Source organism: Penicilliopsis zonata, assembly GCF_001890105.1.
Source record: "Penicilliopsis zonata CBS 506.65 unplaced genomic scaffold ASPZOscaffold_41, whole genome shotgun sequence".
NCBI lineage: Eukaryota > Fungi > Ascomycota > Eurotiomycetes > Eurotiales > Aspergillaceae > Penicilliopsis > Penicilliopsis zonata.
The window spans coordinates 1-61,112 of NW_019208945.1; the positions used below are offsets into that span (position 1 = coordinate 1).

Sequence of the window (61,112 nt, forward strand, 5' to 3'; positions counted from 1 at the left end):
TATATCTTTAGTAGGTCTTTAAAGCTTATAGATAAATATAATAATAATTAAGAGTTAATTAGGCTTATAACTTTAATAAATCCTATATATATTTAGGGTTAATAATATTATATTCTTATATAATTTATATACTTAGGCCTATTTAATATTAGTTAAGCTAGATATACCTAATAAATAAAAAATTAGAGTATAATACTAATTATATTAGGCTTAACTAGTCAGGTGACAGTGTAAATATACGTGAATCATCCTGATTGGCAGCCTCAAGGTCATCCTTTTCTGCAACATTTAATAAGGTGACCTTAGTCACCTTGCGCCAACCCATTTAAAAATGAAATCTTTTGGAAGATATGAAAATGTAGAATATAAAATATTGACTTAATCTTTGATATCAATATTCTTGATGTAGATACTAAATGAATTATTTATCTTTTTAAGTATAACTCCTTTATGTATTTATAAAAGTTGGAGTGTCATACTTCTCACCTCCTGCAATAGTACTTTAGCTCTAAAGACTGATGTCACCTATATATACTTCATATACTTAGCATTCAGTCTGATATAGTTCTATTACCCTAAAGTGAAATGTGTAATCATTATTTGATAGGTGAACACTGATAATACTTCTACCAGGGATCCGGCATAGCCCAGTGAAAGTACTCGTCAACGGCATCCATGACATCCTGGTCGGCAACCTCGACGTTGCCATAGGCATCACCGATCTCGAACTGGACGTTCTCTGTACTGGAATAGGCGGGCCAGAAGGTCAGCGAGCCGTTGGTATAGGAACCGCCGATGTTGGGGTTGAGGGTCTTGACGAAGTTCGCCCAATACGACGAGACATAGTCTGCAATGGCGTAGTCTTCGGCCGTGTAGGGCAGCTCGCCGCCGTAGAGGGTGTTGAGCACGTAAAACACCTCGGAGCCGTGGTAGGCGCCCTCGGTCTGGCCCGGAGGCGAGTGCGTCCAGAAGTAGTAGTAGACGGGGCTCTGGGCGGAGCTGGTGAACTTGTCGCAGTATTCCCAGGTGGAGGTGGTGTAGATGGCGCGCTGCATGGCGTTGTATGCGTCGCCGGCGCTGGAGGCGTTCTGGGCCGGGAACGAGGCCAGGAAGGTCGCCGCCGCGTCTGCGCCGTAGGTGGTCTCCGTCTCGTTGATGTAGGTCGATTCCGTCAGGTTCAGGCCCAGCTGCACGCCGTCCTCGTCGTGGTTGTTGCCCACGATCAGAGGCACGTCGTTCTGCGGGCCCCAGCGCACGCTGCCCTCGTATGTGCTCGGGATGGCCCAGTAGTCCATGACGGGGGCGAAGCCGTAGAAGGCATCGACGCCGGTGCCGGTCATGAGCTCGTCGGTGGTCAGGTTGCGCAGCTCGGCCACCGAGCTCACGTTCAGGCTGTCCATGTAGATCTGGCTAAAGTCGTAGGCGTACGAGAGGTTGTAGTAGGCGTTGGCGAAGGTGGCCGTGGCCGGGTCGTAGGGGTCCTTGATGCCGCTCTCGGCGATCACGCCGTGCATGAGGCCTTTGGCCAACGGGCTGTTGAGCGTGTGGTATGAGGCAGCCGAGCCAAAGGACTCGCCGGCGTGAACAACCTGGTTCGGGTCGCCGCCAAACGCTTCAATGTTTTCTTGCACCTGGAGAGTAGGTTAGAGAGGTTAGGGTTTGTATAGGGTTAGGGTTAGGGTTTAGGGTTTAGGGTTTATATAAGGGTAGGGATAGGAGGATAGGAGGAGGAGTACCCATTTGAGAATCTGGATCTGGTCAAGCAATCCCCAATTGCCCGACGACTTGACGCCCGAGAAGGGCTCCATCTCGTCGCTCAGCTCCGGCAGCGACAGCCAGCCAAAAGGCCCCGTCCGGTAATTGTAGCTGACATACACCACCCCCTTGGAGGCCATCCCGCCGCCGTCATACCAGCTCATGCGCGCCGCCGTCGTCGCGCCGTACGACCAGACCATGACGGGCCGTTTCTCGTCGGTCGACTCGGCCGACGTCCAGATGTTGACCGTCAGACAGTCCTCGCTCTGGGGGAAGTCTTCGACGGCGTCGGCAAAGGCACACGCATCGCCAAAGGAGGTTGCGTTGAGGATTCCGTCCCACGGTTCAGGGTCGCGCGGGATCCGCCAGCGGTTCTCTCCCGTCGGGGGGCTCGCATAGGGGATGCCCTTCCATGCCGTGATGTTCTCCCATCCGGGCAGGTTCGAGCCGAAGGTGCTGTTCAGCGCGGGGGCGCCCTGGACCAGGCCATACTTGGTTTTGATGACCGTGTCGTACAGGGCGGCCTGGGCCGTGGCAGCGAGGCTCAAGAGAAGGACGAACATGAGGGAAATTGTTGATTGCTTGATCCTATCCATGTGTTTCTGCTTGATATGGATTATATACCCGCGACGGAGGTTATTAGGGTCCGACAACCAAAACGTGCTTCCCCACAAACGGCATCCCCGCGGTTTCCCCGCATTCAAGACCGATAATTCGCCGTCTCCCACTTTTATGCTGACGCACTACGACATGCCAGACACTACCATTAAGCAGGTAGTATCAGCCACTATGTTCAAGTAGAGAGCATCCTATCTTTTATGTTGACTGGAGTTCCTATCTACAGAATATGATAATATAGATACATCTAAGTAATAGTGTAGTCTATTGCACTGGCATAATCAAGATGGCTTAGTATTGATATACGAGTGTAATAAGGTGGAAATAAGTTTTGGTGATTCAATAGACCGGCCAGTTGGAGAACCAGCGGTCCATAAACTGCAGCTTCTCCTTGCTGGCCACCTCAATAGGCTCCCAGGCATCGCCCACCTCCATCATGACCGGGTTCTCGGCACAGTTGGCAGGCCAGTAGGGCAGCCCGCCGCCGTTGGGATTGCCCGTGCGGATGAAATTGACCCAGTAGCTGGACAGGGTGTCGGCAATGGCATAGTCGGCCTCGGTCCAGGGCTTGTCGGTGGCATACAGGTTGTTGAAGGCGTAGTTGATCTCGCTCATGTGGTAGGCCCCCTCATCCTGTCCCGGGGGGGCATGCGTCCAGTAGTAGGTGTAGGCCTGGTACGTGCCGTTACCGGAGGTGTTGTACGAGGAGCCCGCGACGTACTCGTTCGCCCAGCGCCAGACGGAGACTCGTGTCTGGTCCTGGTAGAAGGTGTTGCTGGCCACGTCGGCGCTGCGGTTGCTGTCGCCCGCCGGGTACAGGGCGAAGAACTCGTCCGCCAGCCCGACGCTGCCAAACTCGTAGGCGTTCTGGGCTGTATAGCTGGCCACCGACAGGCCCGGGTTGGGCGTCGCCCCGTTCTCGTCCCGGTTGCCGCCCGTCAGCACGGGGGCGATGGTGTGGTTGCCTCGCTCCAGCATCTCCTGGTACGTCGCCGGCAGGACATACCCATCCAGCACGGGGCGGAACAGCGGGGGGGCCATGTAGACCGAGTTGTTGGCGAAGACGGTGTCCTGGTACGTCACGTCGTCGTCCAGCCAGGCGCCCGCCAGGAACAGCTCGACGGGGGCCTCGCGGGCCTCGGTGATGTTGCTGAGGTTCAGGCTGGTCAGGTAGCTGACTCCCTGCTCCTCCGCCTCGGCCAGATGGCGGTACCCCTCGGCGACACTGCCCATCAGCGGGTTGGAGGGATAGGTGGCACCGCTCTCGGCAATGACCTGTTCAAAGAGATCGTCCGCCAGGGCGCTGTTGAGGTGGTCGAGCACCGAGGCAGCCCCCGCGGACTGCCCGCCGATGGTGATGCGGCTGGGATCGCCGCCAAAGGAGGCGATGTTCTCGTTGGTCCAGTGCAGGGCGGCCTGCTGGTCGACCAGGCCATAGTTGCCCGACGTGCCGCTGGACGAGTTGGCGCTGAGCTCCGGGTGCGCCAGGAAGCCCAGGGCCCCCAGGCGGTAGTTGACCGTCACCACGACCACCCCCTGGGCGGCCAGGCCGGCCCCGTCGTACAGGGCCTGGCTGGCGGACCCCGAGCCGAAGCGGCCCCCGTAGAACCAGACGTACACGGGCAGGTTGCTGCTGGTGTTGGTGGGCACGACGCCGATGCCGCGGCCCTCGGTGTTCTTCTCGACGTCGTTCAGCGTCGCCGTGTCGGGCGTCCAGATGTTGAGGTACAGGCAGTCCTCGCTGTAGTTGCTCACCCCCGGCTGCGGGCAGTCGGGCGCGAATTCGGTCGCATCGCGCACCCCCGTCCAGCTGGCGACGTGCGGCGGGTGCCGCCAGCGGTACTCGCCCGTCGGCGCCGCCGCAAACGGGATCGCCTTGAAGTTGTACACCGAGTTGATGTACTGCGACCGGTTGCCCTGGATCGTGCTCTCGTACGTGTCGATGTAGATCGTGGGCGACTCGGCCGAGGCCACCACCGAGCTGGAGCTGCTGGCGCTGCTCGTGCGGGTGCCCAGAGCACGGCCCTGCACTCCGCCGGCAATCGCCAGGCCCAAGAGGAGATACTGAAACATGGTCGATGCTGGTGAGCAGTTGATTCTCTTTCGCTGCTGTATCCTGGTGGCCCTTTTTATACCCAATCGTCTCCCGGACTCTCCGCCCCCCGCCCCCGTAGCCGCAGCGTGCGGAGGTTTGTCGGCGGGCGTAACATCGTCGATTATTCCATTACTGGCATGATCTGCACTTGTTGTCTTGCCCTACTGCAGAGTAACTCTAAGCTTTGCTCCCAATTCACCTATCGGGTGTCGGACATTGGTAACCTCCGTGATCTGCAGACTATACAAGCCCGGTGTTATTCCGAACCCCGCATATCTATCCAAGGTTCTAGAGCCGAATACGTATAGAGCAGCGGAATATCGGTCACTGCCAAGGTCATAAATCCGTATCCCATGCAGCCGGCTGCAGCTAGCTGCACACCGGTTGATGTCTTATCCAGGGGCGCCGGCGCCCTGTAGCTTCGCAGTTGCAGACGAGATGAATGTCCGAGCAAGGGACATTCACGAGAATGCCTAGAAAGTGTTTAAACTGCTGTCCAGGTATAGCCCAGGCTGCAAGTGACTAATATATTATACTTTAAAGGTGCAAATATCTTTATCCAGATTGAGTCTCACTGCAAGCACTACCAACCCTAACCTAGAAGATAGATTGATATTATTGATACTCTGTAGTTTATAATCTATATCCAGTATTAATAATCAAAACTACCCAAGTTCTTTGACTTGATATGGAGTCACATCCAATCAGTAGATTTATATAGTAATGATATAATTCCTTATCAATGTACAGTATCAAAGGTGTATACTGTAGTCTCTGATACAGAATCTTCAATCGGCTTTCCTCCAGGACTGGGGATGAAGGAACTGACTGGTTCAGGTTGTTTTAAGCTGCAGCTCTAGAGCCCTGATCTCGTCAAGTTTTCCAACTCGCTTTCCCCATCAAATAGCTCATGTTCTAGGTTCTTCTTTAAAAGACGCCACTGCGTGTCCTATCATAGTGCTTAAAAGAAATTCCTGGACCTTATCCTCTACCTTCTCAATCTTTCCCTTTAGTTCCGAGTCTGGAGGCTGTCCTGTCAGAGGAAAATATGATTAATAAATTATGCTTTTAACTGTTTTCTGCATGGCATGTATTGCCTGAACCTCACTATGTAAGGCAAGAGATGGCCCACTACTTCCAAGATGTGAAAGACAGTTTCCCTGAGGGATTAAATTAAACCATACAACCATCTACTTATTGCGCCAATGGATGAGAATTTCCATCTTACTCTAATCACGCCACCATCTCCCAGCTGCGCGTAATTTGATACTCTTTAATTGCCCTACATAATATAAGAGAGCTCCTAAAACTAATCTTGGAGTTCCAGTCCTCCCTACTAAGGAGGCGTATAATTTCTTGATTGTTAATGTCTCTTTGAGATGTGTCCTTAATATAACATAGTTGTCTTTTAGATGAAGGTATAAAGTCACCTCTAGCGCAGGCGTATCTCTCTTGTCAGTTCTTATAATTATTTTAAGATCAATAGCTAGCTAATTTTCATCATACTTAGTCTTTCTGTCCGCGCTATATTGGAGAATCTTTATATTGTCGACTTGACTAAAGAGCGCTGCCTCTATTAAGGCACTTCTAGAATTATTAATCATGTTTAACCTTATACTAAATAAGAAGTAATATTATCTCTAAACTTTATTCAGCTGCTGTGCAGATAAGGGTTATTTTACCCTTAAAGTCTTACCCTTCAAAAAGGAGCTAGGCCTTATTAAAAGTCTTTGGGTATTCTATATTGCTTTCACATTGCCATTGACACAGTTGCTGATTAGTTTTAGAATTCTCTTCTAGTTAGATGGTTCTATACTATATCCTAGTTAGATAGTGATAAGCTCCTTTAAAAAGGCACCCAATATTTTCAAACTATTTATAGTAAGCTTACTGAAGGCTCTAATGCAGTTGTTGATGGGCTAGAGTTAGACAGTACTTTAATCAAGTTGTTATATGAAAACCTTTGGTAAGGTATTACTGTAACCTTTATATTGATGTAATAGATAAAGCCCTAGAAGCCGAGAAATACTGAATCTGATTAATATAAGAGGTTATAGGACATGTCAAGAGGGAAGTGAAAAGTTATAAGAAAGGAAAAGACAATGTGTGAGATAAATAAGACATAAATAAGGAATATGATAGAATGACGGAAAGGTTATCTGCAAGTCACCCAGCTAGAGATGAATTGCTTCAGATCTATTGCGGGCCGTGGAAACCAGGCGGACCATGGGGGCCATCGTGGGGGAATCCTGGAGGTCCATGAGGTCCTGGACCATGGGGTCCCGGTCCATGGTGGAACCCTTCTGGTCCATGGGGTCCTGGGCCATTGAATCTCGGTCCGTGAGGTCCGGGTCCCCCAGGACCGCGGAAGAAGTCGGGCGACTGGCGGCCAGAGTCAGGGGAAGACCTTACAGGACTCTGAGGGGGGGGAAGATCCTCGGGGGCAGGCTGATTGACTGGTTCTGGTGTTTTGGCTGGCTCAGCTGGCTCAGCTGGTTCTTCATTTGGCTTGGTGTCTTCAGTTGGCTTTTCGACCGGAGCAGGGACCGGATTCACAGGATCATTTGGCTTGGCTGGTTCGGTTGGTTCTGTGGATTGTTCGACAGGCTCGGCGGGTTTCTCAGCAGGAGCAGGCTCAGGCTGAGCAGGGACCGGCTCAGCGGGGTTAACTGGCTGAACAGGCTCGGCAGGCTTGACTTGCTCTTCCGCAGCAACAGGAGCAGGATTATTGAAAACAGATAAAGGAGGCAGAGGAACATGTGGCAGGCCACGAGGAGCCGGGTCGGTAGGCTCAGGCTGGATCATGGGCATGGGAAACAGACCTCCCCCGGTTCTAGGGCTGCCGGTCGGGGGCATGCTAGGGGGCTCCCCGGGGACGCCGATAGGGAGAAGCCCCGGAAGCGGGCCGCCAACAGGGCCGGTGACGGGGGCGCCAGGGCCCGGGAAAGGATCCTCACAGCGGTCATGGTCGCCCGGGCGACGCAGCCAGCTACCAGCCTCGCGAACCTGCTGCAGGACAGTCCAGTGGTAGCGGGCGTGGTCGTAGGCGTTGAGGGTGTCGGCGTAGGAGGCCTTGAGTTTGGCGTCGGTCTCCTGGAGCTGGAGGTTCAGCTTCTCGCTCACCTCGGTGAGGGAGACGATCTTCTGCTCCAGCAAGACCACCTTGCTCTCCGACTGGGCCTGCTGCCAGCGCAGGCCGCCCAGCTGGGAGCGCAGGACTTGGACCTCGGCGCGGGCCTGGTTGCGCTCCACGATGGCGACCTGGAGTTCGGCCCTCACGGCGGCGGTGATGGCCTCGGCGGATCTGGCGGCGGCGTCGGCGTCCTTGATCTTGTCCTCGTGCTGCTTGATGATTGCCTCCAGCTCGGCGATCTTCACATTGAGCTGGTCAAAGATACCCTGCTGCGCCGCGTGCTCCTGCTGGATCTGCTGCAGCGCCTGCGCGAGCTGTTCCTTCAGCTGCTCGATGATCTTCTGATCCCCGCCCAGCTCGCCGAGCATTGCGAGGTAGCTGGTATGCCACGCCTCCACGTCCTTCTGTAGCTTCTCATTCTCCATCTGAAGCTGGGTCTTGTCCGCTGTCACCTTCTTGTTCTCCTGCTCCAGAACGTTGTAATCCTTCTTGGCCTGTTCCAGCTTGCTGTTGGCCGTGTCCAGCTCCCATTGCAGCCGGGTGCATTCCCCGTTGAGATAGGCGTTGCTGTCATTGAGAGTATGAACCTGGGATGTGAGCCCGCTGATCTGCGCCAGCAGGTCGGTCCGTTCTTTTTCCCAGTCCGGCTCGATGCCTCTCGAACCTCCGGTTTTCTATCATCGTAAGAATTTTTTTTTTTTTAAAAAGAAAAAAAAAAAAAAAAAAGAAAATACCTCGTGAGCCATCAAGGCCATCCATCCCAGGCGCTCCACAAACGCATCTGTCCAGGCGACAAGATCCCGCAGCTCGACGGGGAAGGGCAGCATTTCGGGGGCCTCGGGGAAGAGCACAGGGCGGACGGGCTTCTGGCAGTCAAAGGAGCGCGACTCCCAGGGGCCCGTCGGGGCGCCCAGCACCGGGAAGCTGGGCATCGGCAGCCCGGGGATGGCGGGCATAGGGCCCGGTGCAGGGCCCGGTACAGGGCCCGACACAGGAGGCCCCAAGCCCGGGGCATGCCCGGGGGCGGTGCCGTTCAGCTTCTTGTTCATGGGCAGGGCAGCCAGAATGCTCCTCACACTTTTGGTGCCATTCATGGCGACTGCACCAAGGCCATCGTGGGGTCTGGGGGTCTCGTTAGCAGGGGTCTTGCAGGGGTCTTGCGCTTGCCAGGGAGGGGGAGTCTGGCGCAGAGAGGGCCTGGGGGTCTCCCAGGGCAGCCATATCGATGTCTGTGAATGATTCTGGGAGCAAAGTTGGTGATTATTGATGTTATATACTTCTCCTCGGCAAGCCTTGCCTTGCTTCACCAGAGCCACAGCGAGAGGCCAGCTGAAGGCCGCGTATCCAGGCTCCACGAAACGTACCCGTATTTCGTTTCTGACCGTACGGCTGGCGGTAATACGGTACGATATCGGTCCTTGTTCGATGCTCCCGCACGGCCCGGCACGTCCCCAAGCGGGTCGCGTTGAATTGCTGTTCCTGCAGAAGTGGTTTCTCGTCTCGACCAGCTGAAGAGGTTTGCCTCGGCTCTAGACCGTCGATTATTCTGGCTCGCCCGGGCTGGCTGCGCCGGAACGAAAATAATAGAAGCGATGCTACCCGCTGCTCTGGGCTGGTGGACAGCCACAGCTGAATACTCCATAGCCAGCCATGGCGTCCATTCGGCCGTTCTCGGGGGGTGTCTCGGGCGATGAGTCGGATTCCACAGGCCCCAGGCTCTCCCTCGCCCCGACGGCCGCGGGGGCTGTCTATCTCCAGGCGCTGCCTTTGCAGGCCTGGCAGCTGCAACAGGCTCCCCCCATCTCTGCCACCGAACCGTTCAGCGCGACGCTCGCTGCGACCGACACCACAGCCAGCTGGTTGGCTCAGTTTGTGAACACGTCGACTGTAACGTTGACGGGATCTGCTCCTGATAGCAGCAATGTGGCCGTCCAGAGCATCGAGTGCGATCTCGTCCATCCAGCGCCCGCCAGGGGCCCGGCACGTCTCCAGTTGAGCCTGTCTACAGCGAGGGATGTCCTCCAGAGGCAGTTCGGCAGCTGGGATGCCCCCGACGCCGGTCTCGAGCTCTTCGGGCATGACGGCGCCATTGTGTTTGGTGTCAAAGACGTCTCTACGCAGGACATCACCATTGAGTCTCTGGTGGAGTTGGCAGACATCCACATCTCGCCATGGGCCAGCAGATTCCTCAATCTGGTATCCGTCAAACTCGCCGCCACGGGGAGCCCTCGCAACGGCCTCTGGATCTTCGCGAAACAGCGCCGAACAGTGCTCCGATTGGAATTCGACCTCGACCCGAAGGAAATCCCGCAGGCGCTGATGGACTATCTCCCCGAGCATGCCGAGGTGTCGCTTTCCGTGACAGTGAAAAAGACGGCGCAGTTTGCCTTTTTCCGCCCAGATCCAGAGGTCAACGGCGAGGTCTTCCTGGCCGGCTCGGTGGCCTTTGCTGCGAGTTCCCTCGGACAGGCGAAACTGGATCTGTACGTATTCCTCGGCGTGAACGGGACGACGTACACCATCCAGAATGAAGGGCAGGTTGGGTTCCAGGCGATGCTGAAGGTGCTGGCCGATCATGTCGAGCAGAAGCTGGAAGAGTCGAGTGTTCATACTGTGTTTGCAGACTTGGAGGAACGTCTGAAGAAGCATTTGGGAGCGTCGTCGGAGACCAAAGATTCTACAGAGACGAAGGATAGTGTCTTCTGGCATGAATTCTCCCTCACCATCGCCAGCCGCCGTCTGGCCTCCATCTCCATGACTCTCGAGGCCGACACGCCCTTTGGCGTCTCCTCCGGCCGGTCTGCCTTCCTCTTCACCTTCCAATGGTCGCTGATCACCAACAAGATCTCCCTCGACGGCCGGTTCTGGCCGGGCATCGACGCCAGTCAAGCCGCCCAAGCCAAGATGACGATGGCGAGGATGCTGAACCCAGCGGAAGAGAAACACGCCATCTACATCCAGCGGTGCCCCTCGCCGCAGCCCCAACTGAGCCTGACGCATCTGTATCCCGGCTTCTCCATCGCGGAGATTCCCTCGTGGGTGCCGAAGGAGATCGTCGTCCTGGCCGTGACGCTCTCCACGACGGAGATCGCGTTGGACGCGGTGGTTCAGTCTGCGCCCAGCACCGACTCGCCGGAATGGAGGGTTCCAGAGCAGACGCAGCTGCTCATCAAGTTCCGGTATCTCGTCGATCAGAAGGATTCCATGACGTTTTCCATTGAAGCCAGAGTCGATCTCCCGACTTCGACCGCTCTGGCATCATCGGATTCACCCGCCTCGCTCTCCATGCAACTCTCGTATGCGTCTTCCATGTGGACAATCTCGGCGTCGGCCAGCCAGCTGTCGTCCGCAAACCTGTATTCCCTCCTGCCGGACAAGGTGCGCGACGATATTGTCCGCATGATGCCAGCCGTGCGTCTCCCGGCGCTGGTCATCAGTTATATCTGCGGCGGCAAGGTAGACCGGCTGCTCTCCATCTCTGGATATCTGGTTGTCGGCGGGCTATTGCTGCAGTTTATGTTTCAGCACAACAGCTCTGGCGCCTGGCAGTTTGTCGCCTCTTTGGAATCCAAATCCTCGCGAGAAGCCAACCGGACGACAACTATCCAGGACATTGTCGCACGCTTGCTCGGTGTTGATGCGCAGAGGTTTCTCCCTGACTTTGTGAATAACGTCAAGGTACCCCTTGAGGAATTGAAAGACGACGCCATCTCCTTGACTATCAGTAAATCAGCGGACGTGGGTGTCGTCTTTGGCTTTGAAGTCCGCCTCTCCTCGTTGCATCTTGATTTTGCTCAACTGCCTTCTCCTGCTTCTCCTGCTTCTCCTGCTTCTCCTGCTTCTCCTGCTTCTCCTGCTTCTCCTGCCTCTCCCTCTCGACTTCTTCGTCTTTCTATCAACGAATTCCCAGCCGTTCCCAAGATCCCCCTGGTCGGCGATATACCCCAGCCCTTTGACCAGATCGGGTTCATCTGGACAACAGAGGACTTTACCAAGAGCCAGATTGAAATCCTCAACGCGATTCTATACCAGGGGGAGAATCAAATCATGTACCGGGAAGGGAAGACTTCCAAGGCCGCCGATGTCGTGCTGAGCAAGGGACTCCATTTCATGCTTGCCATGAACAAAGACGGGAAACCGACAGTCGTGATTGACTATGTGTTTGGGAAGCCAAAGAGCAAGGCTATAGCAACTGGAAACACAGAAGAGAAGGGGACAATTGGAGAGACAGAGGAGACGACAGAAGCAAGAGGTGAAGATGGAGAAAAAGGCGAAGAAGAAAGAGGAAATGCCGCGTCCGAAATGACGCCCATCAGCAAGAAAAGCAATGCGCTGACCATCTCCAACGTCGGCCTGCAGATGACAGACGACGTCTTGACGGTCCATCTCAACGCGACAGTCCGCCTGGGCCCGATTGAGATGGCGATGACGGGCTTTGCGCTTCACTTTGACCTGTCTGAAGCCCAACTCCCGCATCTGGCGGGCATCCAGCCCAGCTGGTCGCTGGACGGGCTCGCCATCGCCTACGACCGCAGCCCGCTGGAGATTTCCGGCCTGTTCCTGCACCAGAAGAGCTCGTCCGATGCGGTCTCGGCGGACACCTATGCCGGCGGCGTCGTGTTGGGCTTCAAGACGTACAGCTTCGCCGCTGTGGGCGCCTACAGCGAGGTCACACCTAGAACGCCGGCCGACAGCAAGCCATTCCAGTCGTTCTTCATCTTCGGGGCTCTGACAGGGCCCCTGATGAGCTTTGGCTACGCCGAGATCAACGGGATCGCCGCCGGATTCGGGTATAACTCGCTGGTCAACCTGCCGTCCGTCGAGGGTGTCTCGCAGTTCCCCTTCATCGGCATCTTGAATCAAGACAGCGGCGCCAGCGACCCCATGACAACGTTGACCACCTTCACCGACGGGAAGACCGTCGTGCCCCAGGTGGACGCCCTATGGTTGGCCGCCGGGTTGAAGCTGCGAGCCTTTGAGCTGGTCGACATCACCGCCGTCGTGTCTCTGCAGCTCTCACAGGGGGATCCAGTATTAGCCATCGTGGCCGACGCGACGGCGATCATCCCGCAGTCGGCGAGCGTCGACAAAGCGTTTGCCCTGCTCGACTTTGGGCTCAAGGCCACCCTCGACCTCTCCGACGGCACGCTGATCATCCAGGGCAGCCTGAGCACACGATCCTTCCTGCTCAGCAAGGCGTGCCATCCTACCGGCGGCTTCACGCTGGCCGTCTGGCCTGCCTCTTCCAGCCACGGCGGCGATCTCTGCTTCTCCGTGGGCGGGTTCCATCCCGCGTTCTCGATACCGGCGCATTACCCAACCGCTCCAGCACGGCTGGGGATCTCGTGGGCGTACGACGCCCATCTGAGCATCACCGGCGGCGCATACTACGCCGTCACGCCTGCGGCGATCATGGCGGGGGCCTCGATGCAGGTGGTGTTTGCCCTCAGCCGGCTGCAAGCACACTTCAACGCACACGCCGACTTCCTGCTCGAGTTCGAGCCCCTGCATTACCAGGCCGCCGTGAGCATCCTGGCCAGCATCTCCTGCCAGATTGGACGTGGATGGCTGTCCACCACCCTCGGCTTCAGTCTGTCGGCCGATCTGGACCTCCACGGGCCTCCCATGGCGGGCACGGCCAGCTTCGACTGCCATGTCGTCAGCTTCCATGTCGCTTTTGGCCATTCTGTCCCCGAAGCCATCCCCTTGACGCTGGAGCAGTTCTGGAAGATGCTCTCCAAGGACGCGCCGGACTCGCAGAACCATGTCATGGCCGTCGAGGGAGGATTGATTCCTAGCAAGGAGCAGCCCAGCAACTGCAAAGACAAAAGAAACGACACTGCCCTTGTTCGCAGCTCCGGGCTGACTCTAGGAGTCTATACTCGCACGCCCATCTCGACAGCGACGTATGCAGGCAAGACCCTTGAGAGCAGGACTCCGATCTACAGTCGGCCAATGCAGCTCAACACTTCGACTCTTGTGTCCAAGCTCGAATTCAGCATCTCGCCACAGCCAGAGAGAGAGTTTACCATTTCTCTAGTCCAGAACCAGGTTCCGTCTTCCATGTGGGGGAAATGTAAGACTGATCTTTAGGGTTATGTTAGGGTTAAGTTAAGTGCTGACGATCAATAGATGACGCCAATTCTACGTTGAACTCCTCGCAGCAAACCATCCAGCATGTCATGGGCGTACAGCTGGTCGCTCCCCAGCCGGTCGAAGCACAGGATGATCTGCCCGAGCTGGATGCAAAGTTCTTCGGCCGTGCTGCAGAACTGTCGGGCAAGCTGGTCTGCGGTGATGCCCAGGCCGGCGGCACAAGCGCTGCCCCGAGTGCCGCCGGCGATGGCTTCACCTCGGTTCGACAGGCTTGGAAAACCCCAACGATCGACCCCCTCCCCGCGTTGAAGGCCTTCATTGCCGCCGTGGCGGACAAACCTGCCTTTGGCACGGCGCACGCCCCGAACATGGCCCCCAACGCCAGCTGGGGGGCGCTCGCGTCGTGCGTGGCGGCCCCAGTGCGCTATATCGATAGGATGGAGGAGTATTATTTGCGGGCGCCGAGGATTCTTCAGGCCAGCTGATCAATGTGCTTTGTAGTTCCACATTAACTAATCTATTAGCATTCGATAGTGTGTGATGGTTGAAGGACTGTCCGATTGAGCAATTTGAGCCGAGTATAAGTACATACAGTACAGTACAGTACAGTATAAGTACATACAGTACATACAGTACATACAGTACATACAGTACATACAAAGTCTTCTTTCTCACCATCTTTCTCATCTTCTCATCTTCTCATCTTTTCATCTTTTCATCTTTTCATCTTTTCTTTTCTCTTCTACTCTTCTTATCCTTTGTTCACTATCTCGCAGTGATGGCCTTTAATGTGAAATATTCCGTGGAGAGCTACCAGGTGGCCATTCCCGGCGGCGACTGTTCGATCCATCTGCTGCTCAGTAACCCGCCGGAGAACCAGGCCACGTTCACGCAGGACCTGCAGGGCAGTGAAAAGGCCAACGCGGTGTTTTATCGTAAGATAGGCAGCGCCAAGCCTGAAAAGACCGAGATCGTGAGCGCTGTGTTGGTGGATGGGGGCTACGATGGGGCCGGGGGCACCTTCAAGGGCAAGGATGCGTGCGTCAGTATCAAAGAGGCGGTGACGGACATTGAGCAACGGTACGGCGTGAAGCTCAAGTTTGACGCCTGGGTGGTGACGCACTGGGACCGCGACCACTTCTGCGGGACGTTGCAGTGGATTGTGAATGATCTGTCGGAACAGTACAGGAAGGACCGGAAAGTGAAGGAGGAGAAAGACCCGAGCCGCCATCGATTCACGTACTTCAAGTACGACGATGCAACTGGCGAGTGCATGACGACGCTCTACTGCCCGGTATACGACCGGACGGAGTATATCACGGAGTACAGGCTCAAGAAGAAGCTTTCAGCGACGGCGAAGCTGTCGGAGACCGACGAGGACAAAATCCCCAAGGGACGACACTGGCGGTTGGGGAAGAACGCCAAGGGGGACCACGTCGAGGTGGTGATGGTCAAGAACTCCTCGACAAGCATCTATACGGGGATCAGCGCCCGGTCATACAAGGAGCTGGACTGGCTGCCCGGCATCTGCAAGTTGGTCGAGAGGTTTGAGAACCTCTGGGGGATGAACGTCTTCACGGGTCTTCCGATCAACAAGACGCCGTTGGAGGGTCGCTCAGACGCCCAGGGGGGCACAGATGTCACGATCAAGGATGTGATGGGTCAGTTGAAAGATGACAAGATGCCCGTGTTTCTCATTGTCGGCGCCGAGGGCTATATCATGGGGGAGAAGAAGGAGATGAAAAACCTGCGCGAACCCGTGGGCGAGACGCTGGAGAACTTCATCTCAATCGTGTCGCTGATCGTCTGGCCGCCCAGCGCAGAGAACGGCAAGAAGGGTCGAGTCTCGTACTTCAACGGGGGGGACACGGACAAGAACACGGAAGAGAGACTGGCGAAATGGATGGCGGGAACGACTGTCCGGGTCTTCAAGACGTCGCATCACGGCGCCTACACGGCCACGCCGCCGGCGGTGCTGAAGAAGCTGCAGCCTGACAAGGTGTTGATCTCTGCTGGATTCGAATATGGCCATCCCAGTGCGTATCCTAACCCTAATAACCCTAGGGTTACACTCGAACCCTAACCCTACTAACCCTAGGGTTAGGTTCACCCACATACTGACTGACTCTAGGCTGGGTGGTGCTGACGGTGCTCTTTGCCTACTGGGCCGACATGGTAACGAACAACAAGATCACCGAAGGCCAGGGCAGGGACATGGAGGGCCTGGTCTTCCCCCTGCGCTATCCATACTACCTGGAGGGCTACAAGTACAACAAGAAGGGCAGCCAAGTGGAGCTTATCACCAAGGACTTCAACGTGAACCTCAAGGTCAAATGGCAGGACAGTTTCAACATCCTGACCCAGGGAGCGGGAAAGGTCAGCGAGAGGCGCACGGAGATCCTGAAGAAGCCCTACGCGCAGGAAGGCAAGACGTTCCGCGAATGGGCACCCGCCGATGCGAGGGATTTCGGCAAAGGCATCACCTGGGATACCCTCACCGAGGCAGGGAATCAGTTTGTCGGCAACCAGCCGTGGGCCAAGTTCCACCCGCGCGGCGCGAGCCCCGAACCGTTCCTGTTCCTGACGATCCTGGCCGAGTACTGGCTGTACATCTCCAAGGTGCAGGGCAACTGGGGCCAGCAGCACAATAAGAATCCCGACGTGCGCAAGGCCGTCTACCTGTGGACGCGCAGCTGCGACCACGACGGCCTCGACGGACGGGTCGAGATCATCGACAACTGGCTCAACTATGTCGACGCCCGGAACACGCAGCTGAAGATGTACCGCACCCACGCGCAGAACAACCAGAACGCGAACATGAAGATGGACGGTGTCCAGGGGATGAAGCCGAGCATTGCGCCTGCCACGGGCCAATCGAGCGATGAGGCCGACCTGAATGTGCCCGTCATGACGGATCTGGAGCCGGACATTGTTTTCCTGGACAAGAACTGGACCGTGGGCGCGGAGGAAGAACAGGCCGACCTGTTGGATAAGAGTAAGAACAAGGTGATTGTCATCCAGGAGGAGGACGAAGCCAGACCGAACAGCATGGTCATGAAGCTGGAGGAGGATTATCTCACCATCCCGGACGACGCCGAGGTAGAGATGGGCGACCATCCAACCACTTCAGCTGGCCCTGCAACCACAGAATTCCCCATGCGTGAAGAGCTGACGGCTGGGGGACAGCATCACGCAGCAGGTGACGATCATGAAGCCACTGGCCATCAGACGCAGCCTGCAGCTACTGGCCATGGTGAGGAGCTTGCAGACCCTCGCGCCGCACCAACGCGCGATGAGGAATTGGCTGCGTTGAAGTTACGTCTTGCTGTGGTAGAGCACAAAATGCGCGTCACCCAGCAGCAACTACTCACAAACAGTCTTCAAATGATATTCCTACAGGACCAGAATATCTGGGGGACTTGAACGATAATCAGAGGCATGTACAGTTCTGTAGGAACTAGTTTGGAATGTATACCTAGGTACCTAGGTACCAAGGTAGACCTAAGTTAACCCTAGGGTTAGGGTTATACCTGGGAGTCGCCCAATCGTAACCCTAAACCCTAGGGTTACCCACAGGTATAACCCTAACCCTAGGGTTAACTTAGGTATACCTAGGTACCTATACAATGACATTTATAAGTGCTATTACACCCACTTACAATCCTCCTTGGTCACTCCCACCACCGTCTTCACCCTTCCCACGTCCTCGTACTCTCCCTCATCCGTCGCTCTGAAATACGCCTCTTCAACCAGCAGCGGCACTCGTTCACAGGGCAACGGGTTGATCTGCATCTCCTGAAGAAGGAAGCTGACCTGTCCGTGTCGAAGTAGATGAAGGGGATGGTCTTGTAATGCGGAGATGGTGACGCCCAGATACAGCTGGTCGTGTCCGTCGACGGCGTCCTGCATGCTCCAGTCGCCCTCGAGATTGATGCGGTGTCGTTTCCCCTTCACCAGACGTGAAGTGATGTTCCATAATCTGCCTGGTCCGATCATGCGTGCTTTTGGTCGCGTAGCCTTCACTTGTAGTAGGTTGCTGTTGATCTCGCCCATGGGGATGTAGACGGCCACCTCACCGAGGTACAGATCCTGTCGGACGTCAGTGATGGCCGTCATGCTGAAGACGATGTCAAGCGTGATGGGGGCGCCGGCAGGGAAATTGCGCCGTGGATGCGCGAGCAGAGGTGAGCAGATCTTGGACAGCTGTGAGGTGGTGATGGGCTGCAGATTGTTATAGGCAACAGGCTCATTGACAGGGACAAATGGAACGGCTGCTTTGAGAGAGTCGAGGTTGAAGCCATGGACAGGGGGGAGGAGAGCAGTGTTGATCAGGGCAGGCTCCGGAATGAACATTGTCTTTTCAACCCTCTTCTCCGTCTTCTCCATGTTGCCTGGCGTGGAAGTCTGTGAAGTCAAAATGTCTGGATCATTCAAGAGACGCGGCTTGGAGTCCTCTTCTTGAGTCCTTTCATAGTCCATCCGCAGCATGAGGATCTCATCATTCAGTTGTAGCCCAATATACGCCGCTGAATCCTCCTGGACAACACAAAGGTCTTTCATGACCCTCTCGTTGAGCTCCTTGCACGACTTGATCAGTTCTTTGATATCGATGCACCGCGTGGTCCAGTCGTAGATGATTCCCAAGGTGATGTCGTCAAAAGCATCCGTCTTGCACTTGAACAACGCCGTGCTTCCCGGCGTCCAGGTGGCCAGGTTGATGGCGCCATCGAGCTGCTCCTTTTCCTTGGCTTCGTCTCCCGTCGTCCGGAACAATTTAAAGGACATCTCCAACCTGCTGGCCGTAAGGTCATCGCCCAGAGAGAAGCGCTGGTGATGGAAGGGCTGCGAGATGACCAGCGCCGTGTCCTTGGTGGTCTCGGGCGTCTCGCTCTGGTAGTAGATCAGCGTATCCTCCGTGAGCGTGGTGAAGGCCGCCTCCACGTCGACGTTGTTGTTTTCTCTCTCGATCCGCAGGTTGGGATACGCGCGCACCAGCTGGCTGCGGAGGATGAGCCCCCATCGAGGCCGCCAGGCGGTTGCCAACGCCGGGTTTTCTTTCTGGATCGCATCAAAGTAGACGTTGAAGCTCTTGCGGATCTCGCGTTTGATGCCATCCTCGCCGAGGGAGTGGTTGGCGATACTCAAGGCGCCGTCGACAAGGGCGTCGGTCCAGTTCTCATCCACATAGAATGTTCGGAAGGCTTCAAGAGGGAGAACGGCAGGATCGGGGAAGAGATACAGCGCTGGGATGCCTTGCAGCGCCAGTTTCCTCTGCACCCACTGCAGAACGAAGATCCAGTCGGTTGACGCCGTGGGTTTTGTATTGTTCAGCTCGGCCTGGACCTGGCTATCTGCCATTCTTTGCAGCCATTCTCTGACCTGGCTTTGAAGAGCGGAATCCACAGAAGACGATGGAGTAGAAGCCTGCTTTGAGGGTTTAGTATTTGCCCATCGATAGACACCGCTGTAGAGATTATGCTTTGCAGGCTTCCGCCCCAAGGCAGCAAACGTGCTTTTACTCTTCTCCCTTTCCGGATCCTTGACTGCGTACGCCATGATATCACTGCGTAGACGAAGCATCGCCGCCGTGAACGCCTTATCCGTAATGGCGAGGTTGCGACCCAGCTCCCACGCCGCACTATAACTCACATCCATGATCCCAGTGCGTGGATCGAGAATCTGCAGCTCTCTCCCGGCTGTAGTGGGCACACACTGCCGGGGGGGGATGTATAGAGGCGTCAGGGGGCCTCTGTAAAAGGCGACGGTTGTCTCGCCGGTAAGCGTGCGGTGGCGGGTCGGCGTGTAGCCTGCTTGCAATCTCTCGACGAGCCATGCGTTGTTTTCATCCTTTGCAAGGCCCTCGATCAAGTCCTTTGGTCGACGGAGAGGCTGTCTATCCTTGTCCAGATTGGAGAGAATGTCGCGATAGCTGATCTCATCCCCCGGGCAAATACGGTACGACCAGGCGTACAGAGAGATCAAGCCGACGGTTTGGACGTCTGCAGTCAACACTCGGTCTTTCAGGTTATCGGCGACTCCATCTAGAGACACTAGATGCACGTAGACAGCCTGATCTTTGCCCTCTACAGGGCCTGTCCGAGGTGAGAACACCACGCTGAAGGGGTGTTCCTCGGGCTTGTCCGAGACATGGGCGCTCCCGGTGACATCCACCCGACGGACGTGGGAGAAATAGCTGAAGATGGCTTTATTCTTGACGATCAACGTTTCAAACAGCTGCTTCTTCAGCATAATGTACGTCACTGCCGTCTCGTCTTTCGCGTCGTGGCTGTTGACATTAGGGCAGCGAAAGGAAGAAGCCTGTGCCTGGTCTGCCTGTACCAGCTGCGATACACTCGCCGACAACCCATGCGTGGGCGACGGCGTGTTCTTGGTGCCTGGCAAGGGCGTTGCTTGCAGCTCGTCGGCCGTGAATACCAACAGCGCCATCCAAGGCTGCCGTTTGAGGTTTTTGTCATTGTCTTCGGGGACGGCGCGCTCCCACGGCAGTTGGGGATCGTTCAGCACCACATGAGGCAGCACGCGAGCGTGTTCCGATGATCCTGGCGCTGGATACACGGAATGGATCTCGCTGGCGGGGATGGAGAATCGAGGGGCGTCGACGGTGAACGTGAGAGAGGACGGCTTGGTGAAACTCTCGGTTCCGCTGGAGAGAGTTTGTCTCGTCGTCAACGTGTACGGGGTGTCGCTGGCGCGAAGCCCAGGCTCAAAGAAGGAGTGCAGCTTCATTAGAGGATGTTGGAGAAAGTAGAGTTGAGGATAGATTATCTCGTGGACGGAGTATATGGATCTTGCTGGGGCAGCGTATATATGTAATGTACTGTGGTGTATTACAGTACAGTACATACGGTACATACTGTATAATACGAACAATACAACGCCACCAGCTTGATGTGAGGTAAAATAGGCGAGCCTATAGTTATAACTACTCTACGAGTAGACTTGTCTAGACTTCAACTGGATTTCAGCTGGATTTCAGCTGGACTCTGAATCCAAGTATATTCTGGTTGACTGTATCGCACTTCATTCCCAAGTGTAGACTCCAGCAGCCATGCCCCTCGCTGTGGTGATCCCCCTCCAGGTGGACGCCTTCCAGCTCAACGAGTCCTTGATCAACACCGGCAAAGCCTTCATCGCGCCCTTCTCCCTTCCAGACTACTCCTCACTCGAGCCTGGAGCGCGTCTGCAGCACGATGCCATCCCGCACCTGGATCTGCGCGCGGCGGTTCCCTCGAGCATCAATGCGCGACTGTCGGATCTCGACACGGGCGTCGCACGGCAGGACCGGTTGGGCGTCTATCTGCACTGGACGATCCCGAAGCCGTTCCGGGCGGGTGTGATGGCGACAGAGAGTGCAGAGGCAGCCCATGAGACCAACAAGAAGAAGAGGGGGATCAAGGGTGATTCAGAAGTAGGTCTCTGCCTAGGGTTTAGGGTTTAGGGTTTAGGGTTTAGGGTTACTGACTGATAGTTCACGGCCCTTCCTGATCGATGGGTGATCATTCGGAGGATCAACGATACCACCCCCCTGCCCAAGTATGCAGGCTTCATGCTCGAGAGCAACCGGATCCGCAGGTTGAACCGGGATGAGCTCGCCGGCGTGGATCTCGACACCGAAGCGGCCCCCTTTGTGGACCACACGGGCACGCCAGACACCCAACACGGTGTGCTGCTCGGGGCAAAGAACAAGCTGGATGAATGGCGAGAAGAGTTGACTGATGACGCGGACGAGACGACGCTGGCGGACTTCCACGTTCCGCTGACCATCACCGACTCGGCGAATCTATTGTTCGCCGACTTCCAGCATCACGGCATGAACGTGTTTGGCGTGCACGACGACCTGACATATTTCTCAGCAGAAACGAATACCCTGTGCACGCTGGAGTCGGCCGAGGTGTCCTACCAGGTCATCGGATACCATGCTCTACGTGGCTATGATCCCATTGCCAGCAGTGAGGCCGCGACCAACGCCGATCTCCTCTCCACACATGGAATGGCTCTCGAGGAAGACAATGCCGAATGGCTGGCGACGAGAGCACCGATCCGCTCTCTCTGCCACGGCACAGTCGATCTGCGCTGGTCACGTCAGAACAGGCCGGCAATAGTCCCTGCCGATGACGCCGCGGAAGCGTTCGCCCAGTCGCATCCTGTGGCGATCGGAACGGACCTGGTCGACGCGATGGCGGCCATCTTTGAAGCCCCGGCCAAGACAGACCATGCGGATGCGACGCTGGCGGCCGCGTTTCGCCATCTACAGGTTCTCGCGGCCGATCCGGAGGACGACAGCAAGACGCAGCAGGGCAAGACGTCGGGGTTTAAGCCTGTCCATGGGGGGGATGTCTGGAAGCTGCGAAATGACACTGAAGCAGGTGAAGCAGGTGAAGCAGCTCAACCAGCTCAAGCAGGTAAGCAGAATCTCAATCTAGAGAAAGCCAGGAAAATGCTAAAGCCAAGGCAGAAGCAGCTCTTGACAAACTCAACGCTTCACAGCGTCTTCTCGACGCCGGCCAGCGACACTCGCGCCTCTTGCAGCACCTGCTCTTCTGCGAGTGGTGGAAGGCCCGGGCAGCAGGGTTCGCCGATAGATGGGATGGCAATGGATCTACAGCTGAGGATGACGGCTTCGAGAGCATGCAGAGCTGGTATCAAGAACACCTGCCCGAGACACGCAGCCGGACGAGAGAGATTCTCACAGAGCTGTTGACGTTGCATCTGCGTGAAAAGGACGGGTCTGTAGGGCTGCTGGCGGCCTTGCAGGACGACATCCGATCGTTACAGGGGGACAGCCCGGTGGAAAAGATCGCCAGCAAGTGCTTCTTCAGCGCCAAAGACCCAACGATCCTGCTGTCCGAGATGGAGTCGAGCTGGCCGGAGGAGTTCGCAGCAGACACGATCCCCGTCCGGCTCAACACGCAGGTTCGCCGGCTGGACGACCCGGCGGGCCACGACGACGCCTGGCAGCTGTTCCAGACGGGGCTGGCCAGCCTGCCGTCGTGGGTGCATGCCTGTGTCGACGATCTGCGGCATGGATGGAGCATGCCGGGAGCCAGCGACTACGCCGGCCAGGCGTGGTTCCCCCTGTTCATCGAGTGGGAGGCCGACTACTTCCCCATTCCGTACCAGCACTGGACGCTGCACGAGACGGCCTCGGGGACGGTCGAGTATCGCATCAAGGAGACGGTCGACGTGGCCGGGCTGGGAGCGCAGCCCCGGGGGCTCAGCGGCCGCAGCAATGTGCTCCCCGAGGGCGCCAAAGCGATGGCCACGCTGGTCGAGCAGGTGGTCAACCGGTCGAGGCCGGAGATGCTGGAGAAGATGCTGCCCAAGGGCCAGCGCGACGCCATCGACAAGGCCCTCGCCGCGCTGCTGCGCAACGTCCTCGGCGCAGAGCTGCACGGCATCACCGACCATCTGCTCACTCTCGTCCGGGGCACGCACGCCCTGCCGAATCCCACGCCGGACAACGACACCCCCTCGCGCTGGCTGGCGACGCTCTTCCCCCGGCTGGCTGTCCACGACCACTCGGCGGTGCTGCAGTTCCTGGCGGCGGGTGCAGGCGCCGACGCAACCCCGTACACAGCCCTGTTGCCCGTGCAGGGGGTCTCGCGCAGGGGAGGCGAGCCGCTCTTCCACCCCGTCACCCACGGCCAGGTGCGCTTCACCAAGCTCAACCTCATCGACAAGTTCGGCCAGGTGGTGTGCGCGTTCGATCCCCGGCCGGGCCAGCTGTTGCGGCCGATCTACCCCAGCGTCAGCGCCGATCTGGCCTGTCTGCGCAACGAGACCGTGCCGGGGCGAGCGTTTGCCAACGCCGTGCTTGCAGAGCCCGAGGGCCGCTGCCAGTTCTTCCAGCTGGGCCCGCGCATCAACCAGGATGCCCGCTTCAACGCGGCGTGGGTGGCGCGAACGACCGACAGGCAAGGCACAAGCCCGTCCTCGCCGTGGCGCCAGCTGCTGGAATGGGAGTCGCCCGTCTGGGGGTGGGTGGTGTGTAACTTGCAGGACGAGAGTCTGCAGGTGTTGACCGGCGAGGGCGCCTTCTGCGGCGAGATCCTCGTCTCGTCGCGGCGGTGGATGGACAGCGACGGCCAGGTGGTGGCAGGCATCCCGGAGACCTCCAGTCGGGACTTGACGGCGTTCATGGCCCGTCTGGCGGTCTCGTCAGCCTTCCTGAGACGCGTCTGGGACATGGTGGTTGATGCCAACGAGCACATCCACCATACCCCCGGCCAGGCAGACTCCCAGCCGGCGCTGATCGGGCGTCCTCTGGCGCTGGTCTCGATGGGCTGGTCGTTGGAGCTCGCCACGCGGCCGATGCGCGACCAGACAGACCAGCCGGGGATGCCAGACAAGAGTCTGCTGGACTACGAGTTTGCGCTGAAGCTCGGCGATCGACAGAGTCTGCACGACGGCCTGGTGGCGTATGCGCCGGCGAGTGGGGATAGCTTCACTTTTGACCGTTTGTTCACAGTCTATGGCGATCCGCAACCACCGGGGCAGACCCCTGCACCAGACTCCCTCCTCCAGGCAGAGAACATCCCCTTCCATCCCTACTGGATCAACCCGACAGAATACAGCTCCAAGGCTGCCGACGCCTTTGCCGCGGCACATACAGACCGGCTGCAGGTCTACGCCGCCCTGATCGATCCCTTCCAGAGCGTCCATGGCTTCTCGGGCATCCTCCCTACCACTACGTTGACGGTGCCTCCATGGGCGCTCGACCGGGACATCAAAGCCATGAAGACTCTTCTCCGTGCCGGGCCATTATTGATTGCTGGAGATATACCAGCAACCACTGCTTCGGATAGTGATACTCCTAGTAATGCTACCCTCCCTATTGATTCTCCTCCCGGGACCTGGACATGGATGCAGCCTGTGGCCGATGGAAACACAAAGAACCGGCTCTACAGCCTCACGCCGGCTCCTAAGGAGTTTGCAGTGTCTGATGGACTGCAGACGCTTGTCGAAGGGTTCATGCGGGGTGATTAGCTGTTCTCTCCTATTCCTGTATTCTATTCGTCTATCTTCTACTCCAGTCGTAGGTGAGCACCCTTATCCAAAGCATCTGCAATGCGAGATCCGTCTCCCTCGAACAGCATCACATCGTAGGTCGTGGCTCCGATGAGACAGCCCGCAATAGGGGCGAACAAGGGCACGACAAAGTAGTAATTCGCGGCCGTGAACACTTCCGGCCCGTAAATGATCGCAGAGAAGAGTCTCGGGCCCAAGTCGCGAGCAGGATTCAGCGCCTGTCGGTCAGTATATATCGTCACAAGAAGGAGTAGAATGTCTCTTACGTAGCCGGTCTGCCAGCCCAAGGCCGCTCCGATCATCAACAGAAGCAAAAACAGCGAGATCTGCGGCGCAGGGAAGCGACGGGCGTTGATCGGATCGGAAATGGCCAGCGAGCCAAACATGAGGACTGCAGAGCCCAGCAGCTCGGAAAATACAGCCTCCCAGTTGGACGTGAAGACGGCGGCGGGATACGTCGCAAAGATGCCTGCCGAGTGATGGCCGCTCGGGCTCAGGATCGAGCCGCCGGGGATGGTATATTCGGGGTCCCAGGCGTGGATGGCCGAGCGGTAGTTGAGATAGACCATGGCAGCCCCCACGAAGCCGCCCAGGAACTGCGCTGCCAGCTTGCCCGGGATGGTTCTTCGCCAGTTGCCAGTTGTTGTTGGTGATGGCCGCACCAGGGCCAGGCAGAGGGTCACTGCCGGGTTGATGGTTGGGCTGGGATCGGCCAGGTATCCGGAGAGACACACAGCAGCTGCCCAGGCCAGGTTAATGGACAGCCAGGTGCCATACTGGTAGTCGGACAGCAGACATTGGGCGACGACTCCATCGCCGATCACTATCAATAGAGCCGTTCCGAGGAACTCGGCCAGGTACGGCTTCAACTGCATTGTAGTCAATGTTTTGGGGATGAAATGGGAGAATGGCTTTATTTATGGCTTTACTTTGTGACATCTCGGAACTGCCTAATAGGGGATGCCGATACTAGTCTATGTTGATCTGCAGATCAGTGTATCATCGGTTAGGGTTGATTAGGGTTAGGGTTAGGGTTTGATATATACCTAATATAGGTCTTCAATCAGGTCATTATAGGAAATAATGCTATACAGTAAATCCTATATTATTCAGGTAGGGTTTATTACTAAATAATATATTCAACTAAGCATCTGGTGATACCCACAAAAGTCTGAGTGTAAAGGCCATGGCAATGGTCCATTAGACTTAATTCAGAGCCAGGGGAATATCAACAGCAAAGACGATTAAGAGTGCACACTTTTATCGCAGGCTCAGTTGGGACAAGTCCACATCCTTGAAGAGTTTGTCAAGGCTGAAGCAGATGTCAATCTCCCTGACAATGACGGATGGACAATGTCAGATGAAGACTGTAAAATACCTATCACTTGGCAACATTGATCACACCTATCATGATTCTTATAATTGCACACCATGATCAGTTGCTACTAAAGCCAGAAATTATGACATGGTCAAGATCTCCTCCAGCGGGGTGCGAATATCAATGAGCTATTGCAGCCAGGCGGAAATCTCCTTTTCCCAAGGAACAACACGAGCGCCTCGAGTGGACAGGCGCAGCTCTACTTCACGCTCAATCTCCGCGGCCTTTTTCCCATCTTTATCATAGGTTGAATGTGCACCAGAGAGAACGGTCACACCAAAGCCAGAAGCAAGAGCACCTGTGCATGTAGCTTCCACACATCCCTCACTCTGAAGGCCAAATGCCACGATCTCAGTAATCCCATCATCGCGAAGCCTCTGGGCGAGATCACGATTTGACTCGAACGTGTTCGCTATGACCTTAGCCAGTGCTCCTCATGGATGTATTCTGTATATGTATATACCTGTACTCTTTGCGACTAGTATCTCGTACTCCTGGCTGGGGCGAGGGGGAAAGAAGAGCTCCCAAGGCTTACTGCCTCTCAACATGGTCCCCTCGGGTGGAAACTCCTCATGCTGGATAAAAACGATGATTTGGGGTGATTTTCTTGGGGAGTTAAGACCAAGGGCTTCCCGAGCAGTATTGAGGATCTCTTCAGATGCCTTGATGATGCGCTCGGACGTAGGAATGCGGGTGTCAGGATCAGCAATAAGCTCGTTCTGGATATCAATGACGAAAAGGGCCCTTCGGGAAGTCATTACTAGGAAGGTTTGGTTAAGCCAGCTTAAGAAATGGAGGGAAAAGGAAGATCAGAGGAAAAAGAAAGAGTGATGAGGTTCTAAGGACAGGCAACAAAATAGGATTCAAAGAGAGGATTCAGTGGGGCTTGGTGGTTTGTTTATTGCGGGGTATTGTATAGACCACCTGATGGCAAGTATATAGTTAGAGTAGAGAATTATCTCTAGTATGAAAATATACCCTATATGAAAATTAATACACTATGGTGGACCACTGATTTAGTCTTACTAGATTATCTTAATCTTATAGTCACAGTCATCTAGTGATTTCTGGACAGCTGGCCAGTTCTCATCCTCCTTTTCTCCAACTCCACGGGCTATGCTACAGGCAAATCATTAAGAGGACACTCTTAAAGATCACCCAATTCCTAATTCCAGTCTCTACTGAAAGAAAGAAGTATAAAATAAATATTCATTCACTAGAAAATGCTTATCAATATCCCAATCCCAAAGCTAACATCCTTAAAGGGAAGGCGGCTGGTAAGCACCATTCACCATCCCTGCCTAAGGCATCCGTCTCTCCAGGCCAGCTCATAACACTAGGCCTAGATGAAGTTAAGAGTCGGAGAAAGGAGTTAAGCTTCATATTTATTCAAGATGGCCACTTAATCCAAGGATCCTTTCCATAATAAATTTTCACTACATGCTATAAACACCTTGATAAATTCAATAAAGATGTCACGATACAGCATCTCGGACAACCCACCGATTTCTCGGAAGAATACCACGGCATTACTCCTCATTAATAACCAGCTGGGCTTCCGCGACATCTCTGCCTGGGGCACTGGGGCCTCTACTCCCGACTATGACAAGAACATCAGCGCTCTGATCAGTCTATTCCGAGATATCTGCGCCAAAAGCCCAGAAGGCGAAGGCCCATTGATGATCCATGTTCAGTACCGCCCTGTCTGGACCGACCACCCGCTGCACGTAAGCAAAACCGGTCCATTCGGCGCCAACGGCGAGGAGCAACGCGCGATCGACTTTCTGGAATTTGCGGCGCCGCAAGTCTTCAGAGATGGGGCAAAGACTCTTATCTACAGTCTGGATGAAACCGCGTCTTCTCGCCCTGCACCGACACAGCCGCCAGACGAGATCATCATGACCTGCCACGGCCACAGCGTCTTCATCAACACCCCGCTGGAAACGATTCTCAAGAACCGCGGGATCAAGACCCTGCTGATTGCAGGGATGGGCACCGACCTGGCCGTCAGCACAGCCGTCCGTACAGCGCAGAATCTCGCGCTCACTGGCAAATGGGGCGGACGTGGAAATATGGAGGATGTGGCGGCGTCGGAGAGATGGACAGACGGGGCGGGTGTTTATGCTGGAGAGGAAGATAAGCTGGTGGTTGACATGCCCCGGATTATTCTCATCCAAGACGCGACAAGGGCGTTTGGTAAAGGGGGCGTTGATGCGCAGACTGTGCATCATGTCCATATTGAGAGCCTGAGGGGTTTTTCTGAAGTCCGAGACACAGCAGGGGTTATAGAGGCAATGACTGGAGGTTTTGAATATGCGAATATTGATTTATTGCACTAGAAATATTATTTCATACCTTGTACCTTCATTCTAACTTAATCATGGCTGTTGATATGGAGTCTATCAAGTAATAATGCGAGTCGTGGATTATACAAGTGTAACGCTGTTACTCCGTAGAGACAACACTTCAAGATGATACTAATAAAATGATTTAATTATATCTGCCTATCAATCTTCCGTCAAGTAGACTGAAACATAGATTTATTATGTGCCCCTCGCCACGTCCGGGGCTGTTCGGAAGCCGATGGCTTAACCCCGATGGTCAGCAATATCAAGGTATATAAAGGTATATTGATACCATCTTTGATTATCACAGGTGTTTTCAATCAATAGAGTTATCATCACCAAGACAGTAATAAATGGAAACAAACATTGTTCAGACTCCATCCGGTGCTCTCAAAGGCAAGATCAGCGACGAGGTCTTGTCCTTCCACGGCGTTCCATATGCCCAGCCTCCTGTTGGAAATCGGCGTTTTCGCTCTCCTGTCCCCATCGCCTGGGATGGAGTTCGCGATGCCACCGAGTCCGGCCCTGCTTCTTACCAGATCAACAGCAGCAATCTGGCTCGGGTTTCTCGTCTCATCGAAGAGCTTGATCCAGGCGTGCCCGGAGTAATGTCCTGGCCAGCCTATGTGGGGAAAACTTATAACCAGGATGTCACCAGTGAGGACTGTCTCTACCTCGATATCTGGCGGCCCAGTGGCATGAAACCTGGCCAGAGACTGCCGGTGTATGTGTATTATCACGGCGGTGCCAACTCAGTCAGTGCGGGCTCTTTCAGGCTCGAGAGAGGGTCAAACCTGGCCAGACAGGAAAACATCATCGTCGTCCGGCCCAACTACCGGATGGGGGCGCTTGGTTGGGTGCATTTCAGTCTGATCAGTGCCGAGGAGTTCCCCGAGGCCACGAATTTAGGGCTGCAAGACCAGATCGCCGCACTGCGCTGGGTTTATGACCATATCGAGTCCCTTGGAGGCGACAGAGAAAACATCACCATCGGCGGCGAGTCGGCGGGCGGCACGGCAGTCTCCCATCTCCTGACGTATCCAGGCACTCAACAGCTTGTTCGACGTGCGATCATCCAGTCCCTGTCGCCGTTCAATGTGTGGTGCACCCAGCAGAAAGAAGAGGCGGCGGTGATTGCTCGACGGTATCTGCAATTGTTGCGCATCCAACACGATCCAACGAAATTACATGGAATTGACCCGGATTACTTTCTGGCTGTGCACAACATTCTCTGCCGCCAGTTCCCTGCAGATGCCAATATTGCCTGGAGCCCTGTAGGAGGTGTTGTGGATGGAGAGTTCATCCCCGACACACCTGCTCTGGCGCTCTCTCAGATGGTATATCCCCGTCCGGATTTCGAGCTGATGATCGGCTTCGCAAAGGATGAGTGGCAGTTCTTCCGCGGTCATACAGCAACCATGACAAACGGGACTGAGGCCGATGCTCTGGCTATCATCGAGCAGGTGTTTGGGCAGGAACAAGCACGCAAAGTGTGGAAAAGATACCGGGATCTTTACCCAACCCACGCACCCGGCCATCTCGCCAGCGACATCATGTCCATGGAGTTCTTCAAGTATTCTTCCCTGACCATCGCGACGAATTTCGCCAAGCAGGGATTCGCGGTATATGTGTTTCAGTTTTCATACGACCTGCCGGGCCTGGGTGGGTATTTGCGAGCTGTTCATACGGGCGATGTCCCATTCATTTTCCGTAACTATACCGATGAGGATCTGATAATGTGGCCTGGCTTTGATGGAGTCGATAACGATGAGATCGCCCGGATTTCAACCAATTTCGGTCAGCTTTACGGATCCTTCATCAAACAGGGGGTTCCCGGTTCGAGGTGGCCTGCGTTTTCTCCTGAGAGGCAAACCGTATTATGGGTTGGAAAAGAGGTTGTTGCAAAGGAACGACTTCTAGAAAGTGAGCAGAAGGGCTTCATGGAAGCTGGGATCACAAGCTTTGCAGTTTTGCAAACGAGAATACTTCAAAATACTCGACAGGTCATAGGCATGCTCTGACAGGAAATTGTGTTTCTCTTTTCTTCATCTAACTTTGTTTTACGACGATAATGAACCTATATTATATATCCTAGCCTGATGCTTTAGTTAGTAGTTACTGATGTTGACTAATAACCAAGTAAGCACCCGAGTAGTTAGTTATGTTTACTTACCTCCCCCACCCTGATGCAGAGCCCTTTGATTGCTCTTTATACCCTATCTTCAATTCTCAGAGATGGCACTTGAGAACAGCCAACGAGCCTCGGTAATCGCCTGCTGCGCCAATCCGGTACCTGAAAATGTCGTCAGTCAATATGGGAAGCGTGTCATCAGAGTATCCGACGACAAAGTGGTGAAATGGGGTCCAGATGTCACACAAGAAGAAGCAGAGAATCAAAGGATAGCCTACGAACTTCTGGATAGTCGCATAGTTCGTGTTCCACGCGTGTATGATTTCTTTTCCGATGAGCAGGGTCGGGGTTATATTGTCATGGAATTGATAGAAGGAAAGATTCTTGACCCCCTGGAAGATATAGTCGCTGTTGAAAAGGTCGCAGCGGTATTGAGTCATTTCACAACACTACAGCACACAACTCCAGGGTCTCTATGTGGAGGATCTTGACTTTGGTGCTCATTTAATCGTCAATACTTGCGAGCAAAATGCCTGCATGAAGAGCAGTGTACGGAAGCTTTATGGTATACTTTTCCAGTTGTCTACAGCCATATTTATTCTAGTCATATGTCTCACCAACTGCATGCATCTTCTCATTGGATGGATAGAAGTTCCTGTCAAGACGGGGCTGAGCGGGGTAGCTCTATTTAAATATCATCCGAGGTCTTTCCTTCATCAATATTAAAGAAATATATTAGTTGAATTATTTTCTTCATTCTATAATAAAGCTTTCCCATTGCTGCTATTCATCTGAACGATGTCGAACCAGACTCGTCCACGAACCCTTCCATGCGCATTATGCACTCGAATGTTTGCTGCCCCGGGAGATTTGAATCAACATATCAATGCTGTACATGGAGGAAACCATGCCAACGAGACAATACGGCAACAGACATCGGACCCTAGTCCTCCCCAGCCGATACTAAAAACGCCTAACCGATGGGAGAACAGTATTCAGTTTGTGCGGGAGTCAGGTACAGATACCAAACCCGCTCCTACGGCGGAGAAGCAGATCGCGAAGAAAGAGAAACAAAAGAAGAAACAGAAGGGATCAGGCTATCAAGGCCATAGCAGCTATCGCCAGTCGGTCCCATATACCAGCTGGACGATGGACATGGGTCAGGGTAATAGCTGGGGGCTATGCGACAAGGACTGTGGCTGGTGTGGGCATTGCATGAACTTTGTTGATATATAGTGAATAATAAGAATCAAGAGTTATGGTGATCTATTGTGGTATATAATAGGGGTAAAATACCTCTATTATAGTAAAACATTCTATAACCCTGGGGCAATATGAATGAAGAGATGAAACGCCGCTCAAATTTAGCTCTTTTCCCAGTACGCGGTAAGCATCTTCAGCTTTATATTTAGGACTCCTCAGTCAAGTCCTCCTTTGCTTCTTTTCCTCCATGGGTTTAGGGTTTAGGGTTTATGAGAATATTGAAACATCACCATGAAATTTAGACTCAACATAGGGGAGCTTCAATATTTAGCCAAGTGGGCTTGTAGAGACCAACTCTTGGCGATCAAAGTAAGCTTTTACTACTTTATTCTTGTAGATAGTTGAAGGTCTTCTCTACTCTGTACTCCACAGAGCAATAGAATAAAGCACTGTCCTCTATAGCGTGCTCTGCCAACCACTAATCATATACAACGCTAGAAATGAGACGCGATCCTACATAACAAGGGAAGGGGGTTTTAAGGCATTTTAGCCGACTACAGCCGTCTCCCATTGGCAGCAGTGGCCACTAGTGACTGAGCTCTAATTATATTCTTTCTATTGACTAGTTAGTGAAATTCCATTATCTTCTCAGCCCCCCCTGACAGCTCTCTTGGTTATTTCTCCCCCTTCAGCTACTGTCATTCTTTTCTCTCCTGGCCGCTATAATGCGTCTGTCCACTCTTTCTCTGCTGTTTTTCCTAGGCCTCACGGCCGCCCATGCAGACGATGTCTGCCCCTCTGAATGGGAGATCTGTGAGCCGCTGGAGGCCCTGGTGGACACCCTGCTGGGCCTCCCCGACGTCCAGCAGGTCTGCCAGAGCCTCGATCCCACGGCGGTCGGTCCCCACGTCGTCACCGTCACCGACGCCGCAGCCGCCGTGACGGCGACGACGACTGTCTACAAGACACGTCCGGTCTACATCCTCTCGTCGGTGGTGGTGACGCAGTCCTCGCGGGTGGTGGCGACCGACCGCTTCTCCTCCACGCTGGTGCAATCTGTGCGGGTGACGGCGAGCTCGACGTACATCCAGAGCGTGCCAGTGACGGTGACCAGCGCGGTGACTGAGACTGTCGAGGAGACGGCCTACTCGACTGTGACGCAGACCGCGACCAACACGATCACCGTCCCATCCACGACCACCATCACGACCACCGTCTCAGCCGCCACGACGACGGAGGAGGCTCCGACTGTGAAAAGGTTCAAACGCAGCAGCGCCAGCCAGACGGCAGTTCTGGGCGGCTACTCGGACGAGCAGCTGAGCGACGCGTGCTGGTGTCTCGAGACCGACACGGTGACTACGACCATCACGGCGGCGCCCTCGACGCACACGCAGACGGTGACGCTGCCCGTCTTCCTCACCTCGGACATGGCCGTGACAAGCACCGCCGTGTTGACCGAGACAGCCACCGTGGACGTGACCAGCATTGTCACCGAGCGCACGACCGCAACCACCACCGCCGTCGTGACGGAGCAGACGACCGTGTACGTGACGGTGGAGGCGACGGTGCCCGTCACCGCGACCGAGACGGTGATCGAGACGGCGACGGTCAGCACGGCAGTCACCACCACGGTGCCTGTCACGACGGTCGTCACCACGTCGGCGGCAGCAACGTCCAGCTGCGGCATCAACCTTGTCTCCAACCCGGACTTTTCCAGCGGCGAACTGGGCGCCTGGACCTTGACGCTGGGCACTTTCGGGGACTACATCGAGGATGACTGCGATGGCTCGGCCAGTTGCCTTGACCTTTACGCCTTTTCACCCGGCGACTTCACCCTCGCCCAAACGCTTGACACCGTCGCGGGCGAGACCTACTCCGTCTCGTTTGCCTACTATCAAGGCCTCTCCAACGATGGCGCGGCAGTGACCTGTACGGCCGGCAGCACCTCCATGTCTGTCTCGCTCACCCCGTTTGGTGAATGGGCCACCTTCACCGGCTCGTTTGTGGCCTCGAGCGCCTCGACAGTCTTTGAATGTGAGGGCGACTATACGGAGGACTCTGGCTGGAATATTTTCTTGACCAACTTTGTCATCGAGTGCTAGAAGGGGTATGCATGAGAGGAATAATGATAGTCTTCACTCTTTCACCAGACCAGCATAACTATATGAATCATTCACTAGCATAATGTATTAATCTGTGTCTAGGAAGCTGATGATCAGAGGCAGAGAATAAACTAAGACATATAGTATTGAAATTGAATGTTATGGTGACTAGTACTATATAATTATAGTTGTTGCTAAAGCCTCTGCTTCAAGTCACAGCTCTCTACTCAGCTCCTTAAGAAGGCTACCTTATAGCTATAGCTATAAATACTCACTGGTACATAGTATCTCATCTAATATATAATAATGTATTTCTTGTCTGAAATAGATTATGTTCATATGGTTCACTATTATAAATACTACTTACATAAAATAGAGAAGCCTCTAGGCAGCAGATGGAGCTGGACAGGCATAGGCCGTGGCCATCTCTGTCACATAGACAATGGATGTAGTTGTGAACACCGCATCTGTGGTTACCGATGCAGATGACGAGGCAACGGCAGACGATGCCGGTGACACTGCAGATGACGCGACAGAGACAGGCAAGGAAGGCAAGACAGCCAGACTGGAGGATCTGGTGAAGGGGAAGACAGCGGAAGAAGAGACGCTGGAAGAGGCACTCGATGGGGCCGCTGAGGAGGGAACAAGGTTGGAGGAAGCAGTCGATGGGATCGCAGAGCTTGACGTGACCGGGGAAGATGGAACTGAGCTGGACGTCACTAGAAAAGAAGAGCTCGATGCAATCGAACTGGACGAGGCCGGCGAGGAGGTGACCGGAGTCGAGCTGGGAAGAACAGTGGTACAGCTGGTGGTGGTGCCCAGCACGGCCTGGAAGTTGTCGAGATCCAACTCCACGTACGAGGCAGAGCAACCCCAGGTGAAGTATATCTCATCCGTGTCGGCGGTGGGGGTGAGCGTCTGGGTATATGTCGACCAGGCCGGGTTGGACTCGTACGCAGACGGGTGGACTGTGGTTTGGGCACTCTCCAGATTGTCCCATGAGTTTGTGGAGAAGAAGATATAACAATAGTCGCCGGTGGTGGAGGTGTCTTCAGTAAAGAACACTCGGTAATCCACCGACAGCATCAACGCTTGCCCTTCGGTGAGGCCTGCCATGTCCTGGGACAGGTACGTATAAATCCCGGTGCCTGTGATGCTGTAATAGTAACTGCCGGAGGAGCCATCGCCCTCGACAACACTCCCGTCAGCGGCCGCCCCGGTTGCCACCAGGTTTGTCCAGTCGTCGACGTTGCCCGTCTCAAAGGACGGATTCTGCCATCCGTTGATTTCGGTGGTGGTGCAGGTCACTGTCGCTCGCGCGAGAGGGGAGAGAAGACTGAATAATAGCGTGTAGAACAGCATCTTAAGAAAGGTATGGTAAAGACAGATAGAAGAGTGTGAGAAAGAGCGTGAAAAGAGCGGAAGAAAGAGCGTGAAAAGAGCGTGAAATGAAGGAGTGTAAGAAAGAGCGTAAGAAGGAAGTAAGGAAATAAATAGAATTAATAGAATAAGACCACTATGGTGTTTATATTTTCCTGAGATCCGCCGCAGGAATATTGGTAAAAACAGGCGAGGAAGCAGATAATAATGATAGGCTGGAACTCTAGTCAAAGTTAGCTGGGCTCAGGTAATGGTCAAAATATGCGAGAAGCATAGCTATTAGTTAATAAAAGCATGCTATCCTCGCTTCGCTCAGTCCTCTATAGAATAATGCTTTGATCTGCTAGCAGCTCCTGACGTTTATAAGATCGACTGCTAAGAGGTCTGTAGTATAAGTGTTTAGGCATTTTCATCCTGATATGTTCCTTGATGCAGGTATAATTAAGGAACCTAAAATACCTGTAGAACCCATTTTAAAGGGGGATTCCATCTAGAGGAGAGTATTGAACTGCTGAAGATAGGTTTAGGGTTATGAAGCGTCAGTGATTAATAATCATCTACAATCTATTACATAATATCACGTGTTTCAGATTCCTAAAGGCTAAAGGCAAACAGGTGGACTCATGTATGATTCAATCTCCAACTCACCAACCCACAAGATGGACCTCCCCGCCCTCATGGCCCGACTGCTCGGCCCCCTCGTGCGCTTCATGGCAGGGATCAAGGAGAAGAAGCTGTACGGACTCGACCACGCCGTGCTGAATGTCGAGCCGCCCGCCAGCATGTGGATGAACCTGGGGTATTGGAAAGTGCGTGACCCTACCATTACCTAAACCCTAAACCCTAAACCCTAAACCCTAACCCTAACTTCTACCATGATTGATGATTATAGGATACCGAGTCCTTTCCAGAAGCATGTCAAGCACTGCTGGACGAGGTGCTACAGACCGCCAAACCAGATCAAGGCATTGATCTGCTCGACGTGGGAATCGGCTGCGGCGATCAATCGGTGTATTTGACCGAGCTTCTTCACAGCTCGGGTTCTCCCCTGGTTGATTCCTACGTGGGCATCACCATCGCAGAGGCCCAAGCGGTCTTTGCCCGCTCGCGACTGACTTGTGCTGGCAAGATCTTTGCCGCCGACGCAGCGGATCCGGCTTCATGGAACGATCAACTGAAAGAAGCTGTGGTAAGGCAGAAATCGAATAACAAGACCACATGGCTGCTTGCTCTAGACACTCTCTACCACTTCAAGCCATCGCGGGCGCCGCTGTTCAAAGCGGCGTGTGGCGAGATGAACGCCTCCCTGATGGCCTTCGACCTGGTGCTCTCCGATACGGCGAGTCTCCGCGACAAGCTCATCCTCTACGCCATGTGTCTTGTGTCGGGGATTCCATACACCAACTTGATGACGAAAACGCAGTACGAGGCTCTGCTTGTGCGAGCCGGGTATGAGCTGGGGGAGATCGAGATGCGAGACGTCAGCGAGCATGTCTTCTCCGGTATTTCGCGGTATATCCTCAACCGAGACGCCGTGATGAGGCCGTACGGGATCTCCTTGGGCAGGTTTCGAGGCGCAGCCAAAGTGTTTCGATGGTGGGGGGAAAGTGGTCTGGTCAGGGGGTATATCATTGTAGCTCGTCATAGTTCATGTTCCACCAAGCAGTAGCCCTAATTAGATCCGGATTCTATCCAAGTGCATATATATATATATATATATATACATCTACCTCCTCCACGGCACCTGCACGCCTAGACTATCTGCCATTCGCATGGCAGAGACCACACATCCTTCCAGCAGCACCATCCCGTCCCAGCACCACGCACCGACGAGCCAGACGTTTCCATCTCCGTTGCGCCATGCTTTCTCCCCCCTGTCTGCCCCCGACGCGAAGATCTCATTGACCGTCCTCCGGCTGGTCGGGGTGCGCAGGACTCTCGTCAACCGGGCACGGTGAAGGACTTTGTCGGGATCGATGGGCGCAATGGGGAAGTTGGTCACCAGCGCAGAGGGATAGACATGGATCGACTCGGTCGACGACCCATCGGAGCAGATGTGCAGGATCTCCGCCGCACCGCGGTTCAGCGACTGGCATGCCGGGGGCAGCGAGGAGAGATCGCGGTGGACGACCGACTCGCCGACGACGACGGGGATGCAGCGCATCGACTCCCGGAGCGCAGGATAGATGGAGGCGACGACGTTGGGGGTGACGGCCAGGACGACATGGTCGAACTCGGCGGACAGGAGCACGGCGTCGGACTGCGTCCAGGAGAGTCTCGTCTTGGAGCCTCGGTTCTCAACCGCCGTCACCGTCGCGCCGAGCCGCACGGTCTGGCCCTCGGCCAGCTTCGTCTGGACGCCCTGCACGCCCCCGACCACGGTATAGTGAGGCTGGCGATACGTTTTCCGCGCGTACTGCACCGCGTCGACGGCCGGGAAGGCCAGCAGCGCCTCGTGCGGACACGTCGTCACGCTCGACATCAGCGGCAGCAGATAGGTGGCGATGAAGAAGCGCGGCAGGTGAATCCGGTTGAGATATCCGCGCAGCGACTCCTCGTCTCCCGGGCGCACCACGAAGCACGCCGCCGTGAACCACAGGTAGCAGACGGCCAGGCAGAGCGTGCGCACCGCCCATGATATGTATCCGCAGTGGACGGGCTTCACCGGCGGCACGCGGTGGTTGCTCGACGAGTGGATAAAGTGCGGCGGCGTCTTGCTGCCGTCGGCGGCGATGGTCGACAGCGGATACAGGAACCGGGGGGAGGTACATGCCACGCCCAGGTGGTCGTACATGTTCTTCAGCTGCACATGGAAGCCGTCGTCGAGGGCGCGCATGGGGATGTCGACCCGGTCGCTGGCCAGAGAGAACGAGGCCGAGTCGAGGGAGAGCTGGTTTTGCTGCCATCAAGCGTCGTTTGTTAGCCTTTGACCATGGAACTGCCACGGAGCAAAATACCGTCTCGAAGATCTCGACGCAAAATCTGCGCTGGCGGTCGTGGGCAAGCAGGTACGCGGCCACCAGGCCGGCCATGCCAGAGCCGACGACGGCGACGGTCTGGGGGGGAGGAGGCATCATGAATGGCCTGCTGTCAGGAAGGACTCAAGGGAGACCTGGACTTGGAGGTGAGGAAAATGGTTTTTCCTTGGCTTTATTTAGCTTTATTTAGCTTTATTTAGCTTTATTTAGCTTTATTTATGCCTTTATGCCTTTATGCTATCTTTATGCTCAAGATTTATACTATTACTACAATTTAAATTAAGTGATAATAATATTCATGTTTATTCTGATATTCATCTTAACTAATGTGGACTATTGCACTCTATCTTACTAAGATCCACATATTTATAATAGGGTGAGATTCTTGGCATGAATTATTAGATGGACATGTAGTATCTAAGATGGCTATTCCTACTTAAATAATAGAATTAAACCTGTGATGCCTATTATAGCCATAACTAGTGATAAACTAGGAGACAGCTCTTAATGCCCTGTGCTTACTTTCTATTAGTAGTAGATGTACCTTATAAGCTGCATATAATATGTTTATATAAGGCGCCAATGAGAGTATAAGGCCGGCACCAACGCCGCCCTATAAGCCATCTAACTAAGCATACCACACAACTATTAGTCAATATTAGGCATCAGTTAGGCACCCATTAAGTACCCTACTTAGAGTTAGGATATATACTATTCTTCTTAGATAAAATAAAATCTTAAGTACTTTATTTTATTCTCTTATTAAATTTATTATAGACTCCTTATATCTCTAAACCTTATTATTATCTAGTTATATTAATATCTTATTTATCTACCTCTAGTAGTATAAGGTTACTACTTATAATTTAAAGTACTTTTCTTATATATTAGATTAAAGTAACCTTAATCTAATATAAGAATCCTAGGGCTATAAGGGACCTATACTTAAAAATAATTTAAAATAAATAATATATTAGTAATAAACTATTATCTTAAGAATATTAAACTAATTATTAAGGATACTTAACTATTCTTAAATAACCTCTAGCACTAAGGCATCTATAACTAACTAATTAAATATTAATATAAATAAATTAATTTATATTATAAAGGGGCCTAAAGTACTTCTTAATATCTTAATAAATTAAGTAAAGGAATAGTTAGCCTAAAAACTTCTTAAAGATTTATTTAATAATTTATTAACTCCCTCTAGACTTATAATTAATTAAGAGTATTAAGATACTATACTTTAGCTAGCTCTTATAAATAATAAAGCACTATAATAAATATTATATACTATTAAATAATATTTATTAATAAAGACTATTAAATATTTAGAGTTTAAATTTTATATAAATAAATTTATAAAGAAGCTTTATCTTTAGAAATATAATCTTTTAATTTATATAAAAGCTAAATTATCCTTTTTCTAGAAAAAAAAGAGTAAAGTATAGTATATTAAAAGTTAGCTTTAAGATAATATAAAGATAAAATAATTAAAGTACTATAACTTAGAATTATAAATCTTAATTAAATTATTTAACTTTTTATATTAATAATATAAGAGAGACTATAATAAAAGGTTAATTATTTTTAGTAAATTCTAAAATCTATAATAAAAGTAAAATTAAAGTATTATAAATTTTTTTAGTAACTAAAAGAATACTATATAAATATTTATTATAAGTTAAGTAATTACTAAAGATCTTATCTAGAACTAATTTTTTATATATATAATTAAACTAAAGCTATATAAAGAGATTATTAAAAACCTAATTATCCTTTATAATATTAACTTTATTATAAGCTTTCTTTTAATTATTAAACTTAAGAAGTATATACTAAAGGATTTAAAATAAAGTAGCTTATAAAGGATAAAATTATTTATTTATAAAATTATTAATTATAATTTATTAATAATTATAATATTAATATCTAGTAAAGGCACTAGTGACTAATATAAGAAGTCCTAAAAGAGAGAGAGAGATAAAGATACTATAAAGGATATAAAAAGATAATATTCTTTTTAATAACTTTTACTAAAAAAATATAAATAGTAAATAAAAAAAAAATACTATTTTATTTATAATAAAACTAGATATATTTCTCTAAACTACCCTAAAAAAGAGAAGAAGATAGGTTAAGAAAAAGATAATACTAAAGAAATAATTAATAATCCTAATATTATTATAATAGAATAGAAACTCCTTAATATACTAGTTTTAGCCTATATATAAAGAGGTAACCTTAATTAACTATTTCTTATTATAGCTAATATTTAGGTTACTCTTAAAATTAGGTATATTAAAATAAAGATACTATTAAATAATAGCACCTAAGAAGACTTTATTTTTTATTATTTTTTATTTATTAATAACTTAAGTCTTATATATAAATACTTAGGATCTATTAAGTTTATTAATAATTAGATTATCTTTTACTTTAGCTTATTCTTCTTAATAACTTTTATTTAGAATACTTAAAAATAAATAAAATAATATAATATCCTTTATAATATTATTAATATATAAGGATATAATCTTATATTAAGGTAAATATAATTAATATATATTAATTTATATATTAATTTTATTATCTTAATTTAATATTACTTTAAGTAGCTTATTAAATAAATTAAGATTAACTTTATAAATTATTTTATTAAGCTCTTTTATAATAAAATTATCTATTTTTTATTTATAGACCTTATTTTAGGCTTTATAAGGGCCTTTAGTCTACTTAAAGTTTATTAGATCTATAAGAGTATCTTCTCTAAATATAAGATAAGACTCCTTCTTATAGGAATTATAAAATATAAAATTAAACTTATAAGTAATAAATTATCTTTTTAAGGGGCTATATATAGCTTATTAGCCCCTAAACTAGAGATACTTTATAAGTATCTTTAAGAAAAGATATAATAAAGCTAGATTTAGCCCTTAATAAGCTTTATTAATATATCTATTCTTTTTATTAAGAAACTAAATAGTATATTATAACTATATATTAACTATAAGACTCTTAATATAGTTACTAAAAAGAACTATTACCCTCTATTATATATTAATAAGCTAATAAATTAAATAATAAATATAAAATTCTTTATTAAGCTTAACTTATATAATACTTATTATTAGATCTATATTTATAAAAGTAATAAGTAGAAGACTTTCTTCTATACTTACTATAATTAATATAAATATTTAATAATACTCTTTAGACTTACTAATATATTAGCTACTTTTTAATCCTATATTAATAAAGCTATATATAGAATCTTAGATATTTTTTATATAATTTACCTAAATAATATCCTTATCTTCTTAGAATTAGAAGAGGAATATATTAACTATATTAATTAAGTATTATATTAACTATATACTTATAATCTATATATTAAGCTATTTAAATATAAATTCTATAAATTAGAGCTAAAATTCTTTAGCTTTATTATAAGCTAAAATAATTTTAAAATAGATCTAGCTTATATTAATATTATTAAAAAATAGTCTAAACTATAAATATTCTATAATCTATAAGTCTTTTTAGGGTTTATAAGATACTTCTATTAATTTATAAACTAATATTCTAACTTAATAATACCCTTTATTAACCTTATTTAAGAAATAAAAAAGAGGAAGCTAATATAAGCTTTTATATTAATATTTATTATAAGAGAGATATTTAATAAGCTTAAAGAAGCCTTTATAAATCTATTTATTTTAACTTCTTTTAATTTAGAATAAGAATTATATTTAATAATTAATATATCTAGATTTATAATTACTATAATTTTATTATAATTAGAAGATATTAAAGGGGAACTTAAGGTAAGAATAAGTATATAGTATCTTATAACTTTCTATTCTTAAAAGCTAAATAATATTAAATAATAATATAATACCTATAATTAGGAGCTTCTAGCTATTATTAAAGTATTTAAAACTTAATATTATTATCTTAAAGGCTCTAAGTATCCTATATAAATATAGACTAATTATACTAATTTAAGATACTTCTTTACTATAAAGATATTGATTATATATTAGATATATTAAGTAGAATTACTAGTTTTATATAACTTTTATATTAAATATAAGCTAAAGAAGATAAACTTAATAAATACTTTATTATATTATTAAGATTATAAGCTAATCTCTAAAGAAGAGGATATTAGTATATTATTAATATTATAATATAAGTTATAGCTTAATTTATAATAGATATATTTATAAAGAGGTAAGGATATTCTCTAGAGAATATAGATATAAAAACTAAAATATTTAGGACTTTTAATATTAAAAATATTAATTAAAGAAGTGGCTAATTATAAGAACTCTCTAAATAAACTAGTAACTAACCTTAAGTAGCTTCTTATAGAGTTATAATAAAGAGATATCTTTATATAATTAACTTTATAATCTCTTAAGATATCTAGTATAATATAAATAACTTATAAAAAAAAATAAAGTATAAAAGATAAGGGCCTCCTTTATAAGTATAAATCTATTATTATACCCTTTAATTTAATAATTAAGTAGGAACTTTTATAACTCTATTATAATAACCCCTTTATAAGGCACTTAGGAGTATAGAAAATACTTAAACTAATTAGCTAGAAGTACTATTAGTTAATCTTATATTATAATATTAAAAAGTATATATAAATATATTATATATATTAAGTTATAAAGACACCTAGAACTAAGCTAGCTAAATAATTATTTTTATTATTAATAATTAGGAGACTATAATAGAGTATCTTTATAAATTTTATTATAAGGCTTCTCTTATTAAAGAATAAGATTAATAGCTATATATATAATATTATCCTAATTATTATTAATAGATATACTAAATACTCCCTATATATTCTAGCTAAAAATATAATAAATATAGAGAAATTAGTAAATCTTATATTTAATTAGGTTATTATAATCTATAAGGTATCTTCTTCTATTATATTAAATTAAAAATCTCTTTTTACTAGTTATTATTAAACTATATTCTATAATATTATAAGAATTAGATATTTATTAAATATAGTCTTTTACTTATAAACTAATAGCTAGATAAAATAATAAAACTAAGTCCTAAAAGAATATCTTTATATTTTTAAAGACTACTAATAAGATAACTAGAGCTCTTTATTATCTATAATAGCTTTTATTTATAATAATTCTAAATATACCTCTACTAATATTACTTTAATATATATACTATATAAATACTATATAGAGATATTAAGTAGCCTATTTAAGGAAAAGGTTTAACTTAAGTTAATTAAAGAATAATTAATAATTATAATAATTATTAAATAGTTACTAAAGACTTATTTAAAGAAGGTATAAGAGTCTTAAGTAAAATACTATAATTAAAAATAATAACCTATATATTATATAATAAATTAAAAGATATTTATTATTAATATTAATATTAAGTCCTTATAACCTTCTTAGAAGCTTAATAACTATTATTTAAGACTTTTTCTTATTATAGAGATAGTAAGTAAATAAATATACTATTTATACTTATTTAAAGTTTATAAAAGGATTTACTTTATCTTCTATATATCTAAGCTAAAGCTATATTATTAATATAATAATTATAATAAGCCCTTATTATAATTAATTAAAGTAGAAGATAAGAAGGAGTAAGAAGTAGATAAAATCTTAAACTATTAAATTAATAAGAATAAAGAGATATAATACTTAATTATATAAAAATACTTATTATATAAGATATTCTAGTAGTCTAAAGAGGACCTAAAGAATACTTAAAAGGTATTAAAAAACTTCTTAAAAAAGAACTCTTCTTTAAAGTCTATATTTTAATAAGAGTGTCCTAAATAAACCTAAAGTTTTTTCTTATTAGATTTTCTTTAGATATTATAGATATTAAATAGATAAAAACTTATTTACTTATTAATATAAACCTTCTTCTTTTTTTTTATAAATTTAAAGGTTTATTAGTAATATCTTAATAAAATTATTTATAATTAAAAAAAATTATTATTATAAATATAATTATTATTTATATTAAGAAAATATTAAGTCTATATCTCTTTAATTTATAACTTATTATTTAATAGATTCTTTATCTTTACTATAGTTATTATAAGCTCTTAAACTACTACTATAATATCCTATAAAATAACTAGAAGTAATTAAGATATAAATATTAATATTACTAAAGTAAGAGCTATTAAAGTTATACTAATAATAAAGGGTTAACTTATTACTACTATTAATTAAAGTTAATACTAATAAATATCTATATTAGCCTTCTAAGTATAGATATTTAATTAAAAGATAACTACTATAGCTATATCTAAGATATTAAGAGTAGTAGAGACTTTATAAAGATATTATACTTTTTAATTAAAAATATTATCTTAAATATAGTCTACTATATAGATAATATTATTTATAGTATAATAAAGATACTAGATACTTATTAATATAAAATAAATATATTAAATAAAGTACTTTATATCTATAATATTAATATAATATATATATTAAAGTTAACTAAAAGTATTAAATATATCTTTCTAAATAAGGGTAGCTATATATATATTTATATCTTAAATAGTCTTTATAATCTTAAATTTAACTAGCTTTAAGCTAGGGGTAAAATAGCTATTATAAGTAGACTTAAATAAGTTATTAAGAAGCTAAATATAATAAATAAGAGGTACTTTTTTAAGAATTTTATTATTAAAAAAAGTAGTCTCTTATATTAAATAAGTTAAAGAGATATTATTTATCTCCTCTAAGTTATTACTAAATAAATATAATATTAAGGTTAAGAAAATAAAATAAGGGGTAAAATAAGATATTACCTTCTTATTATTAATAGCTACTATATACTAAAACTATTAGGAAATAATAGATTAATAAGAAGTAAGTATTTATCTTATAGATTATTATTATATATTATTAAAAGATTAGTAAAATAAAGGAATAGTTATTAAAATAACTTACTAAAGTATAGATAAAAAAAATTAAATTTATATTATCTAATTAGCTTCTAGCATCTTATTATTATTAAGAAAAAGAGGCTATATATACTAAAAGACCTTATTAAGAAGCTAGAGAATAAGAATTAAATTATATAAAATAATAATATTTATACTTTAGTACTTAATAAATATAGACCTTATTTTATTTACTTAACCCTTAGAAACACCTCTCCCTTAATATATTTAACTTTTACTTATACTCTTTATTTCTTTATTAATAAACTCTTATATTTAATATTATATCTATATAGTATTTAATTAAAGTCTACTTATAAAAATAACTATTTTTTATTTATTTTTATAACAGCTTAGGGCTAAGCCTCTTAAAGGAGAGGAATAATTATAAGACTAGTACTAATACTACCTTATAAGCTATTTAATTAAGTATACTATATAACTATTAGTTAATATTAAGTATTAATTAGGCACTTATTAAGTACCTTATTTAAAGTTAAGATATATATTATCCCTTCTAGATAGAATAGAACCTTAAGCACTTTATCTTATTCTCTTATTAGACCTATTATAGACTCCTTATATCTCTAGATCTTACTATTATCTAGTTGTGCTAATATCTTACTTATCTACCCCTAGTAGTGCAAGGTCACTGCTTACAGAGAGTCTTATTTATATGAGAAGAAAGACTAGGCGGAATTAATAGCTTAATTTAATATTAGAACATATATTTATAATATTCTTTAATTATATAAGTCTTATAACTTTTATAAAGCTTTAATTACTTCTACTATTAATACTGTGCCACTAAACCTTTATAAAGTATATAGAGTAGCTAAATAGTCTAGCTTATTATATATCTTAATTATATTACTTATAGTAATAATAGTAAAGTCTATCTAATAGGCATCTCTTACTATTAACTTAATATATATATCTATCCTTACTCTTATTAAAATTAAATAATTGACTTTATGCTGCTTTAGGGTGTTTTCTAGTAATATCTAAAAGAAACCAGAATTTCTTATTTTATTAATAACCTTTTTATTAGACTTAGGCATGAGTTTATCTAGAATATTAGTATTCTAAGACCCTTATATTAGACCTTATAATTCTTTAACATGATCCCCTCTATTATGGCTATATCTATTAGAATAGTTTATATTATATCCTATCTTTAGGAAAAAAACCAGGATATTAGTGGCGCAGAACGCGGAGTATAGCTTATTAATATATAGAATAATTACTATTAGTTTACTTTAAGAGCCTATCTTTATAAAGCTACCTTATTTATAGTAGAAGCTATTTTATATATTAATCACTAAAAGTACTAGAGTAGAATTAAGTTAAACCATCTTTATAAACAGCTGTTTAATATATATTATAATTTTTAGTATTAAAGGCTCTTATAAGAGGAAGTTAAGACTTAGGGTTAAACTTAATATAGAGATATAAGAAGAGTTAAATAAAGATAAGCTAATAAGAGGCAAGAATCCCATAGGAGGTCAAAAGTGTTATGACACTAGCCACCTAGTGGTCTCACCAGGCAGAATGGTTGGCAGGGAACTTCTGAATATAAGGCTAACTCAGGAGTTATATAAGTATTATAGTAAATTATAGTAGTAATATAATAGCACTATAATTATACTATAGTAGGATATAGTAAGTGTGATAATATTATGAGGCCAGTACTGACGCCGTCCCTACAACTGATCTAACTAAGCCTACCCCGCGGCTAGTAGTAGATTAGTATTAGGTACCTAATGGGCACCTATTAAGTACCCTACTTAGGGATTAGGATATATACTTTCCCTTAGATAGATAATAGAACCTTAAGTACTTTATCTTATTCTCTCATTAGACCTACTATAGACTCCTTATATTCTTAGATCTTGCTGTTAGACATCTACTTCACCCCTAGCAGTGTGAGGTCACTGCTTACAAGGTGCTTAGAGGCATCAACTTTCATTTATAATACAGAATTTAAGCCCCACTTCTACTTGAGAGTTGCTAGAATAGTGGATAGATTAATATGTCCATACAACTGATACCACATCATAGTTCTAGGGTTGATTATGGATTATTATATAGACCGGAGACCTGATATAGCACTGATGCAGGTTGATACATAAAACTATCTTACTGCTAGAATACAAATGCATAGACTTGGCGTATCACTAAATCTTGCTGCCTATTATAGATGCTCATCTGAACATTTATTCATCAGTTGCTCTCTATTTCTATTCTATACTACTCCAATTCTGGCGGCCCGGTAAAAGACTTGCGGCCGTAGATGATATAATACACAGAAAAAATAAAGGTGAAGCCGACGAGGACGACCGAGACATAGTTCATGGTAGTCAGGGTGGTAGGGTAGTCCGGGGGGAATGAGTAAATGACGACAGTGAAGAGGGTCCAGATCAAAGTGACGATGTTGCAGACCAGGCCGAGCTTGCCGAGCCAGAAGGGACCATGGGGGATGTTGTCTCTGCCGCGGTAGAAGATCAAGAACAAGATACAGACGGAGTAAGCGGTATACTGCATGAGCATGGTGCCGCTGACAAAGGAATTAAAGGCGATGCTGGAGCCGAGATAGAGACAGCCCAGCAGGGCGACAAAGAGCGAGGACCAGAGATGCGCCCACAGGGGCACCTGGAAGGGAGCCGGGGCGATGGTCTTGAGATAGCGGGAGAAGGGGAGTCCGTCGTCGCGGGCGATGGACCAGGCGAGACGGGCCTGCCAGGCCTGGATGCCAAAGACCGCCCCCAGCGAGCTCAACAGGAGGGTGGTCTGCAGGGCGATGGGCCCTGCGGTGCTCCCCTTGAAGACCTGCAGGAAGAGCTGGAGCGAGGCGATGCCCGTCGAGGTGTCGATGACCTCGGGGATATCCTGCACGCAGAAGAGCACCGCGATGGCGACGGGCCAGGACAGGATGGCGCCGATGGCGACGGTGGCCATCAGGGCGCGCGGCACGTTGCGGCGCGGGTCGGGGATCTCCTCGGCCATATGGGTGACGGCGTCGAGGCCACAGAACCCCCAGTTGACGCCGCAGAGGCCCGTGAGGAAGGCCAGGCCATCGGGCCAGCCGGAGAGATTGGTGAAGCCGGTGAAGACGAACTCGGCCGAGCGTTTGGACTCGGTGCGGGCGAGCAGGGCGACAAAGACGATGATGGGGGTGGCGATGGCGATGGCCAGCCAGAAGCGGCTGAACCGCGGCGTGATGGTGGCCCAGCAGTTGAAGACGAACATGATGGCGTTGAACGCCTGGTAGATGAGAAACGTCATCCACGGCTGGACACTCGCGGTGGGATGCCCGAGGAGGTACAGGGCGCCGGCCATCTGGGCGGCGGCGATCAGCGACGAGGCACAGCCCAGCAGGGCCGACGCCCAGCTGAGATAGCCGACCACAAAGGCAGTCACCCGTCGCACAGGGGGGGGCGCCAGCATGGCTGCCCAGTAGTACTGGCCGCCAGCGTTGGGATAGGCGGACGCCAGCTCTGCCAGGCTGGCAGCAACACAAAAGGCCACAAGATAGATGAGGAACTGGCCCCAGACCAGGGTGGCCTGGCCGCCACTGCCGATGGACAGGCCCAGCGAAACAATGAGGGCGACGGGGGAGACGCAGATCTCGTAGCCGATGCCAAACAGCGTCAGCAGGGTGAACTTGCGAGGCACCTCGGCGGCATAGCCCATGGCGACGACATCGTCGCTGTCGGACGGTTTTTCAGGCTGTTTCTCATTGTAAGAGTCCATGGTGGATGGAAGCTTGAATATTGACCGTACCTGCATGAGCTGCGGGGGCTTAAGCGCCTTATATTTCAGATTTATGCGGGGAATCCATTAGCAATTGAATTGAAAGCCGATAAGAAAGGATTGGGGTTCATGAAGCCAATCAGCAGTGTAATATACGTTGATTGATGGAATACCGTATTTGCAATACAGGCGATAAGAAGGATTCTTGTGGAGCCTCAATTATCTTATTCTACCCAGCTTCTATCGTCTACCTCGGCGCCGGTCTCCTATCACAGCTTCGCCTTGCTCCATCCTTCGAGAACTTTATTCGGCGCCTTCATCCTATCCGGCGTCTCCTCGAACAAACGGGGGAGACCGGTCTGGCTGTACGGCTTGCCCCCGACCACCATCTCGGCCATGCCTTTGGCAGCCAGGAAGATCTGGGGCATTCCGTGTCCTGTCCAGCCTGCCATGATGAACAGTCCGTCTCGATGGGGGATTGGACCGATGCGAGGGAGTTTGTCGCGCGAATAGCCCATGACTAGAATAGTTAGAAACCCTAGGGTTAGGGTTTAGGGTTTAGGGTTAGGGTTTTACTCACTGCCGGTCCAGATATCATCGACATGGGCGTTGGACTCCTCCCATCCGATAAAGTGACGCTGCATGTATCCGTCGAAATACCGTCGGGTCTCTTCAATGACGCCGCTGTCATCTGCATTGCCGTACCAGGCGTCCTTTTTCTGGCAGTACGCCGACCGCGCGCCGCCGACGATGATGCTCCCGTCCGGCCGGGGAATCAGATAGTCAAAGTCCCAGTCGGTGAAGCGCAGCGAGTACGTGTTGGTCAGCAGGGGGGCCTTGCCGGGCGTCACAATCCGACAGCTCACGGCGCGGTACGGGATGATCTGCTCGTGGTACTCGGGCAGCAGGGCGGCTGTGTACGCGTTGGTGGCCATCACCACCTGGCGGGCGATCACCGTCCCGCGCGAGGTCAGCAGCGACCACCGGCCGTCTGGGAGACGAGTCAGGGACTGCACGGATGTGTGCGTCTGGACGTTGACCCCCTGCGCGATGGCTTGACGGAACATATGGTGGATCAGCTTGGAGGGCCATAAATGCCCTGCTGTGAAGGTGACGCAGCCCCGGGCGTTTTTGACGCCAGATACCTATCATCATTAGATATATACAAATATTAAGAAATATAAATATGTTACCTGTTCTACATTCTTGCAGGTCTGAAAAGCGTCTCCGCTGTTCATCATCTGCAACGCCTTCTTCGCCTGGGCGACCTGCTCCTCCTTGAAATGCACGTCGCACCCGCGCGTCACGACCAGGTCGCAGTCGACGTTCTCCTGTTCGATGTACTTCTTGACAGCGACCAGGTTGGCGTTTTCAAACGCCGCAACTTCTTGTCCAGCGGCGAGGCCATGTTCATTGGCCAACGCGCCGGCATGCGAGTACGGGTCTGGTTTGAGATGGCCGCCTGAAGAGCAATAAGCAAGAAGAATCAAACCAATGCACAATACTACCATACCATTTCTGCCTGTCGCCCCTGAGCACAGCTGGCGAGCCTCCAAGACCAGAATAGACGGATGGTCGGGGTACTCGGCCAGAATATGCGTCACCAGGGCGCCGGCACTGTATCCCCCGCCAACGATGACCAAGTCGCTCTCCGCCGGCAGGTGGGGGGTGGAACGGTGGTTATCCAGGGGAAGAGGGTCTTTTCTCCAGAAGGAGCTCATGCCTTGGGGGTGTGGGAGACTCATGCTTAGCCGTTGATTGACTTAATTTCCTTGTCGCCAAGTCGTGTACTTATTGAGCTTCCTGTACGGAGGATGATTATCAGGGATCTCGGCAATTGACTGATTGGTAACCGTCAGCGAGATACTTTACGTAAAACGAACTCTTATCCTCCGCATTCCGGTATTCCGATACGCCGTTCATTTTTCATGAATTTTTCAATTCATTTGCAATGTTCATCTAGATAGTATCTACAACAAGTTTAATAAATTAATTATGTGTCACTCTTTCAAGTATATATCTCATTGATATATCTTTGATTATCTTTGATATACCTGCTATGTATTGATTAGATGCCCCTGGTTAAGCCTGACCCGAGTCTCCTGTCGAAAGCTCACAGGAATGTCCTTGCCAACCATCTCGACCCTATCGGCCGGACGATAGAGAAAGAGCAGCGGCAGGATATCATTTTTCCACACCGGGATCTGGGGGCCACTCTTCCACACTGCACCGATCCAGGACACGGTGGCCAGTAGCCAGACGAATAAAGGTAGAAGCAGCCATTGCCAGTGGACGGCTACAAAGGAGACAGTCGTCATCGTGTGTCCCATGGTGATATTGGTGTTGACTGTGGTTGCAACGTCAGATTCCTCACCACTGGTAAACGCCGAATCACGAATCGTCTTGGAGATCGCCGTCGCCACATTTTCCATGGCGCAGGTCAACTGGTCGTCCACAGCACAGCTGCTGCTGAAGTTACCGTAGAAGATGGCCTCGAGGGCATCTGTCGTGGCGTACGAGTCCGCTCCAGAGGGCTCAAACTCGAAAACATCCGAGCCAGCGCTCACGAAGCCTTCAAAAAGCGCCTCAAAGAACACTATCATGGAGTCCCAGGCTTCGAAGCCAAGGGCGAACAGCTCTCCAGGCGAGTTCAGGCCCAGGCCGCTGGAATTCTTCCATCCAGGGCTGAAAGCGACCCGGAAGTCACTGTAACCCGCGTCCATCGGCGCCGTCGTGTTGACTGTCGCCCAATCGGCGAGTAGGGTCTCCTGGTAAACGCCCTGGGAAACAGAGGCCTGCACGCTGCGCACAAGGGGCTCCAGAGCACACTCGGTGGCGATGAACTGCGTGCCGTTGTTGATGTCCGTGGCAATCCCGCCGCCGCCGTTTGTACCGTCGTTGGACCCCCTGGCAAGGATGTACTGCACAACGGGGAGGCTGGCGTTCTGGTACACCAGCGCCGACTCACTCTCCACGGTGGTGACCACCATGGGCTGCGCACCGCTGCCTGTTGAGAGGTACTGGGTCGAGAGAGTGCCGTTGCTACCGAGGGTGACGGTGCATTTGACATATGAGCCGTTCGATACATATGTATAGCTTCGCTCTAGATATGATGTGACGTTGGAACAAAGCGCACGCACGGCGAGGTTGGCGGATGGCTCCCAGACACAATTGCCCGTCGAGCAGGTATTCTGCGGCGTGGCCCAGGTTTGGCTGGAGCTCGGATTGAACAGGGAGTTGTAGACATTGGCCTTGAGAACGGGGTCCACATAAGATACTTGGCTGTCAGCATGTAGATGATAATGTAGATACCTCGGTATCAGTATGACTTACAATCTCCACCCATCAATGGCCCGACAGTGTTGTACATTGATGTGTTGCCCAGAAGACACGACTGCGATGCATCCACCACGCTGCGAGGGACATAGTGCACCAAGTTCTGCACAAACGGATCGAAGCCGACGGCCAGCACTATGGCGAGGCTGCCGACAACAGCAAAGTGCCTAGAAGACGTAGAGGGCGTAAGCAATGGCAGGGAAAGATTGACTTTAGGAATAACCACCACCAACCTCCCTCGCACCCGGAATATAAGGGCGAGACCACCTAGAACGCCCCGGCTAGCAGCGTCAAAGCCGCCCAGATCGTCCAGCGGGCGCTTCTGCGTCGAGAACCACGCCCATTTCAGCTGCCCGAGTCCCTGGCTGGCCGAAAACAGGACACATGCCTTGGTGATGGTGCTCAACCACGCGATGAGTGTGTTGAGCGACATGTGCTCCCATGCGGGCTCGCGGCGGCCATCATAGTAGCGCAGGAGGACGACGAGAGTCACAATCAGCGCGGCCGATAGGATGATCCCGCCTGTTTCCCATGCCCAACTGGCAAGCCTCGTACGGGAGAGGTTCGTCGAAGAGGCCTGTTGTGCCTCTTCATCTGCGTTCAACAGACGTAGCTGGATGCTTTGATCATCCATCTGTATGAAGCAAAGTTCATATCGAAGGAAAGTGAGGAAGGGGCATTAATGAGCTGGCACTCGATGGCCCATTATAGGTGATTGCAGCCATTATGCTGACCACAGAATTAATCTGGAGATTCTGCCTCGTATTATGAGAATTGCGCCTCCATGCTGCATCCCTGCTTAGTGGCCTCAGCCGCCATCCACTAGCCAGCTAGCTCAGTGATTTTCTATTTAAAATGTATGAGAATATGAGCCGGGCAAAGAAGTCAAGAAGCAGAAGAGAAATAGATGTCTTGAGGAAGGAAAGGAAGCGTCAAATTCTGCCAGATGAGCCTATTGAATTTAGCACGAGTAGCCAGCTGGCTTTGCTTTCTTATCGAGTCATCTCCGAAGTGCGTCTCTTTACGCAGTAGTGTCCTGCAAGGCCTCCAACAGCGCACCTTTAGCAAGAATGCCAAGGAAGCTGCGCCCAGTAGATTCAACCTGATATAGCATAGATATTAGTGTGATCAGTGTATTATGAGCCAATAAACTAAAAGAACAGCAGAGGTAGACTTAGGGTTTAGGGTTTTGGAGTTACACTGTATAAATCTCTGCACCACCAGTTACAGCGAGACAGGGTATTTATTATTCTACAATTCCCATCTGTATATATGAAACGACTATTCCATTTATATTATATCTTAAATCTCACTATATGCATGCATTTTGTAGTTATCAGCAAGACTCCGTCTACTGAGTCTGGAAAAAGGTGGGAAGCTCTAGTACTAGACACCACATTGCTCTAAATCTATCCAAAATACTTACTCTCACTACCTAGAGCTATTTCTGACACTTATTATCGAGATCGGACTGCTAACTGGATCATCGTAGGCGTGTGCCATTTCACATGCTTGACGTTTACGTTGGTCATTGCAGGGTGTAGACCGTGTCCTTGTCTTGGCCCTATCGGTGTTTTCTTTTTTAATCAAGACAGTAAGAAGGTCATGGAGAGAATAAAATAGCTTATCAACTCGACAATAAGCATCCATTTGACATTCCATTTGATACATCCTTGTGTATGATAGAGTGCCTTCACCCCATCCATACCACCGCAGCTTTCCAAAGCCAAGTTTGGCTGTAATCAGTCCCATCGCTCAGACCATGCACGAGAACTGCTGGTTGAGTGACGATATGAATAGGCGCCCCATCCAATGCAGTTGGGTCATCATCGAGAACTCGATTGTGTAGTCTATGGGCTTTGAGAAGTTCCATATCATGCACGAAAGTCGGCGAAAGGGTTTCCATCGTCCGGACCTCAATGTAGCTCTTCCGCAGCCAGAGCTTGTTTGACGTTTCGGCTGCAGTGATGAAAATGTTGGCTAATGACGTAAAGGCTACTCCATCAGTAGCCAAGGGGCTGATCAAATGCCCAGTAACGGTATCTATGAAGCCTTGCATAATATCCATAGCCGCCTCTTTGCGAGCCGTGGCACTCCGCACTTTGGTTGCCTCAAGTCGCGTCAAATCCTTTTTGTCATCGCGGTGTTTAGGGTTGAGTAGTCTCAGCCATTGGGATCTCCAGGCCTGGCCTCCCTCTAAGTCACCTATATATCGAGAAAATATTAGCCAATGTCAGCCTGTTTCTGGAAGTTTCGACTCGCCCTGGATGACCTCGTCTAACATCTCTTCGAGGGACAGGTGTGGCTCATGTCTTAGAGCTGTAGTAGCATAATCATTCCAATTCTCCGTTTCCTCCAAGAGATGACCATTCAGCCTCCGTGGCAGAAAGAAGAGCGGTTTGGCAAAGATTCTCTTGTAGATACAATCCATAAGAAGGGCTTCCAAAACGAGAGACGGCAAATGTCGTGCATTCTTTGAGAAGGCTTTTTCATCGTAGCGGACCACATCTTTGCATTCAGCAGGCCACTCCTCTGGCTTTGTCTTAAGAATAGAACATGCTTGGTGTGAATATACCTTGCACCACTTGTGGGCATCTGCATATAGTTTATTCAGCTCCCGACAGACCGCTTCATGGGAGTCTGGAGCCCAGTCTTGTTGGTCCTGCAGTTGAAAAGCCCTTTCCTGGACATGGCGAAGAGACTGAGCCGTTCTGAGATACATTTGTTTGACCTCGACCAACTCCTTTTCAGCCTCACTCAGACGAACCTGGAGATCCTGGTGTCTTTGTTTCAATTCCTTGTGTTCGGCAGAAGCCGAGCTGTCTACAGCATCGAAAATCATGCGTCCAAAGTGATTAAGTGCTGAACCGAAGCTCGTCTTCATCTTTCGAAGTTGATCGATTTCACTCTTCTGCTCGTCGATAGTGCGATCTCTGATCTGAATCCGTTGCCTCAGATCGAACAGTTCCCTTTCTGGAGCCTGTTGGTCTGTAGCGCCGACAAGGGTCTGCTGTTGGTAATATTCGACTGGAGAGTTCATCCTCCGCGACGGTTTAAATGAGTTGAACACTTAGAGATTCGGTTTTCAGTTTTTTGGGGATGATGAAGGTCAAGAGAAATAATGGGGACGGGGATGAAGACAAACAACCCACAAAGGTCTGCCCGCTATGGGCGTCTACTGCCGGCCAATTATATTAGCACAGACTGCATGGGCAAGTCTATGTTTGCTGGTATTGGGAGAAGCAATCAATCTCAGCTATTCTATTGGAAGTTGATGACAAGGCTGAGGGCCATGTTACACAGAGATAAGGCGGTGCTGAGGCCCAGCCTTGAACACACGAAGAGGGGAAGAGGAGCAGCCAGCAGCAAGGCTGCACTAGACTCGAGTGAAGGCCTGTATTTAGATTCTGACTCCCCTGAATACTTCCTAAGGGGCTTGATTTCCTTCCTCTTAACTCTTATTGACACACTCTTCCCTCTATCACCAGTGCATACAATATTTGTAATGGCGATCTTGACTTTCGATCTGGACACTCTGCCGCCCCCCTACCAAGCTTTACACAAGGTCATCGTCGGAGTGGACTATGGCACTACGTTTACTGGTGCGCATCACTTCTATCACCCCTATCCCAGCAATTTGGTGTCTAATCGAGTCCAGGAGTGAGCTTTGTCAACACTTCCCAAGGTGCCAACAACATCCATGTGATTCGCACCTGGCCCGGCCCTGCTCGAGAGCAAGAAGAGACTTGGAAGACCCCCTCTCGCATCGCGTACAGATCCGAAAACCCTTCGATCGGCGGAGGAGACGTTGCATGGGGATACCAAGTGGTTCCGAAGATGAAGGCATACACATGGACCAAGCTTCTCCTTGATCCGCAGAGCAGCCACATCTCTCAGTCTCGGGGCCGCGATCCCATCGAGGATGGTTTGATGAAGATACCAGCATTCAAGGCCGACGCTCGTGATGTATGCACAGATTACCTTGCGGAGATCTACAAATATACCATCTCCTATCTGGAGAGACGCCTGACCCGCGAGGTCCTGCGAGAAACAACGCTGGAGTTCTGGTTCACCACTCCTGCCATCTGGTCAGACAAGGCCAGACATGATACATACCAGGCCGCTTCCCGTGCCGGCTTTGACTCGCGCCCCATGGACGAGATCAACATGATCACTGAGCCTGAAGCGGCTGCGATATCAACTTTGAACTCTTTCTCAAAGAGTGACAGCAACCCTGTCAACATTGGAGATGGGCTCCTGATCTGTGACTGCGGTGGTGGTACTGTGGACATCATCACTTACCTTGTTACTCATATGCAGCCAAACCTCGAATTTGAAGAGCTCTTGGTGGGAACTGGAGGGAAATGCGGATCAACCTATATTGATCGCAACTTTCACAAGTGGATGTCTGCAAAGTTTGGGTCATCGTTTGATAAGATGAAGTTCGAGAAAAAGGGCCCAGGGAGTCACTTTATGAAAGACTTTGAGGCCGAAAAGCGTGACTTTGGAGTCTCTGGGACGATGGACAAAACGTTTGAGATTGACCTGGTGATGCCAGGCATGACGGACTCGGAGAATTACAATTCTGAAGATGGGGTTGTGATGTTTACAAGGTTCTTGTGTACTCCATGAATCCCTAAGATATGCTTATATGCTCACGATTGACAGCGCCGATATGAAATCCTTCTTCCAACCTGTCACCGACGAGATCAAGCGGCTTTTGAAAGACCAACTCCGCCAGCTGCGGCATAAATCTTCTGTCAAGATCAAAGTATGGATATTCATTCGTCGTCGTATAGACCCATGCTGTAAGCTGACGCTTGGCCATCTGGACAGACGTTGATACTTGTGGGAGGATTCGGCGACTCACCATGGCTCAATGACACTCTTACAGTCTGGTGTGGAGAACAGGGAATCACCTTGATGTGTCCAGAGAATCCGTGAGGTTCAATTCCATCTTTTGGATATGCCAAGTCCCTCTAATCAGACTTAGACAAGCGAGTGTCGTGAAAGGAGCTGCTTTACGAGGGTTGAGGAGCGTGCGTCCCAAGAAGCGCAAATGCAGGCTTCACTATGGCTTTAGATCAAGTTTGAGATTCCGGGAAGGAATAGATCCTGAAAGTGCGTCATATATTTGTGAATGGTACGGGGACAAGCATTGTACGTCGCGTCTCGATTGGGTCATCGGCAAGGTAACTCCAAACATACCTTTTTTTCTTCTTTGCCAACAATACTGACACTGCCCAGGGGGACTCAATTGGCCCAGATGATGAGTCGCCTCTCCAGGGTCTCTACCATGTGCACAATAAAGGGTCTTCTTTGGATCTTGAACTTGATCTCTACACATGCGCAGCTGATACGCCCCCGGAGTGGTATGACTCGCCATGTGAGTGCCTACCGTCAACTTGGACCTAGGGAGAGTTACTGAAACTATATAGTGTGTCACCATGTCGGCACTATCCACTACAGCTTCAAGGAGAGCGATCTATTGAGATTTGAACAAAAAAGAAATAGTAGTGATAGGACCATGTGGCGACTGGAATACAAACTCGGATTTGACCTGCTCGCTGATATGGGCAGACTGAAATTCAAGATTCTGGGACCAGATGACAAGGAAATTGGGGAAACTAGCATTGATTACAAGTGAAACTTCACTGGCTATAGATATTCACTTCTTTATTTTAATATCAGTCAAGTCCTTGGTATTTAAGGGGGGAAAGAATTATAATTACCCTCTAATACCAACTAGATTATCTTTCTTTTTATCTTCTTCCTTGCTATTATATTTACTACATTGCGCCACTACCAAAGCATTCTAATCCATAAATATTATATATCCTATTGATAGTGTTTTATGATTGTATGGCTAAATATTATTTATACTTATATAGCATATAGACTAATATGCCCTACTCTATATACTATTTCCATGAATGTTTCCAAGCTCTGTCAAGGGTTTCTATTGTGATATTCTAGCTGTAAGATTGGCCTCCAGATCCGCTGCTTAACGCGGAGCTGTCATAATCCACTAACAACATGGAGAAATTTGTCTAACATCAGTTCTTAAATTCAGTTTTAAACTTAGTTCACTAATTTTTGTCTAGTTACTCCATAGGTTGTTCTTAAGACCACTATATATTAGATAGTCATTAACTGCAGCCATCCCTGTCCAAAAACCGCGGCGACCAGGGATTGATGGTTTAACAAATCCTATACGTATTCAGGGCCAATAGTATCATATTCCTATATGATTCGCACCCTACCCAGCATATCTGACGTCAGTCAGGCCAGATATGTTGAGTAAATAAAAAATTAAAGTATAATGCTAACTATATTAGGCTTAGCTAATTAAATAATAGTGTAAATATATATAAATTATCCTAATTAGCAGCCTTAAGGTTATCCTTTTCTATAATATACCTCTCTAGTATTATCCTAATTTTATTATTATCTTTATTATCTTAATATCCTTTATATTAAGTATCTTAATAAACTTTTAATACTATAAGCCTATTAATATTTTTATAAAGCTATTTATAGATATATAAGTTATTAAGATTTATTAAATTTATATTATCCTAGCCTAAGTCTCCTAGTAAAGCTAGTGCTATTAGATATTAATATATTAAAGCTTAATATATATAAATAGCACCTCTTTTATAAGTAGGTTAATAGTCTATTTATTATATAAAATACTTAATTAATACTTTATATTAAATTTAATAAATATAAATAGTTATTTTTACTAGAATAGCTCCTTCTTTATATATAAGATTATAGTTAATTTAGCCTTTATAGTTAATATTATTATAATTTATTATTTTAATACCTTTTAATCTATAGATCCTCTATATAATAGATAGATATATCCTTATATACTTTTATAATTATTATTATCTATATATATTATATTATTTATATATATAAATATTAGATAATCTATAAGTATTTAGTTAATTAATAGATTATTTATAAGGCTCTCTATTAAGTATTTATAGTAAATAGCTAGGAATCTTATTTTATATAAGTATAGAATTACTTATTCTATAGCTTTAATATACTTTATTAATAGATTTAATAAGAATTCTCCTAATTTATTTATAATCTAGACTAATTTTACTCTTATAATAATTATTATATAAATAAGTAATCTTACTAATTTCTAATAGTATTATATTTAACTTTATATTATAGTTTTTATATTTTTAATTAAATAATTAATTAATACTAGCATCTATAGTAGTTTATAGTCTAGAAGCTTATACTTTATAATAATTATTATAATATAAATATTTTAATATAATTAAAGCTTTTAGTTAATATAGTCTTTATAAATCTATATATTAAGAAACTATTTAAGTTTTATCTTATATATTTAATAAATACTATTTAGTACTTTATTAAATTTATTTATATATACTTTATCCTCTTTAAAGTAAGTAAAGATAAAGTTATTAATATATATTAATAAAGTAAGCTTATTATTTATAAAGAGGTAAAGATCTTTAAATAACTTTAATCTTAATATTTTAAAAGTTATAATTAAATTCTTTTACTATAACTTTAATAATCTTTATAACTTATATAAGGCTTATATTAATAAGAGGGCTTTATTATTCTATATAAATCTAAAAGATATATCTATATAAATTATCTTATTTAATAGACTATTAATAAATATATTAACTATATTTTATTAGTATATCTTTAGATTAAATATAATAATTAATAATATTAATATCTAGAATATTTATACTATAAGTATTATAGCTTATATTTTTTATATTAAAAAAGGCTATAAGTCTCTTTATATATATAATTATACTTTAAACTTTATTAAGTAACTATCTAAATTAAATTTATAGGTGAATACTTATTAGAGTAAGATAATTATAGTATTATTTAATTATTTAATAGTTTAAAATATTTTATATTTAGATAGACTATTATATTTAATTATTATAGCCTTAATAAATTAGTTTTTATATTAATACTTAAGTATCTTTTTTTAGTTATTTAGGGGTAGTGGCATCTAGCTTTAATATAGCTATTTATTTATACTTAAAGCCTTTAGGTCTTTAGGCTTTATTATAATTAATATACTAAATATATTATATATACTATCTAGTCTCTATATAGTATATATATTATTATCTTTATATTATCTTAAAGCTTTATAAGTTTATTATCCCTAGATTATATTTTTAATATCTAGACTTAGTCTTATTTTATAATACTCTATATTATCTAATTCTTAATCTTTCTTTATAAATAAGATATCTAATATTTATATTATTATTAAAGTACCCTATAGTTACTTATTTAATTACTTATCTAATTATTTTATTACTATTTATAATTATTATAGTAAACTTAATATTACTACTATTATATATATAGTCTATAATATTAATATTTATTCTAGTATTATTATCTATAAGATAGTTATTATTTCCTAGTAGTCTATTTATTTATTATTATTATTCTTAAAGAGTCTATAATAGCCTTTCTTAAAGAATTCTATATTAAGTATATTTTATTTAATTATTTATATAATAGTATCCTACTCTTAGGTATTTAATCTCTAATATATATCTTTATTATTAATACTTATAAGATTATTAGCTTTAATTAGCTTATTTATTAATAATATTAATAAGTTTATAAGTAGTTTAGATAATATTATCTATAAAGTAACCTTAATAAATAGGTTATTTAGATTATATTTAATTATCTTATTAACTATAAAGTTATAGTATCTAAATATAGTCTATTTCCTTA

The 61,112-nt window shown here is 47.5% G+C and overlaps 22 protein-coding genes across 22 annotated transcripts; 10 read left to right on the forward strand and 12 right to left on the reverse strand.

Annotated features, from left to right (window-relative positions):
• Nucleotides 1-626: 626 nt before the first annotated feature.
• On the reverse strand, nt 627-2,318 carry ASPZODRAFT_155521 (hypothetical protein; the record flags this gene model as incomplete). Its single annotated transcript, XM_022726223.1, has 2 exons — nt 627-1,631; nt 1,737-2,318. 2 exons carry the CDS (start codon nt 2,316-2,318, stop codon nt 627-629), a joined length of 1,587 nt encoding a protein of 528 aa, XP_022576582.1.
• Nucleotides 2,319-2,712: 394 nt separating this feature from the next.
• On the reverse strand, nt 2,713-4,583 carry ASPZODRAFT_20799 (hypothetical protein; the record flags this gene model as incomplete). The annotated part of the gene is made up of 2 exons (XM_022727676.1): nt 2,713-4,437; nt 4,509-4,583. The coding sequence occupies 2 exons, from the start codon at nt 4,581-4,583 to the stop codon at nt 2,713-2,715; spliced, it is 1,800 nt and encodes a 599-aa protein (XP_022576583.1).
• A 2,081-nt stretch (nt 4,584-6,664) lies between these two features.
• ASPZODRAFT_147780 (hypothetical protein) lies at nt 6,665-8,695 on the reverse strand (the record flags this gene model as incomplete). The annotated part of the gene is made up of 2 exons (XM_022725296.1): nt 6,665-8,275; nt 8,336-8,695. 2 exons carry the CDS (start codon nt 8,693-8,695, stop codon nt 6,665-6,667), a joined length of 1,971 nt encoding a protein of 656 aa, XP_022576584.1.
• Nucleotides 8,696-12,251: 3,556 nt separating this feature from the next.
• Nucleotides 12,252-13,694, forward strand: ASPZODRAFT_41519 (hypothetical protein; the record flags this gene model as incomplete). The annotated part of the gene is made up of 1 exon (XM_022728325.1): nt 12,252-13,694. A coding segment is annotated over one exon (1,443 nt), but the record flags the coding sequence as incomplete, so codon positions are not given.
• Nucleotides 13,695-14,475: 781 nt separating this feature from the next.
• ASPZODRAFT_20802 (hypothetical protein) lies at nt 14,476-17,120 on the forward strand (the record flags this gene model as incomplete). Its single annotated transcript, XM_022727677.1, has 2 exons — nt 14,476-15,733; nt 15,829-17,120. 2 exons carry the CDS (start codon nt 14,476-14,478, stop codon nt 17,118-17,120), a joined length of 2,550 nt encoding a protein of 849 aa, XP_022576586.1.
• Nucleotides 17,121-17,342: 222 nt separating this feature from the next.
• ASPZODRAFT_147782 (hypothetical protein) lies at nt 17,343-20,444 on the reverse strand (the record flags this gene model as incomplete). The annotated part of the gene is made up of 1 exon (XM_022725297.1): nt 17,343-20,444. The coding sequence occupies one exon, from the start codon at nt 20,442-20,444 to the stop codon at nt 17,343-17,345; it is 3,102 nt and encodes a 1,033-aa protein (XP_022576587.1).
• Nucleotides 20,445-20,766: 322 nt separating this feature from the next.
• On the forward strand, nt 20,767-24,704 carry ASPZODRAFT_20804 (hypothetical protein; the record flags this gene model as incomplete). Its single annotated transcript, XM_022727678.1, has 3 exons — nt 20,767-21,126; nt 21,187-22,120; nt 22,174-24,704. The coding sequence occupies 3 exons, from the start codon at nt 20,767-20,769 to the stop codon at nt 24,702-24,704; spliced, it is 3,825 nt and encodes a 1,274-aa protein (XP_022576588.1).
• Nucleotides 24,705-24,742: 38 nt separating this feature from the next.
• Nucleotides 24,743-25,621, reverse strand: ASPZODRAFT_20805 (hypothetical protein; the record flags this gene model as incomplete). Its single annotated transcript, XM_022727679.1, has 2 exons — nt 24,743-24,964; nt 25,013-25,621. The coding sequence occupies 2 exons, from the start codon at nt 25,619-25,621 to the stop codon at nt 24,743-24,745; spliced, it is 831 nt and encodes a 276-aa protein (XP_022576589.1).
• Nucleotides 25,622-25,928: 307 nt separating this feature from the next.
• Nucleotides 25,929-27,035, reverse strand: ASPZODRAFT_105806 (hypothetical protein). Its single transcript, XM_022720920.1, has 2 exons — nt 26,588-27,035; nt 25,929-26,536 (listed from the first exon to the last, which is right to left on the reverse strand). The coding sequence occupies exons 1-2, from the start codon at nt 26,880-26,882 to the stop codon at nt 26,253-26,255; spliced, it is 579 nt and encodes a 192-aa protein (XP_022576590.1). The 5' UTR covers nt 26,883-27,035; the 3' UTR covers nt 25,929-26,252.
• A 526-nt stretch (nt 27,036-27,561) lies between these two features.
• ASPZODRAFT_137501 (hypothetical protein) lies at nt 27,562-28,479 on the forward strand. The gene has a single exon (XM_022724346.1). It carries the CDS (start codon nt 27,597-27,599, stop codon nt 28,461-28,463), a length of 867 nt encoding a protein of 288 aa, XP_022576591.1. The 5' UTR covers nt 27,562-27,596; the 3' UTR covers nt 28,464-28,479.
• A 343-nt stretch (nt 28,480-28,822) lies between these two features.
• ASPZODRAFT_147787 (hypothetical protein) lies at nt 28,823-30,490 on the forward strand (the record flags this gene model as incomplete). Its single annotated transcript, XM_022725298.1, has 1 exon — nt 28,823-30,490. The coding sequence occupies one exon, from the start codon at nt 28,823-28,825 to the stop codon at nt 30,488-30,490; it is 1,668 nt and encodes a 555-aa protein (XP_022576592.1).
• Nucleotides 30,491-30,785: 295 nt separating this feature from the next.
• Nucleotides 30,786-31,058, forward strand: ASPZODRAFT_35783 (hypothetical protein; the record flags this gene model as incomplete). The annotated part of the gene is made up of 1 exon (XM_022728272.1): nt 30,786-31,058. A coding segment is annotated over one exon (273 nt), but the record flags the coding sequence as incomplete, so codon positions are not given.
• A 266-nt stretch (nt 31,059-31,324) lies between these two features.
• Nucleotides 31,325-31,946, forward strand: ASPZODRAFT_137503 (hypothetical protein). Its single transcript, XM_022724347.1, has one exon. It carries the CDS (start codon nt 31,399-31,401, stop codon nt 31,834-31,836), a length of 438 nt encoding a protein of 145 aa, XP_022576594.1. The 5' UTR covers nt 31,325-31,398; the 3' UTR covers nt 31,837-31,946.
• Nucleotides 31,947-32,503: 557 nt separating this feature from the next.
• Nucleotides 32,504-34,072, forward strand: ASPZODRAFT_162372 (hypothetical protein). The gene has a single exon (XM_022726573.1). It carries the CDS (start codon nt 32,529-32,531, stop codon nt 33,903-33,905), a length of 1,377 nt encoding a protein of 458 aa, XP_022576595.1. The 5' UTR covers nt 32,504-32,528; the 3' UTR covers nt 33,906-34,072.
• A 166-nt stretch (nt 34,073-34,238) lies between these two features.
• ASPZODRAFT_137504 (hypothetical protein) lies at nt 34,239-35,372 on the reverse strand. Its single transcript, XM_022724348.1, has one exon. The coding sequence runs from the start codon at nt 35,265-35,267 to the stop codon at nt 34,290-34,292; it is 978 nt and encodes a 325-aa protein (XP_022576596.1). The 5' UTR covers nt 35,268-35,372; the 3' UTR covers nt 34,239-34,289.
• A 599-nt stretch (nt 35,373-35,971) lies between these two features.
• On the forward strand, nt 35,972-37,170 carry ASPZODRAFT_137505 (hypothetical protein). The gene is made up of 2 exons (XM_022724349.1): nt 35,972-36,094; nt 36,178-37,170. The coding sequence occupies exons 1-2, from the start codon at nt 35,996-35,998 to the stop codon at nt 36,952-36,954; spliced, it is 876 nt and encodes a 291-aa protein (XP_022576597.1). The 5' UTR covers nt 35,972-35,995; the 3' UTR covers nt 36,955-37,170.
• Nucleotides 37,012-38,359, reverse strand: ASPZODRAFT_77734 (hypothetical protein; the record flags this gene model as incomplete). Its single annotated transcript, XM_022730193.1, has 2 exons — nt 37,012-38,184; nt 38,243-38,359. 2 exons carry the CDS (start codon nt 38,357-38,359, stop codon nt 37,012-37,014), a joined length of 1,290 nt encoding a protein of 429 aa, XP_022576598.1.
• A 9,084-nt stretch (nt 38,360-47,443) lies between these two features.
• On the reverse strand, nt 47,444-48,996 carry ASPZODRAFT_137507 (hypothetical protein; the record flags this gene model as incomplete). Its single annotated transcript, XM_022724350.1, has 1 exon — nt 47,444-48,996. A coding segment is annotated over one exon (1,504 nt), but the record flags the coding sequence as incomplete, so codon positions are not given.
• Nucleotides 48,997-49,264: 268 nt separating this feature from the next.
• ASPZODRAFT_77757 (hypothetical protein) lies at nt 49,265-50,740 on the reverse strand (the record flags this gene model as incomplete). The annotated part of the gene is made up of 4 exons (XM_022730194.1): nt 49,265-49,515; nt 49,576-50,140; nt 50,189-50,457; nt 50,509-50,740. The coding sequence occupies 4 exons, from the start codon at nt 50,738-50,740 to the stop codon at nt 49,265-49,267; spliced, it is 1,317 nt and encodes a 438-aa protein (XP_022576600.1).
• Nucleotides 50,741-50,994: 254 nt separating this feature from the next.
• Nucleotides 50,995-52,985, reverse strand: ASPZODRAFT_105830 (hypothetical protein). Its single transcript, XM_022720921.1, has 3 exons — nt 52,565-52,985; nt 52,329-52,498; nt 50,995-52,272 (listed from the first exon to the last, which is right to left on the reverse strand). The coding sequence occupies exons 1-3, from the start codon at nt 52,963-52,965 to the stop codon at nt 51,053-51,055; spliced, it is 1,791 nt and encodes a 596-aa protein (XP_022576601.1). The 5' UTR covers nt 52,966-52,985; the 3' UTR covers nt 50,995-51,052.
• A 907-nt stretch (nt 52,986-53,892) lies between these two features.
• Nucleotides 53,893-55,378, reverse strand: ASPZODRAFT_137510 (hypothetical protein). The gene is made up of 2 exons (XM_022724351.1): nt 54,594-55,378; nt 53,893-54,536 (listed from the first exon to the last, which is right to left on the reverse strand). Exons 1-2 carry the CDS (start codon nt 55,369-55,371, stop codon nt 54,025-54,027), a joined length of 1,290 nt encoding a protein of 429 aa, XP_022576602.1. The 5' UTR covers nt 55,372-55,378; the 3' UTR covers nt 53,893-54,024.
• A 418-nt stretch (nt 55,379-55,796) lies between these two features.
• ASPZODRAFT_126134 (hypothetical protein) lies at nt 55,797-58,042 on the forward strand. The gene is made up of 7 exons (XM_022721461.1): nt 55,797-55,933; nt 55,990-56,944; nt 57,000-57,102; nt 57,168-57,271; nt 57,325-57,523; nt 57,579-57,717; nt 57,770-58,042. The coding sequence occupies exons 1-7, from the start codon at nt 55,837-55,839 to the stop codon at nt 57,976-57,978; spliced, it is 1,806 nt and encodes a 601-aa protein (XP_022576603.1). The 5' UTR covers nt 55,797-55,836; the 3' UTR covers nt 57,979-58,042.
• The last annotated feature ends 3,070 nt before the right edge of the window (nt 58,043-61,112 follow it).

Bases quoted from the DNA above. Each gene is read 5' to 3' on its own strand.
- ASPZODRAFT_137510 (XM_022724351.1), bottom strand. From the start codon at position 55,371: ATGAACTCTCCAGTCGAATATTACCAACAGCAGACCCTTGTCGGCGCT. The intron at 54,537-54,593 runs GCGAGTCGAAAC...CTCGATATATAG, and splicing joins GTTAGACGAGGTCATCCAGG to GTGACTTAGAGGGAGGCCAG.
- ASPZODRAFT_137504 (XM_022724348.1), bottom strand. From the start codon at position 35,267: ATGCTGTTCTACACGCTATTATTCAGTCTTCTCTCCCCTCTCGCGCGA.
- ASPZODRAFT_137501 (XM_022724346.1), top strand. From the start codon at position 27,597: ATGTCACGATACAGCATCTCGGACAACCCACCGATTTCTCGGAAGAAT.
- ASPZODRAFT_105830 (XM_022720921.1), bottom strand. From the start codon at position 52,965: ATGGATGATCAAAGCATCCAGCTACGTCTGTTGAACGCAGATGAAGAG. The intron at 52,499-52,564 runs GTTGGTGGTGGT...TACGTCTTCTAG, and splicing joins ATATTCCGGGTGCGAGGGAG to GCACTTTGCTGTTGTCGGCA. The intron at 52,273-52,328 runs GTAAGTCATACT...CTGACAGCCAAG, and splicing joins GCCATTGATGGGTGGAGATT to TATCTTATGTGGACCCCGTT.
- ASPZODRAFT_137503 (XM_022724347.1), top strand. From the start codon at position 31,399: ATGTCGAACCAGACTCGTCCACGAACCCTTCCATGCGCATTATGCACT.
- ASPZODRAFT_162372 (XM_022726573.1), top strand. From the start codon at position 32,529: ATGCGTCTGTCCACTCTTTCTCTGCTGTTTTTCCTAGGCCTCACGGCC.
- ASPZODRAFT_137505 (XM_022724349.1), top strand. From the start codon at position 35,996: ATGGCAGGGATCAAGGAGAAGAAGCTGTACGGACTCGACCACGCCGTG. The intron at 36,095-36,177 runs GTGCGTGACCCT...TGATGATTATAG, and splicing joins TGAACCTGGGGTATTGGAAA to GATACCGAGTCCTTTCCAGA.
- ASPZODRAFT_105806 (XM_022720920.1), bottom strand. From the start codon at position 26,882: ATGACTTCCCGAAGGGCCCTTTTCGTCATTGATATCCAGAACGAGCTT. The intron at 26,537-26,587 runs GTATATACATAT...CTAAGGTCATAG, and splicing joins ACTAGTCGCAAAGAGTACAG to CGAACACGTTCGAGTCAAAT.
- ASPZODRAFT_126134 (XM_022721461.1), top strand. From the start codon at position 55,837: ATGGCGATCTTGACTTTCGATCTGGACACTCTGCCGCCCCCCTACCAA. The intron at 56,945-56,999 runs GTTCTTGTGTAC...CACGATTGACAG, and splicing joins GGGGTTGTGATGTTTACAAG to CGCCGATATGAAATCCTTCT. The intron at 57,524-57,578 runs GTAACTCCAAAC...GACACTGCCCAG, and splicing joins TCGATTGGGTCATCGGCAAG to GGGGACTCAATTGGCCCAGA.